General features: G+C 42.7%; 2 protein-coding genes across 2 annotated transcripts; both read left to right on the top strand.

The window, feature by feature from the left end:
• Positions 1-11,806: 11,806 nt before the first annotated feature.
• LOC310796386 (toll-like receptor 13) lies at positions 11,807-18,708 on the top strand (the record flags this gene model as incomplete). The annotated part of the gene is made up of 5 exons (XM_083658574.1): positions 11,807-11,883; positions 14,199-14,403; positions 14,899-15,679; positions 17,476-17,593; positions 18,471-18,708. 5 exons carry the CDS (start codon positions 11,807-11,809, stop codon positions 18,706-18,708), a joined length of 1,419 nt encoding a protein of 472 aa, XP_083514700.1.
• Positions 18,705-36,205, top strand: LOC310796385 (toll-like receptor 13; the record flags this gene model as incomplete). Its single annotated transcript, XM_083658573.1, has 6 exons — positions 18,705-18,719; positions 20,776-20,883; positions 30,629-31,403; positions 32,760-32,877; positions 33,755-34,003; positions 36,138-36,205. The coding sequence occupies 5 exons, from the start codon at positions 18,705-18,707 to the stop codon at positions 33,990-33,992; spliced, it is 1,254 nt and encodes a 417-aa protein (XP_083514699.1). The 3' UTR covers positions 33,993-34,003; positions 36,138-36,205.
• Positions 36,206-66,033: the final 29,828 nt, after the last annotated feature.

Genomic DNA, 66,033 nt, shown 5'->3' with positions numbered 1-66,033 from the left:
CCACTGACATAATGCTGACTAGCACAAGTTGTACTTAACAACCAGCTGCTGTACAGACAGGACAGGTAGAGTAGATGGGGGATCTGTGCACCTGCTCTACAGACAGGACAGGTACAGTAGAGATCTGTGCACCTGCTCTACAGACAGGACAGGTACAGTAGAGATCTGTGCACCTGCTCTACAGACAGGACAGGTACAGTAGAGATCTGTGCACCTGCTCTACAGACAGGACAGGTACAGTAGAGATCTGTGCACCTGCTCTACAGACAGGACAGGTACAGCAGAGATCTGTGCACCTGCTCTACAGACAGGACAGGTACAGTAGAGATCTGTGCACCTGCTCTACAGACAGGACAGGTACAGTAGAGATCTGTGCACCTGCTCTACAGACAGGACAGGTACAGTAGAGATCTGTGCACCTGCTCTACAGACAGGACAGGTACAGCAGAGATCTGTGCACCTGCTCTACAGACAGGACAGGTACAGTAGAGATCTGTGCACCTGCTCTACAGACAGGACAGGTAGAGTAGAGATATGTGCACCTGCTCTACAGACAGGACAGGTAGAGTAGAGATATGTGCACCTGCTCTACAGACAGGACAGGTAGAGTAGAGATATGTGCACCTGCTCTACAGACAGGACAGGTACAGTAGAGATCTGTGCACCTGCTCTACAGACAGGACAGGTAGAGTAGAGATATGTGCACCTGCTCTACAGACAGGTAGAGTACAGTAGAGGGGGATCCCTCTGACCTAAATAATATGGACAGAGCTATCCCATTGATTTTGGTCTCCCGTTTGGAGTTGATTCGTTGGCCGTCGCCATCTTGATTTTTCGTCAGCAGAGTGGGAGTGAATGGGTTGAGTGCTTCAGCACCTCACGGGAGATGGGAGTTTCGCCAGAGCCGCAGCTCCGCCTGCTATTGGTCCGTGATCGGCAAGCTGCGCGATCACTGGACAGGCGACCTGTCAATCGCCCCCTTTTCTATCATCTAGTTTACTCCAAACGGGCGAGTTATATCAAAAATGACCCCCCTACAGTTGTTATGAAACGGTAACATTAGCTATATAGACTAAAATTGTGAAGCACCAGGCTTAAGATGTTTAATTACTGTTACAAAGTGGGGCATTTTAACAGGAACGACGGAACTTCTGGGTCCTGCCTCAAGTGTCCATTCGAGGGTCCAGAACCAATTGCTGCTCTCAGAGCAGATGTTTTCATAGAGTAGGTTCATCCTGGATACTAGCTGTCTTCTCAAAGTGCTTAGGTAGGTTCTCTAGGCCGGGTTTTCCTAATGACATGGACTGCTTATTCGGCCAGAAGGTTTTTGAACCTAGATCATGGTGTCATGCGTCTCTCATCTCTTCTTTGAAAAGATGGTGAAAACTTGTGGTAGCATTTTTCATAAAGTTCTTGAATAACGCCGAAGCCTCGAATGTCACTTTTCTCCCCCCCGATACCTGTGGCAACGCGGGGCTAAGAGGCCTGCGCCAGAGGGAGGAGAGAGAGTGGATGGATGGAGAGATGGAGGCAGGCTAATCCTGTTAGCCAGCTAATCGCTGTGGCTCCAGCCCTCACAGGGACGGGGGTCTGGGGACCCCGCGCGCTAACTGAGACACTGGAAGCTGCGCTCTCAGCATAGACACGAGAGAGAGAGAGAGTGTGAGTGTGAGTGTGTGTGTGTGTGTGTGTGTGTGAGAAAGGGGGCGGGAGGGAGGGGGTACTATCAGGAAGCATTCTGGGGGTCCATTACCCCATAATCATCCAGGGCTCTTGAGGATTACTGTGGATGAAGAGAGGAGAGGAAGATAGAGAGAGAAACAGAGAGAGAGGGAGAGAGAGAGAGGGAGATAGAAACGGAGAGGGAGAGAGAGAGAAACAGAGAGAGAGGGAGAGAGAGAGAGAAACAAGAGAGAGAAACAAGAGAGAGAGAGAGGGAGATAGAAACGGAGAGGGAGAGAGAGAGAAACAGAGAGAGGAAGAGCGAGAGAGAAACTGAGCGGGAGAGAGAGAGAAACAGAGAGGGAGGAAGAGCGAGAGGAAGAGAGAGGGAGAGAGAAACAGAGAGAGAGGAAGAGAGAGAGAGAAACAGAGAGGGGGAGAGAGAAACGGAGAGGGAGGGAGAGAGAGAGAGAAACAGAGAGGGAGGAAGAGAGAGAGAGAAACAGAGAGGGAGAGAGAGAAACGGAGAGGGAGGGAGAGAGAGAGAGAAACAGAGAGGGAGGAAGAGAGAGAGAGAAACAGAGAGGGAGAGAGAGAAACGGAGAGGGAGGGAGAGAGAGAGAGAAACAGAGAGGGAGGAAGAGCGAGAGAGAAACAGAGAGGGAGAGAGAAACAGAGAGAGAGGAAGAGAGAGAAACAGAGAGGGAGAGAGAGAAACGGAGAGGGAGGGAGAGAGAGAGAGAAACAGAGAGGGAGGAAGAGCGAGAGGAAGAGAGAGGGAGAGAGAGAAACGGAGAGGGAGGGAGAGAGAGAGAATATGGACTTAGCCTCATATCCTGGAGCTTTTTGGCTCTATAGTGTCCAGGCGGCAGCTCACCAGACAATCGTTTGGCTGACAGACAGCGAGTCTGTGTCAGAAGGAATCTCTCGGCATGTTCTGTATCCCATGAAACAGTAATTGAAAATTTGATTAAAATGCTTAATAAGGGCCTGTGTCCACCTGGCGTCTTTTCCTCAGGTCCAGCGTCTATTTTCAATTGTTTCCAATGGGAGGAGAGCGTAAGCGAGCGCACACGGACGTGTAGAGAAAGTGCAGAGCGCCCAGCGTCTTTTTTCGGCGTTTTTGTGCGCCGACTCCCAGCGCTTCCAGCTGAAAATATTTTAACTTTTCAGAAAGACGCTGGTGTCGGCTGCTCCTTTTCTGGTAACTAATCATATGGAAAAACTATCGCAACAGAGACAGAACGGCTCAATTGTGGGAGCAGATCGGCTAGACACTTAATATTTCTGGTGAGTGTTGTGCTTACTGCTTTTAATAGCGTAGCCTACCTGTGTTGTTAGCTTGCTAGCTGTCAGCTATCAAGCTGAACTAACGTTACTTGCAGACTGCTTCCTTGTATATTGTGCGCTGGGATCAGCGTTCCCCAGCGCACTCCCAGCTTTTAACGTCGGAAAAAGAAGCTAGGTGGACACAGGCCCTAAGGCTGCAACACGCCTTGTAGCCAGACAACCCAACCCCCCCTCCATCCCCAGCCTTCTCACTGTCCTACTTCTAATCCCATCTATCTTTATAATCAATCCATGACATTGATATTGATATTTGTCAGCAGCGGTAAAGATATCGTGACATTGATGACATTGATATTTGTCAGCAGCGGTAAAGATATCGTGACATTGATATTTGTCAGCAGCGGTTAACACGTTCACTGCCATTGGCGAGTTGACTCGTCCAAAAAAATCCAACGGTTGACTGCCATTGACGAGTCAAGTCGTCAAAAAAAAAAAAAAAAAAAAATTGACGGTGGGACGTGGATCAACGCCCCCCACGTCTCCTATAAAAATATGGGAGCCACCGAACGTGTACAACCCATTCCACCGACCCACTAAGTGGCGACAGTGCTCTCCAGACTAGAAAAAGCCGAGCCAAAACTGCAGGGGAACGCGCGAGGAAACCATTCTCATACTGTAAAATGGATTGGCGAAAACGCTTTCGCTTTCGCGCATTATCGCGCTGGGAGCTGGCGGTGGGGGATTGCAAATTTGCATAATAGATTATGCGTGCAACACACTTTGAAACACCGGCAGAAAGCCCACAATCGCACGCAGCTTCATTCCAGCTGAGCTCACAACCGAAACGACTCATGCAGACTCGCCCAAAGAGCAGCCGCCAGCAGCCAGGCAGCACAGACAGGCAGACAGACAGACAGAGCCTCGCTTGTACCGCTGCAGCCACGGAGAGAGGAGAACACACACGGAGGGAGGAGTTTGAAGGAGAGGGGGGTTTCCTGCTGCTATGGAGGAAATTACTGTTCAAAACTATTGTTTAGATGTCTGACGTCTTACGCCAAAAATAAATGGTTAAAGTGACTGTTCTATCGAATTTCACAAAAAGCCATTTATCTCAGCATAAATTTTCAGACGCTGAAACTATGCTGTATTCTACTGCTAATGCCTACATAACTACTAACTCTACAAACTAACTCTTTTAGACAGAGAAAGCACAGATTCTATTAGTTATTTTGAGATAATTTGTGTTCACAAAATCTTAGCAGAAAAGAATCCTCGGCTCTTGAAAGATGAGCCAGAATCCTCAAAAAAAAACCTTGGCAGAACCTACCTACAGTATTGAAAAAACGGCTGGCAGTGAATGTGTTAAGATATCGTGACATTGATATTTGTCAGCAGCGGTTAAGATATCGTGACATTGATATTTGTCAGCAGCGGTAAAGATATCGTGACATTGATATTTGTCAGCAGCGGTTAAGATATCGTGACTTGCAGTAATTTTCTCAGCGGGATGATGGGGATGCTTTAACGGGCAGCATGGTGTAGTGAACAGAACATGTTCAGTGATTCGGACCACTGAACAGGATGCAAACTGTTAAACAGCCTGGCTGATAAGACGTCAGATATCTTGTTTTTTCCAATGGAATTTAAAGCAACATTATGCCATTTGAGACACGCCGTTAATTAAGGATTTTCCCCCTTTGCACAAGCCTCCAAAACAGAGTACGTTTCACTGAAGGGTCAGAGCACAGTCAGCCAGCAGGGGCGAGGCAGTTCAGTGTCACACTCAAGGACACGCTAACACAAATTGGTGCAGGTACCCACACTGTGACCTGACAGGTCTGAGAGGGTATTCCATATCACCAGGTCATCCTGCTGCCACCACCGAGCAATCAGCCTTAAATAACACTTTCTGCTCTGTACTGCATGTCCACATCGCCAGCCCATAGTAGGTCCATATGCCAATGCAGAAAAACAAAACAAAACGGCAGAATCATATAATTTGGTAATAAAAATGTAATCAACTGAATGGAATATTGCAGATGTGTCCATCATTTGGTTGAAATTGATAAAAGTAGGCCTAATGACCAAAAGCAAAAGTAGAACTAATTACTGTAGTTACCTAAATTATTTCATAATTGTAAAATAGGCCTAGAGAAATAAGACAGTTTTCGATTGGGGTGTTTTGAGAGGGGGGTCGGTCTCTCATGGGACCCCTACGTCACCTCACAACTTGGTTTTCACTTTGAGAAACATGTCGAAGAGGCTGTCAGAGAGAGACAAGTCATCAAAATAGAAAGAAAAAAAGAACCTACGGTAATCCTTAAATTCAAATAGAAAAAAATGTATTTGCTATATATTTTTTTTTTTCATAATGGCCCTACAATCCTCATTCAGCTGCCTCCTGTGTATGTTCCAGCTAGGAACATCAAGGACACGCACACAGCCGATGACTTTAAAATGGTGTTTAGTTTACATTAAACTTCAGGCTATTCCAAAAGCGGGAATATGATTTGAATAAATGAATAAAGTTTTGCTCTGAGTGGTGCAGCGCCGCACTGCGTGCACATACAACAACGTATTACATTCATATTTCATGCATTCAAGTCATGATGTGTTTAGTGTACCATATTTCATATTTCAGTGCTTTTAGCAAGTCAAAGTTCTGGGGATGCAATCAGAAAGGCGCATCATGACCTTCAGAGGTAATCAGTCCACATCTGATGCACCGCATTAGTTCAAATAGATCCCGGTGGGGACTGCACACTCCTATTCAATGTGTGGATGTAGAAATAGTGGATTGCTTCATTTTTTTTTAGATGAAGTCTGAAGAAGTCTGGTGTAACCACCAAGACACCACCGTTGAAAGCCTCCTTGCGTATACCTGCTTGGTATGGAAGTTGCTCTGAGGAGGACAGAGGTTATAAGAGCTATCACTGACCAGAGAACGGGGTCAACGTTCCTGAGCTCAGGGTGCCGGATGACTTAATTGGCCCGGATCCGTTAGACTTTTGTTTCTGTAAATAAAATCATTGTTACACTTTTAAGTTAGAAGTTATCCTTTATTTATCCCCATGGGGAAATTCATCCTCTGCATTTGAGCCATCCTCTACTAGGAACCTTCCTAGAACTAGGAGCAGTGGGGCAGCCGCAGTGGGGCAGCCACAGTGCAGCGCCCGCGGACCAACTCCAGTTCTTTAGCCATTGCCTTGGTCAGGAGCACTGACAGGAGTCTTAACCCTAACATACATGTCTTTGATGATGGGAGGAAACCGGAGCACCCGGAGAAAACCCACACGGACACGGGGAGAACATGCAAACTCCACACAGAAAGGACCTGGGACGGACCGGGGTTCGAACACGGGACCTTCTTGCTGTGAGGCAACAGTGCTAACCACTGAGCCACCGTGCCGTCTTTAAATACAAGTATAATGGTCTTATTTTGAGTTCTCGCCACAGTTGAATGTCTCCACAATGAGCCAACACAGTCCCATCACATTTTGTGAAATGAGCACAAACTCATGTTTCCTTTTGAACACAGATTATTTGCACATTATGTTTGTCAGGTGAAAAGGTTACAACATTACATCAGTTAAGGTTATGGCTAAGGTTACTCAACTAAAACAAACTTTGGGTAAGGGATTGGGCCAGGTTTGGGTTTAGACAAGTCAAACTGTGGTTAAAGTTAGGCAACTAACACATTTTGGTTAAGGTAAGGTTTTGGTCAGGACTAAATAAGAATAACTTATGAGCAAACACGCATAGTAGTAATTTTCTTGAAATGAGAATTGAACCCCCGGTTGGTAGTTGAAGACACCCATGCTCCAAATGAATGGTAAATGGTAAATGGCCTGGATTTCTATAGCGCTTTTATCCAAAGCGCTTTACAGTCAGTAGGTACATTCACCCATTCACACACCGATGGCGGCAGGCTACCACGCAGGGTGCCGGCACACCAACGGGAGCAATTTGGGGTTCAGTGTCTTGCCCAAGGACACTTTGACATGCAGACTGGAAGAGCCGGGAATCGAACCTCCGACCTCTTTTATCCAAAGCGATTAGTGGACGACCCGCTCTACCTCCTGAGCTACAGCCGCCCTAATGACCTCCACACCCTACAACAAGCTGTTTGTTAGTTTGAGTCTCTCCTTCCTTTCTAGGTGGGGAAACGTATTTCTCTCACTTGCTGTGAGAATTTAACAAGATCCTAAACACCTTGTGTCATTTTGCCACTGGTTCCCCCCCAAACTGAAATGCATGTTCTGATATTCGCCTTAATGGTGTGAATGTCTGTCTCCAAGAGAGCTCGAGTCACAGAGAAACATGTCTGTGCTGGAAGGAGGGAACATCTAATTACAAAAATAGAGGTGTAATGGCTTCTCTCTGCAGGTGCTATCTCCTATCACTCTATCCTCCACCCACCCTTCCTCTACTCTCCTCTTCCTCCCTTTCTTTCTATGCACCCTCATATCTTTTAGCAAACATGACTCACTTTTGAGGCATTTTTATTGAGTGAGTTAGGTTCAGGTAGATCATCTGACAGCCTTTCTCAACCCACTTTTGACTATCAACTATTTCCCTTTAATGATGACATGCTAACTGCTAGCCCTTTATGTGGCCAGGGGAGAAAGGCATAAAAAAAATACACAAGAATTGGTGCCGAAACTGGAACTGACTCACTCTCCTGGCCGCGTGTGACATAAATAAAATGAGCTGCGAGACAGGCGAGGGAGCCAGTTGGTGAGAAGACGTGACGAACTGAAGGTACTGGGAGATCGCCAATGGGGAAGTGGGTCGTCCTCTCCGTTACAGAGACTTGAGTTATGTTCAACATTTCAATTGAGCAGCTCAAATCAACATACATAAGAGAGAGGCAGAGGAGGAGAGATTAAAGATAGGAAAGAGTAGAGCCGTGTATATAGAAGAGTCGCGACATTTCCATTCCCTCCAATGGACCAGTTTTTTACTCTCAAGAGTTCCAGGAAGTAAGGTCGTGGATTAAGCAGTACTGTCGCGTCGCAGCAAAATGGACAGTTTGTGTTGTACTTTGATTTTTTTTTATCAAATTGTACATTATCAGATTTATTTTAGCATTCAAAAGTAGTGCGAGACCCCTTCCTGGCTGTTCATTGGCTAATGAGTCAGGCATGTTGGTCCTCCGCTGACGCCACTCTCTCTCTAAATTGCTCTAGGAGAGAGGAAAAGATGGCGAGCTCCCTGATCAAATACACAAAGATGTCCTTCCTCAGCCTCCTGGCTTTTCCATCTGTCCCACTTTGGGATTTGGTCTTGTTTGACACTTTGTATCTGTATGTAGATACAGTATCTAGAGCACAAAGGCTAGGGAGCTTATTTACAGACATGCGTGCATCTTTGTATCTGTTAGGGATGGGCATTTCTAGCAAAAACACTATTCGAAATTCGCTGGCCAAAGTCGACTTTTAATCGAAATTCGAAAATTTAAAAAAAAATGTAAAAAAAAGAAAATGTTTTTTTTTTTTTTTTTTTACATTTTTAATTTTTTTTACATTGACATTTTCGAAAATAAAAAACTGTTTTGACAATCATGAGTGGTTCATTAAATATTTAGTAGGCTCAGGTCTGAGAGGGGTGCCAAAGTCACCCCCTCTCCCTCTTCATGGGATTTCATCCGCCATTCATTTTTCCAGAAACCTTGCTTAAAATGCTTATAAAAATTGTTTTACTTGCTCAAACCAAGCGATTCGACTATACTTAGAATCAGGGGAGACAATGCAACATTTCACAAAAAAAAAAAAAAAAAAAAGTTTTTTTTCCCCCCGAATTTCGATTTTCCATAATAAAAGTCGACCTTGATAATAACGATTATTCGAAAATTCGAAATTCGATGCCCATCCCTAGTATCTGTATGTAGATACAGTATCTAGAGCACAAAGGCTACTCTGGAGCTTATTTACAGACACGCGTGCATCTTTGTTTGTGTGTTTTATTTTGCAGAGCTACAGTATCTCTCCTCAGAAGCTTCAGTGATTCATTATTCTCTCTTATTAGGGATACATGCTGTGATACTGACACTGCTGGTGCTCTGTGCCCAAATACGTTTAACAGGAACCTCGCTTTCATTTAAATGTCAAATAGAAGGAAGTGTTGTCAAATGTAGCCTATACATAGATTCCCGCAGAAACAACCACGAGTTGCTGGAGAAATGGAGGGGAGAGGCAGAGGAGATGGAGGTACTTAGAGGAAGCCAGCAGGACGAGATATTCAGTTAAGCGATAGGATTTCACTGGAGCTCAGCCCCGCTGGAAGTGCTTTTAAGTAGGGGGTGCTGTCAGGTGCTAGAGAATTTGACGTTTTTTGGACTTGTCTTTTAGCCATATTTAGAGGAATATTTCATTTTAAATTAACATTAGGATTATACTGGTGTGATGTGATTATTCAGTATCTTCTCCTCTTCTCTGCAGCATTACTCAATTTACCCTCAGGAATCAGGGACAGTGATAGCCTACCTGCTATTTTTCTTGTCATATCGTATCTCTTTCTCTTCACAAAGCATGTCTCAGACTCCGTGAACAAAGTAAACACAGCTATGTAAACACTAGTTTCAACGTGAGGCTAAGTAAACAAAACTTCAGCATTTCCCAGAGTGCAGGCTTCACATTAGCGCTGCGGTCTACAGAGGTCTGTCCTCCGCGGACCAGTCAGGGGAGTGCGCAGCCTTGAGACGTTGAGCAAAACGAGACGGTCTAGCACCTGAAATGGGACACAGCTATTGTGTGGATCCTATATTGACCCAAGAACCACTGCGTTGAGCAAAGATCGTCTATAGAGAAGATATCCACTACACATCACAGACTCATGCAGAGAAACACAGTACACTCGATCCAAATTCAACAATTTCGAAAATGTCATCTCTTGCCACCAGGGGGTGCTGCAGCACCCACCGCACCGTGCTTCCAGCGCCGTTGCCGGAGCTCTTGGAGGATTCGCGGAGGGAATTGGGGGAAAATGGCGTGATCCTCCCACGCGTTACGTCCTACCGGTGAAACCCAGTCCTCGCTGTCAGGTGAAAAGAAGCAGCTGGCGACTGCACATACTGTATATTGGAGGAAGCATGTGCTAGTCTACAACTCTCCCGGGATCGGCAGAGGGGGTGGAGCAAATGACCGGGACAGCCTAACAAGTCGGCCTCCAGCAATGGAGGAAAGCATAATGTCATGACTGCACAGCTCCAATAAATTAAAGTGAGAAATACAGAGTGTGCACTTTAATTATCAGTGAGTAACTGAGTCAATTACCTCCCTCTTTTTTGCATGGGGAAATTCAAGTAATAAAAGAATGCATGCATTACATTGTAGGCCTGTATTTGTGGATGACATGACTTATGCATTTGTGGATTATATATTTAACTATTTACCTGATCAAACTAAGACTAAGGTGTGGATTTGCTGAAGCTTTTGCATGGCATAGGCCAGGGGTGCCCACACTTTTTCAGCTTGCGAGCTACTTTTAAAATGACCAAGTCAAAGTGAGCTACCAAGCATATTTATTTATATATATATACACTGAGTATACAGTGGAAAACAGTGGAACAGTGGAAAAACAGTGGAAAAACAGTGGAAACAGTGGAAAAACAGTGGAAACAGTGGAAACAGTGGAAAAACAGTAAAAAAAAAAATTTTTTTTTTTTTTTTTTGCTTCCTCAATGCCATGCGATCGACCACACTACCTTCGCGATCGACCGGTCGATCGCGATCGACGTATTGGGCACCCCTGGCATAGGCTAAAGCACACATTTGGAGACAGCTGCGTGTGCTTTTATGTTTTGGTGACTGTTTGGACCCCTTCAGTAAATCCCACACTCCAAGCTGCATAAATGAGTACCTGCAAAGCTAAACTGTACGGCTGAATATCACCAATCTTACGCTCAGATTGCCCTAATTGGCCGTGTTACAGAGTGGATCGAGATAGATACAGTAGGTCTAAACCAGCTATTCTCAACCACTAGGTCGTGGCCCGTGGTGGGCCCCAGAGCGCCGTGTAGTGGGCCGCTGAGGCAGTGGTATTGCCAAATAGATGAATAAAAACAAAATAAAATAAATCCTGATTAAAGCTAGTTATTTATTTATTTTTATATCTAAATGTGCTCAAGAATTTATATAAATCAAAAACCTCCCAATTAAAATGCATAACTTCAATGACATTCTCTCGCTCTCTCTCTCTATCACTTATCTGGGAAGGTGGTCCTCGGAAATGTTTTACAAAAGGTTAATAACCCCTCTCCTCTATTGTCACCATGTATTGCAATAAATGGTCATAAAGTTATAATGTGCTGTTAAAGGATGTGCTCTTCAGGTGCTGCCACCACACAACTCCAAAGATCTGGCAGGGAGCATAAACAAGCCCTCACAGGTGAACACGAACATCTAGACATTTAGAGTACAGCCCTACCAGCAGCATTGTATTTTTGTAATTCAACAAAGGTATTGTACATTTACATAAACATAAAATTTTGTTTGTTTTGTTTACGGACTTCTCAGCATGTGCGTACGAACATTTGTGTGCTTCAACCAATGCTGGGGATTTGTGGGTCTGGGGCTGAAACGTTTGGGAACCCTTGCCCATAGTTGGCTGAAATGTTGTTCATCTTTCTAGCAAATCGAGGTAGATTTCAGACTTGAAAGTGAAAGCACGGTCATACGATCAAATGTTTCATGTCCTCTTTAATCATGAAGTTAAACCAGTGCTGTGAGGAAGTTGTTGCCCTTTCAGCAGCACACCACAAGAAGAAGCCAACAGGGCACACCCCACGCTCACTGGCTGAGAAACCCCTCTATGGATCTGGATGGACAAATCCCATTTGGCAGCCAGCAACTTGATGCGAGAGGAGGCCGCTGGGTTTTCTGTCACCGACTGTGAGACGACTGGAGAGAAAAAGACGAGGACTGGAGACAGGTGAGAGACACAGGTCACCCCAAACCTGTCTTTTTAATTATGTTCCAGCTGACTTCAGTATTAATCAGCTTTATTTGCTCTAAAATTCATATGTAGTCTACCTGCCTCCCTACAACCCTGCTGCTATATCTGCCTGGCCCTCAGACATTTACACTGATCCTGATTACACTTACACTGAGACTTAACTTAACAAGTGCTAAAGTTGAGTACTGTGCTTTAACATGCATTTGTTTTTTGTTGTTTTTTAACATGAAATCAAGATTCCCACGGGACTTGAAATCCTGAAAGTTGGTGAATTTGGGTCCTTGAAAGTCCTTGCATTTGATGTTCAAGAAGGTGTGGGAACCCTGTGTAATGATTCAAACCTATCCAAAAAAAATCCCTATGTCGATTGAGTTTGTGTTCTAGTGAAGAGTAAATTAACTTTGCTATATTTTAATGTTTGTATCAAATGTGTTTTCCTAAAATGTTTTATTTATTTATATTAACTTGATGCTTTTTGCTGTGGTTAACTGATGCTGTGGAAATTAAAGCAGGGGTATACAGTAGCAAAAGTCTATAGCAAAAGTGAAGACTTTGTTCTCACTGGTGGATTCCATTTATCACTTGCAGGACAAAACATATCACATTTGTGTTTACATAGTTTAATCTGAAGACAGTAGGCTACTGTAACAAGGTCATTCCTAACTATGCAAGTGTTAACTACATTCAGAGTGCCACAGACAAATGGGCTCAGCAAGACGATAAAAAAAATAACTACTAACTAATGCTATTATTCCTTCAAGTATTGACAAATGCTACTTATTAAAGGTCTCTCACTCACACACACACACACACACACACACACACACACACACACACACACACACAGTAGGCATTAAAATGACGTCAGGTTTGTGAGGCTTGGATCCAGTGAGCAACAATGCAATGGATGCTTGCCTGCATTTTTGGTTGTTGACTGAAGTGTTTTGTTCAGCTTATTGATTGATTGATTGATTGACCTTTATTTAACCAGGTAAAATCTGTTCAGAACAAATTCTCATTTACAATGATGACCTGGCCAAGAGGCCTCAGCAAGAGTAGCTTATAATATTAAAAAAATAAACAGCCAATACAAAACGACACATACACATACATACAGGTAATAAAATACATCAAAAATCAATAAACGTGTGCAATAGAACTTGAGATGTGAATAAAGGCTGATCTCACAAACATTAAGTACTAGCTTAATTCCCACCTGCAGCATCCTCCAGGCGAACATGTTGCCCCACCCATCTCAGGCCACACTAGACGTTACATTAAAAAGATCTACTGTCGATTGCATGTTTTTTCCTTTTCTCTCATCTTCAGGTCTGCAGTGACCAACAGAGTCCTCACCAGCTAGTCTGCACCTCAGACTAACTCAGCAGGATGGTCACCATGCCAGGGACGGGACATCTGTCTCTAGACTGTCTCTGGAGTGTCCCTGTCCTCCTCCTGTCCTGCCTGCTTCATCTTAACCCCTTGCTGGCTTACTCGCTGCACTGCACTGTGGCTTACTCTGACCATGCTGTGGTTTCATGTGACCATCGTAACCTCACTGCCATTCCTGACGACATTCCCACAAACGCAGCATTGTTAGATCTCTCTTCAAATTGCCTTTTAAAGATCAACAGCACAGATTTTAGATATTTACCAAAGCTCACAGATGTAGATCTGAGCAGGAATCTGATTGAATATATTGCTCCCTCTGCGTTTCAGTCATTGCTGAACTTACAGAGAGTATCACTGGGCTATAACAAGCTAAAGCAAATGGCTGACATTCTGCCTGTCTTACAACTACCAAGTTTATATTTCTTGGATCTTAAAGATAACCTCTTCACCTCTTTCCAATCTAATGAGCTGCCGTTTAACTTCTCCTCAGAGCTCCAAGTGTTAGAATTATCACATATGAAGAAGTTTAGCATCACAAGAGACATCTATCCTCATCTTCAAAGTATTTACATCGAAGCAGACACATACTTGGAGTGGGATGTACCGGACCAATCTTTTCTAAGGAGCTTAACTCATTTGAGTTTTTGTGGAAGTGGAAATATAACTACAATTGGGCGCTACAGAGAGATGCTGCAGACCGCTCAATCAATGCAATATCTAATACTGGATCATATATATCTGGTAGACATCGCCTGCCAAATTCCTTCACTGAAAACTCTTAATCTGAGGAACATTAAAATTTTGAGTGTGGATGATGAACTGCTGCAGTCTTGCTCTCATCTTACCGAGCTAGATTTATCAGTGAATCATCTGACTAACCTGTCTGAGGATTCACTCAGATCACTGAAGCAGCTCAGGCGTCTGAGCATCAACAGGAACAGACTGTCTAAAGTACCTCTGGCCCTCAGAGGCATCTCCACACTTGAAATCCTAGATCTTAGTGGGAATTTGATCAGTGATCTAGGTTGCTCCGACTTCCTGAATTTGACAGGATTGACAGAACTTAATCTTAACGGGAATAGGATTTCAGAACTCAATGAATGTGTTTTTCAAAATATGAATGGTTTGAAAAGATTAAGTATGGAAGGAAACGGAGTTCAAACTATTGGAAATACCTTCAAACTCAGCTTACCGAAACTAGAAGTTTTGAATTTAAATGGGAATGATTTCCATGTCAACAAAGGAGATTTTAGAAATTTGTATGCTCTCAGTCTCTCTCTGTCATTAGGAGGAAGCGCATTTCAAGTTTTTGAAGGACTTGATAATCTCAGGACTCTCAATCTGTCGCTATCCACTTGGACTTTGTCAAAATACATATTCAAAGGTCTGGGAGACTTAGAAAATCTAACACTTTTTCTCACTGATATGTACATCCGCCCATCTGAACCACCATCACCATGCAGGGCCGTCAAAAGTTTTCCTGTGAACAATGACCATGAGGAACCCTTCAGACATTTATATTCCTTGAAGAGGCTTATAGTTATAATTAATGGTCATAATCATGACTTCCTCTTGCCAAATCTGCTCAATGGTCTGAAGTCTCTGGAGTACTTTGCAGCTGAGGGGTTGTTCATTGACTCACCAGACCCAGTCACTTTTAAAGACACTCCTCAGCTGAAGAGTCTTCTGATCAGCCACAGTGATCTGCCAGATCTGAGCCCTGACCTGTTTCAGCCAATCAGAAACCTGGAGGCTCTGGATTTTTCCAAAAGTAAAGTCTGGTCCTTGGATTTCTTGGTCCGGTCCAACCTGAGAAAACTCGCCTGGTTGAAATTGAGTCAGAATCATCTGAAAGTGATCGATGAGAGTGTCATCGAATCCCTCCCTGCCCTAACATATCTGGACCTGCTTGGTAACCCTTTCATTTGTTATTGCTCTAATGCTGGCTTTATCCGGTGGGCACAGAGCAACAATCAAACACAGGTTGTTAATGGCCACCAGTACACTTGCATGGATCCTCCTAGTAAAAGTGGAACCAACGTGCTTGACTTTGATCTCCACTCCTGTCCTCTGCTTCCTCACGACGACGGATGGATGGACTATAGCTTCATCTTCTTCATTTGCAGCATGTGTGTGATTGTGCTAACTCTCCTCACATCCTTTACCTACCACTTGCTGAGGTTGCCGCTAGTCTACGCCTCCCATCTGTTCCTGGCCTTCCTTTATGACAGCAGGAGGAAGAAGGGAGCTCCTCTCCGCTACGATGCCTTCATCTCCTACAACGTTCACGATGAGGCCTGGGTTCTCAGAGAGATGCTTCCAGCGCTGGAAGGAGAGCAGGGCTGGAGACTCTGTCTGCACCACAGAGACTTCCAACCAGGTAGAGAGACCGTCTGTCTGTCTGTCTCTTATCTGCTTCCTCTCAGAACTGTATTGAGAGTAGAGTTGGTGTTGGGGGTATTCTAGGATGTGGCGATTCTTAGTACTGATTTTGGTATTTGGAAGTGTGAAGTAATCACAGTAAAAAATTTAATTATGTTACGGCCTGTGTCCACCTAGCGTCTTTTCCTCAGGTCCAGCATCTTTTTTCAGTTGTTTCCAATGGGGGGAGAGCGTATGCCGGCGCACACGGACGTCTAGAGAAAGTGCGCTGCACCCAGCGTCTATTGTCAGAGCGCTCCGCCGTTTTTGTGCGCCGGCTCCCAGCGCTTCCAGCTGAGAATAATTAAACTTTTCAGAAAGACGCTGGTGTCGGGTGCTCCTTTTCTGGCAACTAATCATATGGAGAAACTATCGCAACAGAGACAGAAAGGCTCAATTGTGGGAGCAGATTGGCTAAACACTTGATATTTCTGGTGAGTGTTGTGCTTACTGCTTTTAATAACGTAGCCTACATGTGTTGTTAGCTTGCTAGCTGTCAGCTATCAAGCTACTACCGCACTGAACTAACGTTAGTTTGAGACTACTTCCTTGTATATTGTGCGCTGGGATCAGCGCTCCCCAGCGCACTCCCAGCGTTTAACAGTCGGAAAAAGACGCTAGGTGGACACAGGCCCTAAGTCTGCCATTTCCCCTGAATCACAGACTATAAAACATTTGGACAAGCCAGTCAGAATTTGCTCCACTTTCGATGTAGACGCTAGACTGTCTGAAATCGACCAATAAGAGGAGGGGAGGCGTTCCAGAATGGCCAGCAAATCAAAGCAGTAGCTCATTAGCTGCTTATGTAAAACGACCTATTTCTTGTAGGTGGGAAACATAACTGGGAAATAAATAGCTAACTCTATAACTAAACAATTTTTACTGGAAAAAACTTAGCAGATGTATTTGATAGACATGAGGCATTTATATAAAATTGGTCAATGATTTTTACTGAAAAAAACTTAAAGGATTTATTTATAGTGGAGGTTTCACACCCATTGTTAGCTCTCAGTTCGTGGTTGACGATCATCACACCAATATATTTGTTTGCCGATATTGGCCTGTCCATAAGAATCAGTCCATATTATTTACTGTCGATGGTTCCTACGTGTAAAGGCCGATGGGATTTTTGTATGGGGATTTTCGTTAAATGCATGACATAAGGTCTGTTGTTAACAGAAGTTTATGAAACAGCAAACTTCATGTTCAGCAAGATAATCTCCACAAATGAGCACCATTTTATGATTTTCGAAGCATAAATGCGTTTTTTGTTTTCGTTGAGCACATATGTTATGCATTTAACCGAAATTCCAATACAAAACTCCCATTGACTTTTACATGTAGGAACCAGGAAGTGCAGGGACTTCTGGGTAAGCCTACAAAAATATGCCATCCCTGTGGTACTCTATTCACCTATGGTGTCTCACCTTATGGAGGTGATAATAACCCATCTAACAGTTTTAATTGTGCTGTGTTTTAGTGGAGTGTTGGTGTCCCAGATGATCTGACTTTCACAGAATGTAAACACGCCTACTTATGTTATTTCTTCCATTATAACAAAGTACTGCCATCTAGCCTTCTGGTGCTCTATGGTCATGGAAACCAAGGAATCAGCTGCACACACTATCCTTACAGTATACCCATGTCAACTGCCCTGTGGGTCAGTCCCCACACATATGGAATATGTCAGGGTGGAGAGGTCAGAGCCACCGCGCCTAAATCCTCATTCAGTACAAATCTGAATTGCTTCCCCAGGTAAGGCCATCATAGAGAACATTACAGAGGCCATCTACGGCAGCAGGAAGACCATCTGTGTGATCAGCCAGCGCTACCTGGAGAGCGAGTGGTGCTCCAAGGAGATGCAGATGGCCAGGTGGGGGCGCCGTCTCTCTGTTCTCACATACAGCAGCGCTTCTTGCTCTATCTGCCCGGCTCACTCAGTCTGCTTAAAGGAATAATAGTTCATCCAAAATCTTTAATTTGGTCACGTGACATAATTTCGTCATCGTTAGCATGTATATCTGTGTACCTGTGGGCTAGACAACCAAAATGCACTTTCAAGAGAAGTGTTTTTGCTGCTCTTAAACCGGTTAATACAGTTATATTTGTCATTACAGCGGCTATACCCACTCAAGCACTCATAGCTCTCTCCATTTAGTGAATTTCTCAACAATCCCACAGTTGCTTACCCGCTTTTCAGATCTGCTAGTTACTTAGCTTAGCAGTTAGCTATAGCTTAGCAGTTAGCGCTGGTTCTGTTACAGAGGTAGTTACATATACATTATGTAATAGTTACATTAAAGTTACACATAAATATGCATCAGACGCACCAGATGCCCATGATACGATACTAAAACGATACTTGAGTCACGATACGATAGTATTGTGATATTGCGATATCGCCGATATTGCGATATATTGAATATTGCGATATATTGTCTAACTCCTTTTCCTACCTTTTCCTTGACGTCACAGGAAGTAAAACATGCAGTGTTTTTTTGTTTTGTTTTTGCCCCACACGTAGGCTACATTATTAAGCTTCTCTGGACTCAATATGCCACTGTAGGCACGGACTGCAACATCGGGCGCTTCGGGCAGATGCCCGGTGGGCTGGCATGGCCTGCAAAAAAATCGATACTTGGCGTCCAAATATCGATACAATATCGTCAGGCAAAATATTGCGATACTATGGTGTATCCATTTTTTCCCCCACCCCACCCCCTAAGGCTGCAAACTGTTTGTGTGTGCAGCTTCCGTCTGTTTGATGAGCACAAGGACGTGTTGATCCTGGTGTTTCTGGAGGAGATCCCGCCCTGGCGTCTGGCTCCCTGCTACCGCATGAGGAAGCTGCTGAAGAGACACTCCTACCTGAGCTGGCCCCGGGCCCAGAGGCACACCGGGCTCTTCTGGCAGAACGTAGGGCGAGCGCTGGAGACGGGGGACGGTCCCGACGAGTCCACCCACACACACCTCCTCTTTGGACCATGAAGATGCATGAAGTAAGGCACAAACACACCAGAACATGTCTGTCATCGAGAAATACACTGACTCATCAATTGCTGATCCAGCTGCTGAGATTTCGGGCTTTCAAAACTGACTTTAAATCAATCAATCTTATATTTATATAGCGCCAAATTACAAGAGTTTTATTTCATAATATTTGTGAGGTGACTCACTTCTTGGGGTGAGCGTTCCTGCTTGCCCTATACAGAAGCCGTATATCACTACGCCAGTATAGTAACTAAACCCTAAAACAAAAAATTTTCAGCTTTCAACCAATAATTATGGCTTTTGAGGTGTGTTGTTGCTGAAGGATTCTGGACGGAATCTCCACATTTGAGACTGAACATTTATAAAATAATGATGAACTTAAAGCAGCTACATGAGCATGATTTTCGATTGTTATTAAACAGTCTAAATTTAATATTGATGCCGCACATCTTACCTCTAATAGTAGATGAGACCAACGCCGAGCGAATCGGCGCATGCTGTCTTGCTGATTATAGTCTGTGTGAAACGGTTTACGGCAGCCACTTCAGCCATAACCACAAAATTACTTTCAAACAAACTGTTAGAATATAACGAGAGATGTTCGCGAGTGTAGAAAGCCCCGTGAAGTAGCGTAAATTAAACAATTACAAAACTTGAACTTGACCACTGCATTTTGCAGGAATAATCCTTTTTGTTATTTTTTTTAATTCATCAAGCAGCTTGATATTTTCATGTTCAGTGATGTGAGGTCAAGTTCATGACTTTCCTCATCTGTATAGGAGATGTGATCTTATAAACGCTAATTTAACATGCCATTTAAATCCCCAACGCTCCTTCAGTATTGTCGGGGAGACGTGCCATCTTAAAGGGTAACTAAACATTTTTTTATTTTTTTTAATCAATGTATATGGCTTTTGAGGTGTGTTGCTGAAGGATTCTGGGCAGAATCTCGACATTAGAGAATATAATTGTTAGAATTCTACACAGTGCATAATTGTCAGTGCCAAATTTTATTTACAGATTTACAAATTTTACTATAAATCAAAATTTACAGTGCACCTGAACGCAGCATGCAAGATACCCGCTGTATAAGTGTCCAAATGTTCATGTCATTCTGGCCAATACTCCACTTCTGTTATAACAATTCAGTCTGGAATATGGAATATCTTTCAATAATCTTAATGACTAAAAGGCTAAAAGTAATCTCATGTGTAAGAAATGACTGTTCTACATTAAAGTAAAAAAATAAATAATTAACTCGTTGGTTTTGGATTTATTTAGCTTCAAGAGTGCATTTTTGTTCTTGTGTGACCCTCAACACAGGCTTTGAGAATCCCGGGCCACTTACTGATACTTATGCTGAAATTAACCCACTCATATTCTGGTTTATTTAAAGAAAAACATTTTGGTTAGTGGAAATTCTAATTGGCTGGTAACTCTAAAATCTAGCAGCCATATTGGCAGGTGGTCAAAAAAGTTAATTTCAAGCCCTGCAGGGAGAGCAGGTGGTGCCATAGGAGTGAGTGAGAAAAGGATCAAATATTGGTGGTTAAGACTGAATAATGACATCACAACTGTTCATTTAAAATGAGTTATTCCTCTAAACCTGGCTTCAAATGGCCCAAATTTTTCGCACTGGTGCCGTTCGGCCCCCAGCCCTCAGCAAAATCTATCATCAAAGTTCCCTGCTCTAGGGGTTCAAACCCACTTTTGCACTTTGGCCTGCAAAATGGCCCCCTTGCCCACCCATGTGATCATAGCTAATGCCAGAGCCATATAATAGAAGAGTTGCAACATCTATCACCTATAGTCAAATCTCTCCCCTCTTTCACACAGGACTCTACAGACATGATCAGAACCCTGTGGAACGTGGAGGATCCCAGCTCTCTAACCTACATAGCGTGCCTGGACATCGAATCACTGTATACGTCAGTACCACATACAGGTGCTCTAGAAGCTCTAACACTATACCTTGAAAAATGTCCACCAGACTCAACACCTGGAACGCAGGTCCTCACTGCATTAACAGAGACTCTCCTCACTCACAATCATTTCATGTTCCAGGATCAGAACTATTTACAAATCAAGGGAGTGAGCATGGGCAGTAAAGCCAGCCCCTCCATTGCTAACATCTATGTGGGTCTTTTTGAACAGGACTATGTCCTGAACCCAGTGAAAACTACTTTGTTGCCTTATATAAAGATGTGGAAGAGATACATTGATGACGTCTGTTTGCTCTGGACTGGGGATGAAATGACATTGTTACCGTTTTTTTTCCTCTCTTAATGTTCAAAATGAATACATTCACTACCTACTACTAAGGTACTAAGGTACGATCAATACCGAGTGGATTTTTTGGGGACATTAGGATAATTAAGGGAGATGGAACATTCCAAACGGAACCCATATTGAGCCTTCGCATTTTAAAAGAATGGGATGGCTTCCTGTGGAGCAGAGGGTCTCTTTCCTGAAACTGGGACATATATACAGAATGATAAACTGAACTGCTCCCAGTTATCTATGCTCTGGCATTGTCCTTCACGACCAGGTCCACGGACGGCAGCTACGGTCTGGACCACTCTCAGTTTATGAGCCCAAAAAAGGCTCCTATTCACAGAGTGGCTTTATGTATACGGCCTGCCGGCTGTGGAACACCTTGCCCAGGACAATTCAAAGCTCTCCCACTGTTACAGGCTTCAGGAAGGCAGTGAAGCGGCATTCAGGGCCGCTGGAAGTCATTTTAAGCAGGGGGTGCTGAAAAAAATTTGGACGTTTTTTTTTTAATTTTTTTGCCATATTTATAGGAATATCTCATTTTAAATTAACATTAGGATACTGTTGTGATGTAATTATTCAGTATTTTCTCCTTTTCTCACTCATTCAGAGCAAAGAGGGAGATATATAGCATGATGATAATGCTCTATATCTCCCTATTTGCTCTGAATACACCAGTTAACATGACACAGACTTAACATGATAGAAATATTATCAGCAAACTTAATGACTAGACTAATTATTCTGATCTGAATGGCATATATCAAGAAACATTGACTCCTCTCTTTGCTGTATAGTGGGAGGTGCATTTTTGAGTAGGCTATTAAAATAGCATCTCAAGTTCACATTTCTTTATTGCCAGATTAAACAATTCGTATGGTTGTTGGTTGGTTCAACACAACATGTGCGTGCATGCGCGCTTCTTCTTCTTCTCTAGCCTACAAGCATGTAACTTCCTTGATTGTTATTGTTGATAATTCTATTTAAATAGGCTACATTTTCATTTCCCGAAACATTCTTAAACAAGAAAGGAACAGTGCACTGCAAAATATTTGTAATTACATTTGTAAAAAAAAAAAAAAAAAAATTTTTTTTTTTTTTGGGGGAAAAATCTAGGGGGTGCTGCAGCACCTGCAGCACCCCTACTTCCCGCGGCGCTGGCGGCATTTGCAAGGAATTGTGTCCTTGGGGGCTTTGCGTCTTTCCTGAAAAACAGGTACTATTGTCTCTTTGTGCATCTGACTCTTCATATGTACTTTTTATATTGTACAGATGTCTTAAATGTTCTTTGTATCCTTCTTGGGACCACAGTGGAAATCAGTTGAACAACTGTCTGTGTTTTTATCCTTGTACTACTTTTTGTTAGATATTTTATGTAATATTCTTGTACTAAATAAAAATCAATCAATCAATCAACCTGTAGAGAAAAAGCTGTCAAAGAAACTCATTACTCAGAGGAGACTCTTTTCACCCCACCCCTCTAAAAAACAGTTTACCTATCAGTCAATTTCCTAGGATCAGGAGAATATGCAGCACAGAGGCCTCTTTCCAGAAGCAGAGTAACATGCTGAAACACTTTGAGAAAATAATAAAGAGGCATTGGCACCTTTTGAGTACAGATCCAACTTTGGAAAAAACATTTAATAGCAGCCGTCGGATAGTATACAGGAGACCGCCCAACATCCGAGACCAATTGGTACACTCAGACCTACCTCCTAACAAACCCCATACGTTTTTGGATGACCTTCCTGATGGAAATCGACGTTGTGGAACATGTGCACAATGCCACTTTACAACTAAATGCACGCACTTCCACCATCCAGCTACAGGAAAGAAAATAAGCATAAAAGGAAAAATATCATGCACAACTAACTAACGCCACCTATATGCTGAAATGCCCATGTGGAAAAGCATAAGTGGGAAAAACAACACGACCACTGAAAACACACATAGCAGAGCACCGTAGCACAATAAGAAACTGTGATGAAAAAATCCCAGCGGCTGTACATTTTAAAAATGCACACCGCAACGTCGCTTCACTCAGATATTTAGGCAGAAAAAAGAGAGAACTGTGGTGGATCCACTTCCACTATGGCACCCAGTACTCGATGAAGAGTTCCATATCAGACGTTACTTGTGAGGGGCCTCTGTGCTGCATATTTCTTTATTCCTTGTTCCTATTTGGATTTCTGAGGGGAAATCCACTTTTGTTTGTTTCATTGATTTTCAGAAAGCGTTTGATTGTGTTGACAGGGATTTAATGGAGTTTAAACTTATTTCAGCTGGTGTGGATGGGAAATTTTATAAAGCAATTAAAGCTTTGTATAAATCCCCGGTTGCCTGTGTGCAGGTGAACGATATGAAAACAGGGTGGTTTTCTACCCCACTCGGGGTCAAACAGGGTGACGTTCTTTCCCCTACCCTCTTTGCTTTGTTTATTAATGATTTAGCCCAACAAATTAAAATGAAAAATCTTGGTCTGCAAATTGGTGATATGAATTTGAATGTTTTGTTGTATGCAGATGATATAATTATCCTAGCAGGGAATGAGAAAGAGCTGCAGATTATGCTAAATGTTGTTAATCTTTGGAGTAGGAAATGGAGATTATTAGTAAATAGAGAAAAAACTCAAATTGTACATTTCCGGAAATCAGGTACAAGGAGAAGCACTTTTGATTTTCATGTTGGAGCTATGTCATTGGCATATACCAGTTCATATAATATCTGGGTTTTACTTTTGATGAATTTTCTACATTTGAAGAGGGCGTTAGTGTGTCGGCCGACACTGCTGGTAGAGCCCTGGGTTCAGTAATAATTAAAGTGAAAACTTGTAAAAATCTTGGTTATGCTACATTTTCAAATCTTTATGATGCATGTGTGTCACCAATTTTGTTTTATGCAGCTGGAGTTTGGGGAAGAAAGGAATTTTCTAAGGTGAATGCCATCCAAAATCGTGCAATCCGATGTTTTCTGGGCATACATAAATTTACACCTGTGTTGGCTTTTCAAGGGGATATGGGTTGGGAGCCTTGTTTGATCAAACAAAAAGGTGAAATGTTGAGATTGTGGAACCGTCTATCTAATATGCCTGAGAGTAGAGTTGCAAAACAAGTGTTTAACACGTTGAGTGCCATGGACGAGATATCTCGTCTTACATAATCCAACCGTTGAGTGCCAAAGACGAGATATCTCGTCTTACATAAACATTTTTTTTTTTTGACGGTGGGACATCAATCAACCCCTTTTACGTCTTCTATATCAATATTAGAGGAAGAGAATGTGTATAATCTATTTTACCGACCACTAAGTGGCGACAGTTCTCTCCAGACAGAGAGAAAGCCACAGCCACGGGTCCGCTGGAGAAAGCCAGTCTAATTTTCAAGGAAATAGCTGGGCGAAAACTCTTTCGATTTCACACACACACACACACACACACACACGCGCGCGCGCGCGCGCACACACACACACTCGAGTACCTTTGCGCATAAATAAGACCAGAATCGCAAAAGCTTCTTCAAAGCTCTCAGCCGACACCTCAAGAAACGAACGAGCCAGTTTTACAGTCCAGACTGCCCGAGAGCGGCCGCGGAGCCTCCTCCCTCCGCAGCACAGACGGAGGGAGGAGTTTGGAGACACACACACACACACACACACACACACACACACACACACACAATACAGTATACAGACTTGCCCAAGGGCACCCATAATCACAGGCACGTGAGGTGGTTCTAAAAATCCATTTATCTCTAAACTCTCTGAAAATCTCTGAAACCATGCTGTACTCAACGGCTAATATCTACATAACTACTAACTCTGCAAACTAACTCTTTTAGACAGAGAAAGCACAGATTCTATTAGTTCTTTTTAGATGATTGGTGTTCACGAAGTCTTAACAGAAAATAATCCTCGGCTCTTGTAAAATGAGCCAGAATCCTCAAAAAAAAAACTGGCACAACTTACCTACAGGATTGAAAAAACGGCTGGCACTCAATGTGTTAACTGGGATAAAGTACATAACTATCCATGGTGTAATGATATCAATGATGTGTTCAGGGAAGCTGACCTAAGAAACCGGAACTATTTTGGTCAGGAGATGATGCGAAGTTGGAATGGTTGTTCAGAGATGAAGTCTTCAGTTTGGCCAGGTTTATTGGGAGGGCTTGGAAACTCAGAATGGAGAAGCTGTTGATCTGAATATATAACTCTGTCTTGTTTATGTTTGAGCGTTTTGTAGCTTGTTTGTTGATTTGTTTGTATTGTTGAACTTGAATGATTTGTGTCTTGTAAGCCCAGACGGGCTGGGCACCTTGAATATGGTGCATGACACAGAAATAAAAAATCTATCTATCTATCTATCTATCTATCTATCTATCTATCTATCTAGAGTACAGCCCTACCAGCAGCATTGTATTTTTTAATTCAACAAAGGTATTGTACTTATAAAAAAAAAAAAAAAACATTTACATAAACATACAATTTTGTTTGTTTTGTTTACGGAATTCTCACCATGTGCGTACGAACATTTGTGTGCTTCAACCAATGCTGGGGATTTGTGGGTCTGGGGCTGAAACGTTTGGGAACCCTTGCCCATAGTTGGCTGAAATGTTGTTCATCTTTCTAGCAAATCGAGGTAGATTTCAGACTTGAAACTGAAAGCACGGTCATACGATCAAATGTTTAATGTCCTCTTTAACTCATTCAGGGCCAATGACGTCTTTGACGTGTTATCAGGAATAGCCCAGAGGGCCAATGACGTGTTTGACGTGTTTTTGTTTTTATTACTGCAGCGCGTAGTTCAAACACTTCCTCAGCCTGTGACATAGTATCAGGTCCCTAGCATCTAAGACAACACGTGAACAAACACATACCGCAGCTGTTGTTTTGAAATTGAGCAGGAGGAAAAGCAGAAAATGCATAAACGCTTCCTTGTGCAGACAGGAGAAACGCCATTGAAACGCCCCTCGGCGCGCTGCAGGAGCTGGTCGCTTTCCTGTGTGCCAGCCGGGAGAAAACGGGAGAAAGTAATCCAGAGATGCGTTTGATCATCAGAGGAATGAGGAAATGATCGATCAGAGGGCGGTGAGGATAGCCGAGGGGAAAACGGGAACGATCAAATAGCAGGGAGGAATAGGACAGGGAGACATGGACGAGGACGGGTGGACCAGAACAAAACAAAATAAACACACGAACAGCTAAGAAGCGGCAGTCACAGCAGCCCGCTGTCCGTTCTCAAGAGCTATTCAGTTGGTTCATGAAATCGCTGGGCTGCGTGCCCTCCAGTGTTGCTCCTGGCCAATCCCGGCGCCACAGGGCGTGGTTATTGCTTATCCTATGTGGGGTTAGAAATCACGCAACGAAGGGGGATCGTGTGTGTGTGTGTGTGTGTCTGTCTGTCTGTCTGTCGGTGTGTCTGTCTGTCTGTCTGTGTCTGTGTGTCTGTCTGCACACTCACTCACACTGCTGTATTGTTGAATGTAAAAAAAAAAGCACTTCATGTGTATATATATATATATATATATATTTTTTTTTTTTCATTTGTGTCATAACGAATAGTATTTACATGTCTGATGTCAATACAGTTCAAAATAAAAGAATTGAGAGTGAGTTCTGCCTGAGAATGTGTATTTTACAGAAATTGCCTTTTCTCCTGTTTGTCATCTCAGAGAGACCTTTTGGGTGAAAACAGGGTGTATATAAATGGATATAAGTAGAGTACAGAACATGCTAAAAGCTCACTTTTTTTTCCTGGTGAACCCAGAGACGTACATCTTCATTTTGAGGTATTGCAAATCACTCTGGTGCTAATAGATAATTTACTGTGGGTCTTGAAAGATGACCAACAATTATGAAAATCTTTGGCCTGTGCTAAATATTGGCAGTCCTAAACTGGCCATGAATGAGTTAATCATGAAGCGAAACCAGTGCTGTGAGGAAGTTGTTGCCCTTTCAGCACCATTGCTCATTGGCTGAGAAGCCCCTCTATGGATCTGGATGGACAAATCCCATTTGGCAGCCAGTAACTTGATGCGAGAGGAGGCTGCTGGGTTTTCTGTCACCGACTGTGAGACGACTGGAGAGAAAAAGACGAGGACTGGAGACAGGTGAGAGACACAGGTCACCTCAAACCTGTCTTTTTAATTATGTTCCAGCTGACTTCAGTATTAATGAGCTTTATTTGCTCTAAAATTCATATGTAGTCTACCTGCCTCCCTACAACCCTGCTACACTGATACTGATTTCACTTACACTGAGACTTAATTTAACAAGTGCTAAAGTTGAGTACTGTGCTTTAACATGCAATTGTTTTTTAACATGAAATCAAGATTCCCACGGGACTTTGAAATCCTTGAAAGTTGGTGAATTTGGGTCCTTGAAAGTCCTTGCATTTGATGTTTAAGAAGGTGTGGGAACTAGGGATGTTCATTTTGAAAATTTTCCCAAAATCGATAATCGGTGAAAAATAACGATCAATTATCGATTATCGATCATATTAATACTTAGAAAATTTTCAATTTTTTTTTTTTTGACAAAATGAATGCCTATGGCAGAAGACAACGTGTTCTCCTCAATGAACTCTTTATTTCAATGTGTCTCCTCTCCAACACTGCTGTCGCCGGCGCATGCCGGTGTGAATTTCCCATGTTTAAAACAGTTTTGTTGGCACAAAGGCCCGTGCCCATTTTTTTTTAAATAATTAAAAAATCGATCCAAATGCCACAGGATCGATTCCAATCCTTAACAATCAATTATCGATTTTCGATAATTGATGAACATCCCTAGTGGGAACCCTGTGTAATGCTTTAACCCATTGATACCTGATGCAGCATTTGTGTGTATCCCTTTAAGACCGCGAACCACATCATACAATGAGGGATATACATGCAAATGCTGCATTAGGTATCAATGGGTTAAACCTATCTAAAAAAAATCTCTATGTCTGGGACTGGGAGCATAGTTTAAAAAACAAATCGATTGAGTTTTTGTTCTTGTGAAGAGTAAATCAACTTTGCTATATTTTAATGTTTGTATCAAATGTGTTTTACTAAAATGTTGTATTTATTTATATTAACTTGATGCTTTTTGCTGTGGTTAACTGATGCTGTGGAAATTAAAGCAGGGGTATACAGTAGCAAAAGTCTATAGCAAAAGTGAAGACGTTCTCGCTGGTGGATTCCATTTATCACTTGCAGGACAAAACATAGCACATTTGTGTTTACATAGTTTACTCTTTCGTCAGTACTGTCACAAGGACATTCCTAACTATGCAAGTGTTAACTACATTCAGAGTGCCACAGACAAATGGGCTCAGCAAGACGATAAAAAAAAACTACTAAACTAACGCTATTATTCCTTCAAGTATTGACAAATGCTACTTATTAAAGGTCTCTCACCCACACGCACGCACGCACGCACACACGCACACACACACAGTAGGCATTAAAATTACATCACAATTTGTGAGGCTTGGGTCCAGTGAGCAACAATGCAATGGATGCTTGCCTGCATTTTTGGTTGTTGACTCAAGTGTTTTGTTCAGCTTATTGATTGATTGATTGATTGATTGATTGATTGACCTTTATTTAACCAGGTAAAATCTGTTGAGAACCAATTCTCATTTACAATGATGACCTGGCCAAGAGGCCTCAGCAAGAGTAGCTTATAATATTAAAAAAATAAACAGCCAATACAAAACGACACATACACATACATACATACATAAGAAAAGGCAAAAACAGCATAGGTAATAAAATACATCAAAAATCAATAAACGTGTGCAATAGAACGAGAGATGTGAATAAAGGCTGATCTCACAAACAATAAGTACTAGCTTAATTCCCACCTGCAGCATCCTCCAGGCGAACATGTTGCCCCGACCCATCTCAGGCCACACTAGACGTTACATTAAAAAGCTCTACTGTCGATTGCATGTTTTTTCCTTTTCTCTCATCTTCAGGTCTGCAGTGACCAACAGAGTCCTCACCAGCTAGTCTGCACCTCAGACTAACTCAGCAGGATGGTCACCATGCCAGGGACAGGACGTCTGTCTCTAGACTGTCTCTGGAGTGTCCCTGTCCTCCTTCTGTCCTACCTGCTTCATCTTAACCCCCTGCTGGCTTACTCGCTGCACTGCACTGTGGCTTACTCTGACCATGCTGTGGTTTCATGCGACCATCGTAACCTCACTGCCATTCCTGACGACATTCCCACAAACGCAGCAGTGCTAGATCTCTCTTCAAATTGCCTTTTCAAGATCAACAGCGCGGATTTTAGATCTTTACCAAAGCTCACAGATCTAGATCTGAGCAGGAATCTGATTGAATATATTGCTCCCTCGGCGTTTCAGTCATTGCTGAACTTACAGAGAGTATCACTGTGCTCTAACAAGCTACAGAAAGTGTCTGACATTCTGCCTGTCTTACAACTACCAAGCTTATATTTCTTGGATCTTAAAGATAACCTCTTCACCTCTTTCCAATCTAATGAACTGCCGTTTAACTTCGCCTCAGAGCTCCAAGTGTTAGAATTATCGCATATGAAGAAGTTTAGCATCACAAGAGACATCTATCCTCGTCTTCAAAGTATTTACATCGAAATAGACACACACTTGGAGTGGGATGTACCGGACAAATCTTTTCTAAGGAGCTTAACTCATTTGAGTTTTTGTGGAAGTGGAAATAGAAGTAGAATTGAGCGCTACAGAGAGATGCCGCAGAGTGCTCATTCAATGCAAGATCTAATACTGGATCAAATGAAGGAGGGGATATTTAACCGTCTGGTAGACATCGCTTGCCAAATTCTTGCACTGCAAACTCTTGATCTGAGTAACATCTACATTTTGAGTGTGGATGATGAACTGCTGCAGTCTTGCTCTCAGCTGACTGAGCTAGATTTATCAGTGAATCTTCTGACTAACCTGTCTGATGATTCACTCAGATCACTGAAGCAGCTCAGGCGTCTGAGCATCAACAGGAACAAACTGTCTAAAGTACCTCTGGCCATCAGAGGCATCTCCACACTTGAAATCCTAGATCTTAGTGGGAATTTGATCAGGGATCTAGGTTGCTCCGACTTCCTGTTTTTGACAGGATTGACAGAACTTAATCTTAACGGGAATATGATTTCAGAACTCAACGAATGTGTTTTTCAAAATGTGAATGGTTTGAAAAGATTAAGTATGGAAGGAAACATAGGTCGAACTATTGGAAATACCTTCAAACTCAGCTTACCGAAACTAGAAGTTTTGAATTTAAATGGGAATGATTTCCAGGTCAACAAAGGAGATTTTAGAAATTTGTCTTCTCTCAGGTCTCTGTCTCTGCTATTAGAAGGAGGTATTGGTCTAGGTTTTGAAGGTGGTGCTTTTGAAGGACTTGATAATCTCACGACTCTCAATCTGTCGCTACCCACTTGGGTTTTGTCAAAAGACATATTCAAAGGACCGGGAGACTTAGAAAATCTAACACTTATTCTCACTGATATCTACATGCGCCCATCTGAACGAGCAGTTCTCATGGCCATCAAAAGTTTTCCTGTGAACATTGACAATGAGCCACCCTTCAGAAATTTATCTTCCTTGAAGAGGCTTATAATTAATTGTCAAGGTCATAATCACGACTTCCTCTTGCCATATCTGCTCAAGGGTCTGAAGTCTCTGGAGTACTTTGCAGCTGAGGGGTTGTTCATTGACTCACCAGACCCAGTCACATTTAAAGACACTCGTCAGCTGAAGAGTCTTCGGATCAGCCACAGTGATCTGCCAGGTCTGAGCCCTGACCTGTTTCAGCCAATCAGAAACCTGGAGGCTCTGGATCTTTCCAAAAGTAAAGTCTGGTCCTTGGATTTCTTGGTCCGGTCCAACCTGAGAAAACTCGTCTGGTTGAATTTGAGTCAGAATCAGCTGAAAGTGATCGATGAGAGTGTCATCCAATCCCTCCCTGCCCTAACATATCTGGACCTGCTTGGTAACCCTTTCATTTGTGATTGCTCTAATGCTGGCTTTATCCGGTGGGCACAGAGCAACAGTCAAACACAGGTTGTAAATGGCCACCAGTACACTTGCATGGATCCTCCTAGTAAAAATGGAACCAAGGTGCTTGACTTTGATGTGCACTCCTGTCCTCTGCCTTTTGACGCTAGCTTCCTCTGCTTCATTTGCAGCATGTGTGTGATTGTGCTAACTCTCCTCACATCCTTTACCTACCACTTGCTGAGGTTGCATCTAGTCTACACCTCCTATCTCTTCCTGGCCTTCCTTTATGACAGCAGGAGGAGGAAGAAGGGAGCTCCTCTCCGCTACGATGCCTTCATCTCCTACAACGTTCACGATGAGGCCTGGGTTCTCAAAGAGATGCTTCCGGTGCTGGAAGGAGAGCAGGGCTGGAGACTCTGTCTGCACCACAGAGACTTCCAACCAGGTAGAGAGACTGTCTGTCTGTCTGTCTCTTATCTGCTTCCTCTCAGAACTGTATTGAGAGTAGAGTTGGTGTTGGGGGTATTCTAGGATGTGGCGATTCTTAGTACTGACTTTGGTATTTGGAAGTGTGAAGTAATCACAGTAAACAATTTAATTATGTTAGTCTGCCATTTCCCCTGAATCACAGACTATAAAACAGTTGGACAAGCCAGTCAGAATTTGCTCCACTTTCTATATACTGTAGACGCTAGACTGTCTGAAATCGACCAATCAGCGCTAAGAGGAGGGGAGGCCTTCCAGAATGGCCAGCAAACCAAAGCAGTAGCTCATTAGCTGCTCATGTAAAACGACCTATTTATTGTAGGTGGGAAACAAACACTGGGAAATAAATAGCTAACTCTATAACTAAACAATTTTTACTGGAAAAAACTTAGCAGATGTATTTGATAGACATGAGGTATTTATATAAAATTGGTAAACGATTTTTACTGAAAAAACTTAGCAGATGTATTTGATAGACATGAGGTAATTATATAAAATTGGTAAATGATTTTTACTGAAAAAAACTTAAAGGATTTATTTATAGTGGAGGTTTCACACCCATTGTTAGCTCTCAGTTCCTGGTTGACGATCACACCAATATATTTGTTTGCCGATATTGGCCTGTCCATAAGAATCAGTCCATATTATTTACTGTCGATGGTTCCTACGTGTAAAGGTCGATGTGATTTTTGTATGGGGATTTTCGTTAAATGCATGACATAAGGTCTGTTGTTAACAGAAGTTTATGAAACAGCAAACTTCATGTTCAGCAAGATAATCTCCACAAATGAGCACCATTTTATGATTTTCGAAGCATAAATGCGTTTTTTGTTTTCGTTGAGCACATATGTTATGCATTTAACCGAAATTCCAATACAAAACTCCCATTGACTTTTACATGTAGGAACCAGGAAGTGCAGGGACTTCTGGGTAAGCCTACAAAAATATGCCATCCCTGTGGTACTCTATTCACCTATGGTGTCTCACCTTATGGAGGTGATAATAACCCATCTAACAGTTTTAATTGTGCTGTGTTTTAGTGGAGTGTTGGTGTCCCAGATGATCTGACTTTCACAGAATGTAAACACGCCTACTTATGTTATTTCTTCCATTATAACAAAGTACTGCCATCTAGCCTTCTGGTGCTCTATGGTCATGGAAACCAAGGAATCAGCTGCACACACTATCCTTACAGTATACCCATGTCAACTGCCCTGTGTGTCAGTCCCCACACATATGGAATATTTAAGGGTGGAGAGGTCAGAGCCACCGCGCCTAAATCCTCATTCAGTACAAATCTGAATTGCTTCCCCAGGTAAGGCCATCATAGAGAACATTACAGAGGCCATCTACGGCAGCAGGAAGACCATCTGTGTGATCAGCCAGCGCTACCTGGAGAGCGAGTGGTGCTCCAAGGAGATGCAGATGGCCAGGTGGGGGCGCCGTCTCTCTGTTCTCACATACAGCAGCGCTTCTTGCTCTATCTGCCCGGCTCACTCAGTCTGCTTAAAGGAATAATAGTTCATCCAAAATCTTTAATTTGGTCACGTGACATAATTTCGTCATCGTTAGCATGTATATCTGTGTACCTGTGGGCTAGACAACCAAAATGCACTTTCAAGAGAAGTGTTTTTGCTGCTCTTAAACCGGTTAATACGGTTATATTTGTCATTACAGCGGCTATACCCACTCAAGCACTCATAGCTCTCTCCATTTAGTGAATTTCTCAACAATCCCACAGTTGCTTACCCGCTTTTCAGATCTGCTAGTTACTTAGCTTAGCAGTTAGCTATAGCTTAGCAGTTAGCGCTGGTTCTGTTACAGAGGTAGTTACATATACATTACGTAATAGTTACATTAAAGTTACACATAAATATGCATCAGACGCACCAGATGCCCATGATACGATACTAAAACGATACTTGAGTCACGATACGATAGTATTGTGATATTGCGATATCGCCGATATTGCGATATATTGAATATTGCGATATATTGTCTAACTCCTTTTCCTACCTTTTCCTTGACGTCACAGGAAGTAAAACATGCAGTGTTTTTTTGTTTTGTTTTTGCCCCACACGTAGGCTACATTATTAAGCTTCTCTGGACTCAATATGCCACTGTAGGCACGGACTGCAACATCGGGCGCTTCGGGCAGATGCCCGGTGGGCTGGCATGGCCTGCAAAAAAATCGATACTTGGCGTCCAAATATCGATACAATATCGTCAGGCAAAATATTGCGATACTATGGTGTATCCATTTTTTCCCCCACCCCACCCCCTAAGGCTCCAAACTGTTTGTGTGTGCAGCTTCCGTCTGTTTGATGAGCACAAGGACGTGTTGATCCTGGTGTTTCTGGAGGAGATCCCGCCCTGGCGTCTGGCTCCCTGCTACCGCATGAGGAAGCTGCTGAAGAGACGCTCCTACCTGAGCTGGCCCCGGGCCCAGAGGCACACCGGGCTATTCTGGCAGAACGTAGGGCGAGCGCTGGGCGCGGGGGATGGTCCTGACGAGTCCGCCCACACAGACCTCCTCGTTGGACCGTGAAGATGCATGCAGTAAGGCACAAACACACCAGAACATGTCTGTCATCGAGAAATACACTGAGTCATCAATTGCTCATCCAGCTGCTGAGATTTCTGGCTTTCAAAACTGACTTTAAATCAATCAATCTTATATTTATATAGCACCAAATTACAAGAGTTTAATTTCATAATATTTGTGAGGTGACTCACTTCTTGGGGTGAGCGTTCCTGCTTGCCCTATACAGAAGCCGTATATCACTACGCCGGTATAGTAACTAAACGCTAACAAAAAAAAATCAGCTTTAAACCAATGTATAATTATGGCTTTTGAGGTGTGTTGCTGAAGGATTCTGGACGGAATCTCCACATTTGAAACTGAACATTTATAAAATGATGAACTTAAAGCAGCTACGAGCATGATTTTTGATTGTTATTAAATAGTCTAAATTTAATATTGATGCCTCACATCTTACCTCTAATAGTAGATGAGACCAACGCCGAGCGAATCGGCGAGTGCAGTTTACGGCAGCCACTTCAGCCATAACCACAAAATTACTTTCAAACAAACTGTTAGAATATAACGAGAGATGTTAGCGAGTGTAGAAAGCCCCGTGAAGTAGCGCAAATTAAAACAATTACGAAACTTGAACTTGATCACTGCATTTTGCAGGAATAATCCTTTTTGTTTAATTTTTTAATTCATCAAGCAGCTTGATATTTTCATGCTCAGTGATGTGAGGTCAAGTTCATGACTTTCCTCATCTGTATAGGAGATGTGATCTTATAAACGCTAATTTAACATGCCATTTAAATCCCCAACGCTCCTTCAGTATTGTCGGGGAGACGTGCCATCTTAAAGGGTAACTAAACTTTTTTTTTTTTTATCAATGTATATGGCTTTTGAGGTGTGTTGCTGAAGGATTCTGGGCAGAATCTCCACATTTGAGAATATAATTGTTAGAATTCTACACAGTGCATAATTGTCAGTGCCAAATTTTATTTACAGATTTACAAATTTTGCTATAAATCAAAATTTACAGTGCACCTGAATGCAGCATGCAAGATACCCGCTGTATAAGTGTCCAAATGTTCATGTCATTCTGGCCAATACTCCACTTCTGTTATAACATTTCAGTCTGGAATATGGAATATCTTTCAATAATCGTTATGACTAAAAGGCTAAAAGTAATCTCATGTGTAAGAAATGACTGTTCTACATTGAAGTAAAAAAATAAATACAAAAGGAGTCTCTTGCGCGTCAGCCCCTCCGCAAAAGGAGGTCGGTGCTCTCAGGACAGGACAGTATTATGACAAAAGTTCAATGGACAAACCAAAGAGGATCCTGGAGCACACGATTCACTGGAAAATTGCTTTATTCAATGACTAACGTTTCGACGCCTGCTGCGTCTTCATCAGAGTCAAAACTTTTTTGCAGTTTTGACTCTGATGAAGACGCAGCAGGCGTCGAAACGTTAGTCATTGAATAAAGCAATTTTCCAGTGAATCGTGTGCTCCAGGATCCTCTTTGGTTTGTCCATTGAACTTTTGTCATAAAAAAATAAATAATTAACTTGTTGGTTTTGGATTTATTTCGCTTCAAGAGTCCATTTTTGTTCTTGTGTGACCCTCAACACAGGCTTTGAAAATCCCGGGCCAATTACTGATACTCATGCTTAAATTAACCCACTCATATTCTGGTTTATTTCAAGAAAAACATTTTGGCTAGTGGAAATTCTAATTGGCTGGTAACTTTAAAATCTAGCAGCCATATTGGCAGGTGGTCAAAAAAGTTAATTTCAAGCCCTGCAGGGAGAGCAGGTGGTGCCATAGGAGTGAGTGAGAAAAGGATCAAATATTGGTGGTTAAGACTGAATAATGACATCACAACTGTTAATTTAAAATGAGTTATTCCTCTAAACCTGGCTTCAAATGCCCCAAATTTTTCGCGCCGGCGCCGTTCCGCCCCCAGCAAAATCTGGCCCTCTGGTAGCGAGGACATGGTTTTGTGGCCCTTCTATCATCAAAGTTCCCTGCTCTAGGGGTTCAAACCCACTTTCGCACTTTGGCCTCCAAAATGGCCCCCTTGCCCACCCATGTGATCATAGCTAATATAATGCCAGAGCCATATAATAGAAGAGTTGCAACATCTCTCCCCTCCTTCACAGAGGACTCTACAGACATGATCAGAACCCTGGGAAACGTGGAAGACCCCAGCTCTCTAACCTACATGGCGTGCCTGGACATCAAATCATTGTATACTTCAGTACCACATACAGGTGCTCTAGAAGCTCTAACACTATACCTTGAAAAATGTCCACCAGACTCAACACCTGGAACGCAGGTCCTCACTGCATTAACAGAGACTCTCCTCACTCACAATCATTTCATGTTCCAGGATCAGAACTACTTACAAATCAAGGGAGTGAGCATGGGCAGTAAAGCCAGCCCCTCCATTGCTAACATCTATGTGGGTCTTTTTGAACAGGACTATGTACTGAACCCAGTGAAAAATACTTTTTTGCCTTATATAAAGATGTGGAAGAGATACATTGATGACGTCTGTTTGCTCTGGACTGGGGATGAAATGACATTGTTACAGTTTTTTCCCTCTCTTAATGTTCAAAATGAATACATTCACTATAGAGTACGATCTATACCGAGTGGATTTGTTTTGGACATTAGGATAATTAAGGGAGATGGAACATTCCAAACAGAACCCATATTGAGCCTTCGCATTTTAAAATATGGGATGGCTTCCTGTGGAGCAGAGGGTCTCTTTCCTGAAACTGGGACATATATACAGAATGATAAATGGAACTGCTCTTAGTTATCTATGCTCTGGCATTGTCCTTCACGACCAGGTCCACGGACGGCAGCTACAGTCTGGACCACTCTCAGTTTATGAGCCCAAAAAAGGCTCCTATTCACAGAGTGGCTTCATGTATACGGCCTGCCGGCTGTGGAACACCTTGCCCAGGACAATTCAAAGCTCTCCCACTGTTACAGGCTTCAGGAAGGCCGTGAAGCGTCACTTGCAAGGAATTGTGTCCTTGGAGGCTTTGCGTCTTTCCTGAAGAACAGGTACTTTTGTCTCTTTGTGCATCTGACTCTTCATATGTACTTTTTATATTGTACAGATGTCTTAAATGTTCTTTGTATCCTTCTTGGGACCACAGTGGAAATCATCTGTCTGTGTTTTTATCATTGTACTACTTTTTGTTAGATACTTTATGTAATAGTCTTGTACTAAATAAAAATCAATCAATCAATCAACCTGTACAGAAAAAGCTGTCAAAGAAACTCATTACTCAGAGGAGACTCTTTTCACCCCACCCCTCTAAAAAACAGTTTACCTATCAGTCAATTTCATAGGATCAGGAGAACATGCAGCACAGAGGCCTAGAAGAAGCAGAGCAATACGCTGAAAAGAATGTTCAAAACGAGGGGTTAAGGCCCAATTATACTCCATTTTCATCCGTAAATAAGGGCGTCCGTTTCAAACGGTGTAATCGTCACTGTCCACATACTTCCATGCGTCTTTCACGTTGGTATCATGTTAAGCAATACATCCACCAGTGGGCAGTAGAGAGTCAAATGCATGAGTGTGCGTGGTTTTCCTCCGTTTCATGCGTATCCGTAAGCTTTCAGATGACGGACAGAAAACGGACGAAATGAACGCAGAGTACGGACAGAAGGCTCTGTCCGTCTCCGTCTCCGTCTTTAACGTTGAGTATAATTGGGCCTTTACTCTGAATCAGTCATAGAGAAAGCAGCCCACAAAGTCTCTTCCAAAACTCAAGAGGAGTGCCTACGTTCTACTCAAAAAAAGAACACACAGCAACCTATTCAGTGTATCATACAATACTCGCCTCTGGGAAAACACTTTGAGAAAATAATAAAGAGGCATTGGCACCTTTTGAGTACAGATCCAACTTTGGAAAAAATATTGAACACCAGCCCTCGGATAGTATACAGGAGACCGCCCAACATCCGAGACCAATTGGGACACTCAGACCTACCTCCTAACAAACCCCATACGTTTTTGGATGACCTTCCTGATGGAAATCGACGCTGTGGAACATGTGCACAATGCCACTTTACAACTAAATGCACGCACTTCCACCATCCATCTACAGGAAAGAAGATTAGCATAAAAGGAAAAATAAACTACTAACGTCACCTATACTGAAATGCTCATGTGGAAAAGCATAAGTGGGAAAAACAACACGACCACTGAAAACACACATCATAGAGCACCGTAGCACAATAAGAAACTGTGATGAAAAGATTCCAGCGGCTGTACATTTTAAAAATGCACACCACAACGTCGCTTCACTCAGATATTTAGGCATAGAACAAGTCAATGTTCCAAGACGTGGGGGTAACATCAACAACCTCTTATTAAAGAGAGAACTGTGGTGGATCCACTTCCACTATGGCACCCAGTGGACTCGATGAAGAGTTCCATATCAGACGTTACTTGTGAGGGGCCTCTGTGCTGCATATTTCTTTATTCCTTGTTCCTATTTGGATTTCTGAGGGGAAATCCACTTTTGTTTGTTTCATTGATTTTCAGAAAGCGTTTGATTGTGTTGACAGGGATTTAATGGAGTTTAAACTTATTTCAGCTGGTGTGGATGGGAAATTTTATAAAGCAATTAAAGCTTTGTATAAATCCCCGGTTGCCTGTGTGCAGGTGAACGATATGAAAACAGGGTGGTTTTCTACCCCACTCGGGGTCAAACAGGGTGACGTTCTTTCCCCTACCCTCTTTGCTTTGTTTATTAATGATTTAGCCCAACAAATTAAAATGAAAAATCTTGGTCTGCAAATTGGTGATATGAATTTGAATGTTTTGTTGTATGCAGATGATATAATTCTCCTAGCAGGGAATGAGAAAGAGCTGCAGATTATGCTAAATGTTGTTAATCTTTGAAGTAGGAAATGGAGATTATTAGTACCGGTAAATAGAGAAAAAACTCAAATTGTACATTTCCGGAAATCAGGTACAAGGAGAAGCACTTTTGATTTTCATGTTGGAGCTATGTCATTGGCATATACCAGTTCATATAATATCTGGGTTTTACTTTTGATGAATTTTCTACATTTGAAGAGGGCGTTAGTGTGTTGGCCGACACTGCTGGTAGAGCCCTGGGTTCAGTAATAATTAAAGTGAAAACTTGTAAAAATCTTGGTTATGCTACATTTTCAAATCTTTATGATGCATGTGTGTCACCAATTTTGTTTTATGCAGCTGGAGTTTGGGGAAGAAAGGAATTTTCTAAGGTGAATGCCATCCAAAATCGTGCAATCCGATGTTTTCTGGGCGTACATAAATGTACACCTGTGTTGGCTTTTCAAGGGAATATGGGTTGGGAGCCTTGTTTGATCAAACAAAAAGGTGAAATGTTGAGATTGTGGAACCGTCTATCTAATATGCCAGAGAGTAGAGTTGCAAAACAAGTGTTTAACTGGGATAAAGTACATAACTATCCATGGTGTAATGATATCAATGATGTATTCAGGGAAGCTGACCAGCAATTTATTTTCAGAAACAGTTTACGTTGTAGTGTTCGCTATATTAAACATAGGCTATTTCTTGATTATAAAGAAAAATGGGCCAATGACATCTGGCTCAAACCAAAACTTAGAACATATGTTCAAATTAAAAATATGTTCACTCCAGAACCCTATGTTACTTTACCCCTGGATAGATCCAGAAGATCTTTATGTGCCCAGTTGAGAACGGTTACCCTCCCTTTGGTAATTGAGGTTGGCAGGTTCAATTCTATTGCTGAGGAGGAGAGACTTTGTACTGTATGTGAATTAGGTGTTGTGGAAGATGAATTTCATTTTTTGTTTCATTGTACGCTATATGAGGAACCAAGATTGTCTCTATTTCAGTTAATGCAAAATAAGAAACCGGAACTATTTTGGTCAGGAGATGATGCGAAGTTGGAATGGTTGTTCAGAGATGAAGTCTTCAGTTTGGCCAGGTTTATTGGGAGGGCTTGGAAACTCAGAATGGAGAAGCTGTTCATCTGAATATATAACTCTGTCTTGTTTATGTTTGAGCGTTTTGTAGCTTGTTTGTTGATTTGTTTGTATTGTTGAACTTGAATGATTTGTGTCTTGTAAGCCCAGACGGGCTGGGCACCTTGAATATGGTGCATGACACAGAAATAAAAAATCTATCTATCTATCTATCTATCTATCTATCTATCTATCTATCTATCTATCTATCTATCTATCTATCTAGAGTACAGCCCTACCAGCAGCATTGTATTTTTTAATTCAACAAAGGTATTGTACTTATATATATATATATAAAAAAAAAAAAACATTTACATAAACATAACATTTTGTTTGTTTTGTTTACGGACTTCTCAGCATGTGCGTACAAACATTTGTGTGCTTCAACCAATGCTGGGGATTTGTGGGTCTGGGGCTGAAACGTTTGGGAACCCTTGCCCATAGTTGGCTGAAATGTTGTTCATCTTTCTAGCAAATCGAGGTAGATTTCAGACTTGAAACTGAAAGCACGGTCATACGATCAAATGTTTCATGTCCTCTTTAATCATGAAGCGAAACCAGTGCTGTGAGGAAGTTGTTGCCCTTTCAGCAGCACACCACAAGAAGAAGCCAACAGGGCACGCCCCACGCTCACTGGCTGAGAAACCCCTCTATGGATCTGGATGGACAAATCCCATTTGGCAGCCAGCAACTTGATGCGAGAGGAGGCCGCTGGGTTTTCTGTCACCGACTGTGAGACGACTGGAGAGAAAAAGACGAGGACTGGAGACAGGTGAGAGACACAGGTCACCCCAAACCTGTCTTTTGAATTATGTTCCAGCTGACTTGAGTATTAATCAGCTTTATTTGCTCTCAAATTCATATGTAGTCTACCTGCCTCCCTACAACCCTGCTGCTATATCTGCCTGGCCCTCAGACACTTACACTGAGACTTAATTTAACAAGTGCTAAAGTTGAGTACTGTGCTTTAACATGCAATTGTTTTTTAACATGAAATCAAGATTCCCACGGGACTTGAAATCCTGAAAGTTGGTGAATTTGGGTCCTTGAAAGTCCTTGCATTTGATGTTTAAGAAGGTGTGGGACCCCTGTGTAATACTTTAACCCATAGATACCTGATGCAGCATTTGTGTGTATCCCTTTAAGACCGCGAACCGCATCATACAATGAGGGATATACATGCAAATGCTGCATTAGGTATCAATGGGTTAAACCTATCTAAAAAAAATCTCTATGTCTGGGACTGGGAGCATAGTTTAAAAAACAAATCGATTGAGTTCAAGATTTTCAAGATTCAAGATTTTTATTGTCACTCCATGGTACAAGTATCACGTGTGAAATTCTTGTGCTGTGGACTCCGTTTACAACATAGTGCAAATAGTACAAATATAACAAATATAACAGGGCATATGGGTGCAAAAACAACAAGAGACACAACAAGCATAAGGCAGTATAGTGATAAGACAAGTCAGAGACAGTGGCATATTCACTGCACATAGGTGCACGTGTCGGGTGCATACTTTAGACGTGCTTAAACATTTTAAATTCTGCGTATTTGACATACAGGTGCAAATAACATATTCCTTATTAAACATACAATTAAACTCGGCATTTTAAATTCGGCGTATTTGACATACAGGTGCAAATAGCATATTCCTTATTAAACATACAATTAAACGTTAGACATACGTAATGGTAGCAGCTACAGTACGGTACAGTGCGGCTACTACACTATTTGTGTATGTTAAGGAGTCTCGTGGCCTGCGGGAAGAAACTGTTCCTCAAGTGATTTGTGCGTGCTTTCGGAACCCTGTATCTTCTCCCTGAGGGTAGCAGGGAGAACAGGCTGTTGTGGGGATGGTTTGTGTCTTTGATGATCTTCAGGGACCTCCTGAGGCACCGCTGTTTATACAGTTCATGCAGATCTGGCAACTCACATTCTGTTACGTGCTGGGCCGCGCGTCTCACTCTCCGTATCGCCCTGCGGTCCATGGTGGTACAGTTCCCGTACCAGGTGGTGAAGCCGCCAGTCAGCAGGCTTTCAATGGTGCCTCTGTAGAAGTCCCTGAGGATTTCTTTCCTTAGCCCAAATTTCTTCAGGCGCTTGAGTCCGTGTATTCGCTGTTGGGCCTTTTTGACAACAGTGGCGGTGTGGTTGGCCCATGTCAGGTCCTGGTGGATATTGACTCCCAGGTACTTGAAGCTGTCCACCCTTTCCACCACTGTGTCGTTGATGGTGATTGGGGGGTGTGCGCCCCCCCCCCTCCTGTAGTCTACAATGATCTCCTTGGTCTTGGAGACGTTCAGAGAGAGGTGGTTGTCCTGGCACCATTGTTCCAGGGCCCCCACCTCCTCTCTGTAGGCCGTCTCGTCGCTCCCCGAGATCAGCCCCACGACTGCTGTGTCGTCTGCAAACTTCACGATGGTGTTAGAGGTTTGAGTCGCCACGCAGTCGTGGGTGTAGAGGTGTAGAGTTTTTGTTCTTGTGAAGAGTAAATCAACTTTGCTATATTTTAATTAATTAATTAATGTTTGTATCAAATGTATTTTACTAAAATGTTGTATTTATTTATATTAACTTGATGCTTTTTGCTGTGGTTAACTGATGCTGTGGAAATTAATGCAGGGGTATACAGTAGCAAAAGTCTATAGCAAAAGTGAAGACGTTCTCGCTGGTGGATTCCATTTATCACTTGCAGGACAAAACATAGCACATTTGTGTTTACATAGTTTACTCTTTCATCAGTACTGTCACAAGGAAATTCCTAACTATGCAAGTGTTAACTACATTCAGAGTGCCACAGACAAATGGGCTCAGCAAGACGATAAAAAAAACTACTAAACTAACGCTATTATTCCTTCAAGTATTGACAAATGCTACTTATTAAAGGTCTCTCACCCACACGCACGCACGCACGCACGCACACACACACACACACACACACACACACACACACACACACACACACAGTAGGCATTAAAATTACATCAGGTTTGTGAGGCTTGGGTCCAGTGAGCAACAATGCAATGGATGCTTGCCTGCATTTTTGGTTGTTGACTGAAGTGTTTTGTTCAGCTTATTGATTGATTGATTGATTGATTGACCTTTATTTAACCAGGTAAAATCTAGAACCAATTCTCATTTACAATGATGACCTGGCCAAGAGGCCTCAGCAAGAGTAGCTTATAATATTAAAAAAAATAAACAGCCAATACAAAACGACACATACACATACATACATACATAAGAAAAGGCAAAAACAGCATAGGTAATAAAATACATCAAAAATCAATAAACGTGTGCAATAGAACGAGAGATGTGAATAAAGGCTGATCTCACAAACAATAAGTACTACCTTAATTCCCACCTGCAGCATCCTCCAGGCGAACATGTTGCCCCGACCCATCTCAGGCCACACTAGACGTTACATTAAAAAGCTCTACTGTCGATTGCATGTTTTTTCCTTTTCTCTCATCTTCAGGTCTGCAGTGACCAAGAGAGTCCTCACCAGCTAGTCTCCACCTCAGACTAACTCAGCAGGATGGTCACCATGCCAGGGACGGGACGTCTGTCTCTAGACTGTCTCTGGAGTGTCCCTGTCCTCCTCCTGTCCTGCCTGCTTCATCTTAACCCCTTGCTGGCTTACTCGCTGCACTGCACTGTGGCTTACTCTGACCATGCTGTGGTTTCATGCGACCATCGTAACCTCACTGCCATTCCTGACGACATTCCCAGAAACGCAGCATTGCTAGATCTCTCTTCAAATTGCCTTTTCAAGATCAACAGCGCGGATTTTAGATCTTTACCAAAGCTCACAGATCTAGATCTGAGCAGGAATCTGATTGAATATATTGCTCCCTCGGCGTTTCAGTCATTGCTGAACTTACAGAGAGTATCACTGGGCTATAACAAGCTACAGAAAGTGGCTGACATTCTGCCTGTCTTACAACTACCAAGCTTATATTTCTTGGATCTTAAAGATAACCTCTTCACCTCTTTCCAATCTAATGAACTGCCGTTTAACTTCTCCTCAGAGCTCCAAGTGTTAGAATTATCGCATATGGAGAAGTTTAGCATCACAAGTGACATATATCCTCGTCTTCAAAGTATTTACATCGAAATAGACAGAGACTTGGAGTGGGAAGTGTGGGACAAATATTTTCTAAGGAGCTTAACTCATTTGAGTTTTTGTGGAAGTGGAAAGAGAAGTAGAATTGAGCGCTACAGAGAGATGCTGCAGACCACTCAATCAAATCAAGATCTAATACTGGATCAAATGAAGGAGGGGATATTTAACAGTCTGGTAGACATCGCCTGCCAAATTCCTGCACTGAAAACTCTTAATCTGAGTAACATTAACATTTTGAGTGTGGATGATGAACTGCTGCAGTCTTGCTCTCAGCTCACTGAGCTAGATTTATCAGTGAATCATCTAACTAACCTGTCTGATGATTCACTCAGATCACTGAAGCAGCTCAGGAGTCTGAGCATCAACAGGAACAGACTGTCTAAAGTACCTCTGGCCCTCAGAGGCATCTCCACACTTGAAATCCTAGATCTTAGCGGGAATTTGATCAGTGATCTAGGTTGCTCCGACTTCCTGTTTTTGACAGGATTGACAGAACTTAATCTCAACGGGAATAGGATTTCAGAACTCAACGAATGTGTTTTTCAAAATGTGAATGGTTTGAAAATATTAAGTATGGAAGGAAACAGAGTTGACATGATTGGAAATACCTTCAAACTTAGCTTACCGAAACTAGAAGTTTTGAATTTAAATGGGAATGATTTCCAGGTCAACAAAGGAGATTTTAGACATTTGTATTCTCTCAGGTCTCTGTCTCTGTTATCAGAACTAGGCGCATTTCAAGTTTTTGAAGGTGGTGATTTTGAAGGACTTGATAATCTCAGGACTCTCAATCTGTCGCTAGCCACTTGGGCTTTGTCAAAAGACATATTCAAAGTACTGGGAGACTTAGAAAATCTAACACTTTTTCTCACTGATATGTACATCCCCCAACCTAAACCACCATCACCATGCATGGGCATCAAAAGTTTTCCTGTGAACAGTGACAATGAGGCACCCTTCAGATATCTATATTCCTTGAAGAGGCTTATAATTAATGATGACGGTAATAATCATCGCTTCCTCTTGCCTCTTCCTCTGCTCAATGGTCTGAAGTCTCTGGAGTACTTTGCAGCTGAGGGCTTGTTCACTAACTCACCAGACCCAGTCACATTTAAAGACACTCCTCAGCTGAAGAGTCTTCTGATCAGCCACAGTGATCTGCCAGATCTGAGCCCTGACCTGTTTCAGCCAATCAGAAACCTGGAGGCTCTGGATCTTTCCAAAAGTAAAGTCTGGTCCTTGGATTTCTTGGTCCGGTCCAACCTGAGAAAACTCGCCTGGTTGAATTTGAGTCAGAATCAGCTGACACTGATCGATGAGAGTGTCATCGAATCCCTCCCTGCTCTAAAATATCTGGACCTGCTTGGTAACCCTTTCATTTGTGATTGCTCTAATGCTGGCTTTATCCGGTGGGCACAGAGCAACAATCAAACACAGGTTGTTAATGGCCACCAGTACACTTGCATGAATCCTCATAGTAAAAGGGGAACCAAGGTGCTTGACTTTGATGTGCACTCCTGTCCTCCGCTTTTTGACGCTAGCTTCATCTGCTTCATTTGCAGCATGTGTGTGATTGTGCTAACTCTCCTCACATCCTTTACCTACCACTTGCTGAGGTTGCCGCTAGTCTACGCCTCCTATCTCTTCCTGGCCTTCCTTTATGACAGCAGGAGGAGGAAGAAGGGAGCTCCTCTCCGCTACGATGCCTTCATCTCCTACAACGTTCACGATGAGGCCTGGGTTCTCAGAGAGATGCTTCCAGTGCTGGAAGGAGAGCAGGGCTGGAGACTCTGTCTGCACCACAGAGACTTCCAACCAGGTAGAAAGACGGTCTATTTGTCTGTCTCTTATCTGCTTCCTCTCAGAACTGTATTGAGAGTAGAGTTGGTGTGTTGGGGGTATTCTAGGATGTGGCAGTTCTTAGTACTGAATTTGGTATTTGGAAGTGTGAAGTAATCACAGTAAACAATTGAATTATGTTAGTCTGCCATTTCCCCTGAATCACAGACTATAAAACAGTTGGACAAGCCAGTCAGAATTTGCTCCACTTTCTATGTAGACACTGGACTGTCTGAAATCGACCAATCAGCGCTAAGAGGAGGGGAGGCCTTCTAGAATGGTCAGCAAATCAAAGCAGTAGCTCATTAGCTGCTTATGTAAAGCGACCTATTTCTTGTAGGTGGGAAACAAACACTGGGAAATAAATAGCTAACTCTATAACTAAACGATTTTTACTGGAAAAAAACTTAGCATAATATGTATTTGATAGACATGAGGTAATTATATAAAATTGGTAAACGATTTTTATTGAAAAAACTTGGATGTATTTGATAGACATGAGGTAATTATATAAATTTGGTGAAAATGCAAATTACACTCCTCCTTTAAAGGATTTATTTATAGTGGAGGTTTCACACCCATTGTTAGCTATCAGTTCCTGATTGACGATCACACCAATATATTTGTTTGCTGATATTGACCTGTCCTGTATTTACTGTCGATGGTTCCTACGTGTAAATGTCGATGGGATTTTTGTTAAATGCTTGACATAAGGTATGTTGTTAACAAAAGTTTATGAAACAGCAAACTTTGTGTTCAGCAAGATAATCTTCACAAATGAGGACCACTTTTATGATTTTCGAAGCATAAATGTGTTTCTTTGTTTTTTTGCTGAGCACATATTTTATGCATTTAACCGAAATTCCCATACAAAACTCCCATTGACTTTTACATGTAGGAACCATCGACATATACATGCATTATAAATGGACTGAGCTCTGGTCCCGTTCAGTGAAGCCGCTGCATGTTAGATCGCCGCTCTGGCAGCAGGTGCCAGTATAGGTCACAAGGCCCGCCTCCCCATGTTAGTGGATGGGGAAATCACAACCGAAATAATCACAGTATACGTCAGATAAGTTTTTTACAAAGGTGGTTTGTATCATTTTAGATAGTTATTATCATGCTAATGCCTGGGCAAGTGGTCATTTTTCGGATCAGTTTGTTTTTAAGTAGTTATTTGACATATAAAAAGGGATGATTGACAGTGGCAGCCAGTCTCAAGCCGTCATTGGCTGGACAGGCTCTTCATATTATAGATCTCGCATCATAGACAAGACACACAGCTTGATCTGTTATGTACCAGACATATCGATGGACCGCAATAAAAAGGACATTGTTTTGAGAAAGATGCGCGAGGAAGTACTGTAACGTTGGTTGGGGACTGAAGTAGTAAGTTCAGAAAATATGTGTTATTAGTTACTCCAGCTACGTTATCGGTTATTTTAATACACAATAGTTTTAATGGACGCAGGCTAGCATTAGCTGCTTGTGTTAACCGGCTGTTTTGCATTATTTGTTGGCTTAATATTACTATAACCTAACAACCGATAACGATAGCTGGAATAACACAATAATAGAGACATATTTTCAGAACTTACCAGGTTTTCCAACTGCCTGCATATGCCAGGAAATGTGTTTTTATAGTTAACTCCCAGGTATAACATAGGGCCTACACAAGTGTACACAACCACCAGCCATTAGCTAATCGCTAACGGGTTAGCGTTAGCTTATACAGACACTGGAGGTTTTATTTTTGGTAGTAAAGCAATAAACGTTTTTATACAGATATCTCAGGGAAGTGCTTTGACTGTGGGGATGTTCGTTCTTCACAAGCTCCTCTCTTAGCTGTTGCTCAATCTCATTTTGATAAACTGATCTCATAGTGGCAATCTTCCTGGTTACTTCTGCCGAGACAAAAAATATAACAAATTACAGTGCCATATTTACAGAGCTAGACTGTATATAAATACACAAGGCATTGTGTGCAAATCTAGAAACAGCAGCTCTACATAAGAAAGTTCAGAGGGGCGGGGACCTCACAGAGGTTCTAACTCAACGGAGCTACTGCGCAGAATCTGGTTCACTGATCTGGCAGGATTTCGGCTTCACTCGACACTGCTGGGCGGAGATAGCCATCATCTCTCCATATTTAATATAACTCAATGGTAGGAACCAGGAAGTGCAGGGACTTCTGGGTAAGCCTACAAAAATATGCCATCCCTGTCGTACTCTATTCACCTATGGTGTCTCACCTTAAAGGAACACTCTGCCCATTTTCAACCAGCATTGTATCATTAGAACATCAGTAGTATATCCGAAAACTGTAAACTGTTTTGAAGTCTGTCATTTAATTTGACAGTTATTGAGTGTTAAAGTGTGGACCAGTGACATCACTGGTCCACACTAACTCAAATTAATAACTCATTAACTCAATTTAACACTCAATAACTGTCAAATTAAATGACAGACTTCAAAACCGTTTACAGTTTTCTGATATACTACTGATGTTCTAATGATACAAAGCTGGTTGAAAATGGGCGGAGTGTTCCTTTAAGGAGCTGATAATACCCATCTAAGAGTTTTAATAGAGGGTATGCACGTGATGTCACAGAGGCAGAAGTCACTGTGGGGTCACGCCCACTGAGTCATAGCAAGACTGAGCTTGAATGCAGTAATCAGCCTAGATAAGTGACACCTGCTGCTCAGGGAGGAATTTGACACTCATTCCTGATTGAGGGGGCGTCTTCCAGTGGGTGTGCATACCCTCTATTGTGCTGTGTTTTAGTGGAGTGTTGGTGTCCCAGATGATCTGACTTTCACAGAATGTAAACACGGCTTCTTATGTTATTTCTTCCATTATAACAAAGTCCTGCCATCTAGCCTTCTGGTGCTCTATGGTCATGGAAACCAAGGAATCAGCGCGGCTGCACATACTATCCTTACAGTATACCCATGTCAACTGCCCTGTGGGTCAGTCCCCACACATATGGAATATGTCAGGGTGAAGAGGTCAGAGCCACCTCATAAATCCTCATTGAGTACAAATCTGAATTGCTTCCCCAGGTAAGGCCATCATAGAGAACATTACAGAGGCCATCTATGGCAGCAGGAAGACCATCTGTGTGATCAGCCAGCGCTACCTGGAGAGCGAGTGGTGCTCCAAGGAGATCCAGATGGCCAGGTGGGGGCGCCGTCTCTCTGTTCTCACATACAGCAGCGCTTCTTGCTCTATCTGCCCGGCTCACGGAGCCACTCAATCTGCTTATAGGAATAATAGTTCATCCAAAATCTTTAATTTGGTCATGTGACATAATTTCATCATCGTTAGCATGTATATCTGTGTACCTAATTTTTTGTGTGACTGCACGGACATGCACGACTGGCTGTGGGCTAGACAACCAAAATGGACTTTCAAGAGAAGTGTTTTTGCTGCTCTTAAACCGGTTAATATGGTTATATTTGTCATTACAGCGGCTATACCCGCTCAAGCACTCATAGCTCTCTCCATTTAGTGACTTTCTCAACAATCCCACAGTTGCTTACCCGCTTTTCAGATCTGCTAGTTACTTAGCTTAGCAGTTAGCTATAGCTTAGCAGTTAGCGCTGGTTCATATACATTACGTAATAGTTACATTAAAGTTACACATAATTATGCATCAGACGCACCAGATGCCCATGATACGATACTAAAACGATACTTGAGTCACGATACGATAGTATTGCGATATCGCCGATATATTGAATATTGCGATATATTGTCTAACTCCTTTTCCTACCTTTTCCTTGACGTCACCGGAAGTAAAACATGCAGTGTTTTTTTGTTTTGTTTTGTTTTTGCCCCACACGTACGCTACATTATTAAACTTCTCTGGACTCAATACGCCACTGCAGGCACGGACTGCAACATCGGGCGCTTCGGGCAGATGCCCGGTGGCCTGGCATGGCCTGCAAAAAAATTGATACTTGGCGTCGAAATATCGATACAATAGCGTCAGGCAAAATATCGCGATACTATGGTGTATCGATTTTTTCCCCCACCCCACCCCCTAAGGCTCCAAACTGTGTGTGTGTGCAGCTTCCGTCTGTTTGATGAGCACAAGGACGTGTTGATCCTGGTGTTTCTGGAGGAGATCCCGCCCTGGCGTCTGGCTCCCTTCTACCGCATGAGGAAGCTGCTGAAGAGACGCTCCTACCTGAGCTGGCCCCGGGCCCAGAGGCACACCGGGCTCTTCTGGCAGAACCTAGGGCGAGCGCTGGAGACGGGGGACGGTCCTGACGAGTCCGCCCACACAGACCTCCTCGTTGGACCGTGAAGATGCATGAAGTAAGGCACAAACATGTCTGTCATCGAGAATTACACTGACTCATCAATTGCTCATCCAGCTGCTGAGATTTCTGGCTTTCAAAACTGACTTTAAATCAATCAATCTTATATTTATGTAGCACCAAATTACAAGAGTTTTATTTCATAATATTTGTGAGGTGACTCACTTCTTGGGGTGAGCGTTCCTGCTTGCCCTATACAGAAGCCGTATATCACTACGCCAGTATAGTAACTAAACCCTAAAACAAAAAAAATTCAGCTTTAAACCAATGTATAATTATGGCTTTTGAGGTGTGTTGCTGAAGGATTCTGGACAGAATCTCCACATTTGAGATTTAACATTTATAAAATAATTATGAACTTAAAGCAGCTACGAGCAAGATTTTCGATTGTTATTAAGACTTTAAGTCTTTGTTTACAATCCTGTGTGGCTTATTTAATGTACATGCATACACATTCCATTCATATAGGTCTACTACAGTATTTAAAATAGACACTTTACACCACCACACTCATTATTATATAAATTGATGTAAATGTTTAAATGCACCTCTGTCCTTGTTTGTCTTACCCTGAGTACAACCTTTTTGTGAGCAACATAAACCATGAGTCAAATTCCTTGTATAGATACTTGACCAATAAAGCCGATTCTGAATCTGATATTAATTTGTGGTTCCCCTCTGAAACAAAAGTTACTTCCTTGTTTGCCTGAGGGGCAAGCATTGTGTGCACTGTGCAGTCATCAGTACAGCACATGTGGGTCAGGCAAAAGAGGAAGTAACTTTGGTTTCAGAGGGAACGCTCTTTGTTAGTTCTGGCTATGGATTTACTTGGAAAATGACCGTTTCCCGTAACTTTGGATGATGATTTCATCGCGTGGTGAGTATACGAGTCACAACATGTACGTGAGTGTACTGAAGGAATATTATGGAAGTCCCCCTCTCCACCTTCTTTTCAGCTGTGGCTGATGGACATGGATGGACATTATATGTATGGAGAGACAGGTTCCTGAGGACCAACTAACTTAAGACATTTTCAACTATCTGGGACCGTTTCTAGCCTACTTTGATGGGGTTAAAAGTGACAATTAACTCGCCCACCTGATCTCTCATGGAGCCCTTGCGTGGGATTCCGGGATTCTCTTACATGCACATAAGCACCTTACGCGGCTGGTAGCACCACGTTGTGGTGTTTGAATGTTGATATATGTATGCCTTCCTGTGTCTTGTTCGCTTTTGTTTTTCATGTTCTGAAAAACTGGAAAATAAAATATAGAAAAAAGTAACGTTTATAGAACATGCACAATCATTCATAGGTTAGGGCCACATGAAGATGAAGGAACCAGCAAACCTCAACTTCATGGTGTAAATGTTAATTAACATCTTCATCAACCATTTACTAACATTAGTTAGTACCTTAATTAACATGTAAACCCTTAATAAATGTTAACAAGAGACATTTGTTAAGTGATTCAATTTGTATTGTTGTATGACTTAACTGTTAATGCGTGTTAATGTATTAAGTTAACTAATGCCAATAGCAAATTTAGAAACTATTAAATAATGTATAAATGCCTTAACCTGAACACCATTAGCAAAATGATTACTAAACACATTAGTTACAGTAACGTTAATTAAGGGTTACTAAATGCTTATGCTTATTAAGCATTACTAGCCCTGTTAATTAAGGGATATAATGCTTATTAACCATTAACTAAGCATGTGTGTGTGTGTGTGTGTGTGTGTGTGTGTGTGTGTGTGTGTGTGTGTGTGTGTGTGTGTGTGTGTGTGCGCGTGTATGTGCGTGTGTGCGTGTGTGTGCGTGTGTGTGTGTCTGTCCAGCTGTTTTGGTCTCCACGAGCAGGACACACGATGATGACCAGCGGTTTCAGGCAAAAACCTCCTATACCATACTGCCATCTGTGGGCCATTGTGTGAACGGCAACATCAGCCAGGGGCTGAGAGAGAGGGGGGGGGGTGAGAGGAGATATCGCTTACATAAGTGATCTATAAAGCGAGCGGATGCCTTACAATAAGCAAGCTGAGATGATGCATGGTGTCTCAGCTAGGAGACCCCACCAGGGAAGCAGAGCCAGCCCGACGCGCCACGCTCATTTACATGTGACCCACATTGATGCACCAGTTCTCTGCCTCCGACGGAGCGAGGGAGAGGGAGAGAGACAGCGAGAGGAGGAGAGAGAGAGGGAGAGAGAGACAGCGAGAGGAGGAGAGAGGGAGAGAGAGACAGCGAGAGGAGGAGAGAGAGAGGGAGAGAGAGACAGCGAGAGGAGGAGAGAGAGAGGGAGAGTGAGGCTGCCATTTTATGCATTCTCTGAAACTCCCAAAACGCACTCAGACACAGACGCACGCGCTCACGTACAGTACGTTAATTCTGCCTCTCACAGACGCAGCAGCGAGCGCCGCATCGCCATCAGTCAAAAAGAGGATAAATTCTGGAGGTTCTGGAGGCAGAGGGGATTTATCTGCAGCCCAGATTTATTTACCGGGAAGGACTTTGGGTTTTCTTTCACCAGCAGTCCGTCTCTTTCTCCCCTCACCTCCACCCAGCCCCACCCTTACTGCCCACCACCCACCATCAGCAGCACCAGCACCACTGTGGGTGTTGTCCAGGCAGGCTGTGTGCTGGGCTGTGCTGGGTCAGCACCAGCACCAGCACCACTGTGTGTGTTGTCCAGGCAGGCTGTGTGCTGGGCTGTGCTGGGTCAGCACCAGCACCAGCACCACTGTGTGTGTGTTGTCCAGGCAGGCTGTGTGCTGGGCTGTGCTGGGTCAGCACCAGCACCAGCACCACTGTGTGTGTGTTGTCCAGGCAGGCTGTGTGCTGGGCTGTGCTGGGTCAGCACCAGCACCACTGTGTGTGTTGTCCAGGCAGGCTGTGTGCTGGGCTGTGCTGGGTCAGCACCAGCACCAGCACCACTGTGTGTGTTGTCCAGGCAGGCTGTGTGCTGGGCTGTGCTGGGTCGATAGCCGCTAATGAAAGCTGCCTTTATGAAGGTGTCAGCTGCTTTGGCTCACAGGAGCAAACGGGTCTAATTTGGAGTAATGGTTATTGGCCGGGCCATTGATTTATCGAGCCGGTGATTAGTGCACTGTATCAGCACCTGCAGAGGAGAGCAGGGAGGAAGGAGGAGGAGGAGGAGGAGGGGGAGGGGGAGGAGGAGGAGAAGGAGGAGGGGGAGGGGGAGGAGGAGGGGAACTGGGGAGGGAGAGGAGAAAGAACATGCATAAGACAGAAGAGCGGTTGCAACGTGTACTGCGTTCCGATCGGCTAGTAGGTCCAAGTGAAGTGCACTGCACAGGGTATTCAGCCATGTTAAGCAATGTGGCTGAATACCGTGTGCAGTAGAGCTGGGTATTGGTTCAAATTTCAAGAATCGATTCCAATTCACAAGGTTGCGAATCGATTATCCCGATTCGATTCGATTCGATTCCGGTTCGATTAATTTCAATATCGATTTGGTTAGTGATACCAAACGTGTTTTTTGAGCTGTAACCTGAATTACATGACTGTCCAGTTATGTAACACAGGGGTTCCCAACCTTTTTTGCGCCAAGTAGATACATGGGGAAAAAAGTTGCGGACCGGTTGTCAATTTTAATGTTTTTAGTTACACATATATTTACTCACCAGGTGGTGACAAAGGGTAAATAACAGCCTTTTCATCTGTCAATAAAGACACTTTCACAATTATGCACAGTGATTTGATTTCAGCCTATATAATTTCTAAAAGTAGATATTAATGATCAAACATTTCCATTCATGTAGCCTACAGTATTTATGTTTTTGTTTAAACTACAAACATAAATAAACGTCAACTTGAAACTATGTTTCAACTCCCACACACAGCATAATATTTAGCCTGTTTATAAAATAAAATAAAAAAAAGATTATAAAAAAAAATCGATCTCTGGACATATGAATCGATATCAAAGGATTAAAATAAAATTCGATTAAAAATCGGAGAATCAATTTTTTGAACCCAGCCCTAGTGTGCAGTGCACTTCGCGGTGAACTACTAGCCGATCGGAACTAGGGGTGTCAAAATTTATCGTATAATCGATGCATCGCGATGCGGATGTGTGAATCGAATCGAATCGTTGACAGATGAATCATTGAATCGTTTATGTTTAAATTTCTGTTGACATTCAGATTCAGAAGTAAAAAAGGGCCTTGATATTTATCTGACTGCTTGTATTAATTGATGAAAAAGTAGCCATGTGCAGTAATTAGGGCTGTGCCGATTCACTTATCTCCCGATTCGATACTATCACGATACTTTGGTGCCGATTCGATATATATTGCGATTCACGATTATTGCGATTCTACGATTATTGCGATTCGATATTATGATTTATTGCGATTTTTGTTTATTTTTTTCTTTTCTTTTTTCAGTTTGTTTGCTTTTTTACACTAGATTAGAACATGGGAAAAGTTGAATCATACACTAGAGACTGTATATTATATATCATGAGTAGGGCTGGGCGATATAGTTAAAAACAGGGGCGGACTGGGATCATAATTCAGGCCGGGCATTAGATACCAAGCAGGCCAGGCCGATATGGGCCAACGCGCGTGAAATTTGGGCCGTTTGAAGCCAGATTTGGGTCCAATTTTACAATGAGATGCACCCACTTTAACCCTGAAGTGTAATTATTACTTCAGACTAACTAATAAAGTAATAAAACCACTAGTAAACCAGTAGGCGGCGCCTGGCCTGCTGTTCAGTGAGTGGCCTGACTGCAAGCACCCAAAAAAAAAAAAAAAAAAAAATTTTTTTTTTTTTTTTTAATTTGCGATTATCGATTCTGGAATAAAAGATCGATCCAAAAAATCGTGACATTAAAAATCGCGATACTTAGGTGAATCGATTTTTTCCCCCACCCCTAGCAGTAATAATACAGAAAATTGAGGATGTGATACGTGGAGCTGCGATACTTTGAACTGTATCGAGATGCATCGTGATACATCGTGGAATCTAATCGAAGACAGATGAATCGTAATCGAATCGAATCGTGAGGCCAGTGAAGATTCACAGCCCTAATCGGAACGCAGCCTTCTTGCAGAAGTTGGAAATCCTCGTTAATGTTTTGGTTGCACCTGTGTTTACCCTGCCTTTTAGACACAAAATGGCTGCTGCGAAAAAGCCCATTGTCTCACAAATCTGTAGTCCAGGCCTAGCTAAACAATTTGTTCGACTTCTATTAAACCTTGTTAGAGAAATCTTTGGTGACCCTCATTTACGATAATGCTGAAACTACACTTGACTGTAGGCTGCATGCACAACACATGATCAGTTAAAACAATCACATGCAGATATAGGACAGTTATTAATATGTTCCTAACGTTTCAAAACGTGTAGATTTTTCGGTGACGTCGCATAAGACGACTAAGATTCCAAGATCAGTCCTGGCAACTGGCAATGGAGCAACTTAAATGTGGACCAAAGTTCTAACACAACATAGTGACAGGGCAGTCTTCCAACAAGAGCTTTAAACTGTAGATAAACAAATACCAATGATTACATTAGCTCTCTCAGCCAGAGAAGACCAACCAACCTTATCATAGGATACAGTGATGCGTATTGTAACTAAATTGTCGCCGGTAATGAAGCATGAAGGCAGAATGGTAAACACAATCAGAGTGCTAAAAGATATTTTGGGATTTTGACCCAGGCCTGCTTAGGATACCCAGAGGCGGCACCTGGTATTGATGATGATCATCACTGAAGAACTTCTCAGCAGGGGAAGGTGAGGTGCTGAACATGTATTTATCCTCCAAAGGGCTTTTTGCTGAACGTGCATACTCTTCTTAAGCACCACTTTGCTTCATATTCATATTCACTTACACAGGAGGACACTGTCCAGTACAGCCAGTCGTCTGCCCATGGAGATCAACTCGAACCCGTGCACAGTTAAGTGCCTTATTCAAGGACAGCTAGTTGTTGAGGGAGGTGAGAGAGTGTGTGTGTGTGTGTGTGTGTGTGTGTGTGTGTGTGTGTGTGTGTGTGTGTGTGTGTGTTTTTCTCATACTGTACATTCCTGTCATTACTGCATAGGGGCTTGCCACAGGGGCGGCTGTAGCTCAGGAGGTAGAGCGGGTCGTCACTAATCGCTTTGGATAAAAGAGGTCGGTGGTTCGATTCCCGGCTCCTTCAGTCTGCATGTCGAAGTGTCCTTGGGCAAGATACTGAACCCCAAATTGCTCCTGATGGTGTGCCAGCACCCTGCGTGGTAGCCTGCTGCCATTGGTGTGTAAATGGGTGAATGTACCTAGTGATTGTAAAGCGCTTTGGATAAAAGCGCTATATACTGTAAATGCAGGCCATTTACCATTTACCAAAATGTTGACGCCACATTGCCAAATTTATAGATATAGAATAGATAGATGAATGGACGTAGAATGGACGTAGTTACCTCACCAAATTGGTGAGTAAAACAAGTAAAACTCAAATTGTTGCTTTTCCTCCATCTGCCAGTTTGAAACATGAAAATGCAACAAGAAGGCTATATATTCGAGGCATAACTTGTGTGGGGAGAAATAAATCTCTATTTGACAACTAGTCAAATAGGACTTGAATTATGCCACTTGTAAAACCACCTTTTCCACAGTTTTTCCACTATTTTTGATTTTGACCGGCGGCTTTTGGGCGATGAGTCAACAAGCGCTGACTTTTTTGGCACATGGCCACCCCACGTTATCGCCTGAATAACGCGTTGAAGGTTTTCTCATGGAGTGGAGAATTGCCTTCTGAAATATCTCTCTGATGTAGTCTATTGAAAAAATGTAATTAAAAGTCTGCCTCGCTCATAAACACTGCGTTTGCTGGCTGCAGCCTGTGCAGACTGTTAGTGTGCAGCACACGAACATCTCCACCTCCACCCGCCCCCCAACACACTCTCTACTCTACACTGGAGGATTTCCCTCATGTGTGGAAACGACGATGCCTCCTGTCTGGATGGGAGGGTGACTCCGGGAGAGATCATGTTTAGAAACGGCTTTAGATGCGTCTGAACGTGTGAGCAGACAAACTGCAGAGGAGCAACGGCAGCTATAATCACAATCCAAAAGACTCCAGCAGCAGTTTTGTGTTGAGCTTCGGAAATCCCACCATGTGGAAGAAAGAAACGCTATAGTACGATTTGATCACGGCGAGCACGAGCTCGAAAAGAAACCCCGACACCAAAATAAACCACCTAATGCTTCCTGCTTCCTCCCTTCCTTCACTATCTTCCTGTGCGAGGAGCCTCCGAGGAGCCATAACGGCTCACATCAAATTGAATTAAGGAGGAGAAGTAGTGACACTTCCCCATCACCTCGGCGCTGCGATGGTCTGGAGCTTCTGGATGGGCCGAGAGGGAGAGACGACGGCGGGGCCAGGCCTCAGATAGGGGTCATGCTTTCATTAAGAAGGCTAATGGCGTACAGAGACAAGGAGCAGATATTAGCCAAAGGGAAAACCTATTAAGAGCGGGGCTGGAGACGGTCGTGATGAGGAGCTGATTACAAAATCACTGAGAGGAAAATGACTTGGGAGATAAGTAGGATTGGAGCACCGGAGCTGTGAAAGAAACCAAAGCAGCAGAGTAAGGAGGAGAGGTCGGGGCACGGCGGGGTTTTGTGTCTGGGGTATCGTCAGGAGAGCAGTTTAAGCAAGACAACGGATGATTCTTTAATTTAATTTACATTTTTTATCTTATTTTTTTTTACTCTGTAGCACTTTGGGATTTTGTCCAAAATGAAAAGTGCAATACAAATACAATTTATTATTATTATTATTATTATTCTGAGATGGTGTAGCTGAGGGATTTTCTTTCATATAAAATCTACCAATACATACATGTTTTTGATGTTATTTTTTTACATTGATACTTTCTGCGTCTCATATAAATGTAGTCCACACACATTGTGTAGTCCCCCCCGAAGCTGGGGATCGAACCGGTAACCTCTGGCATGGGAGGCGGCCGGCTCTACAGCAAGGAGGCTGAAGCCCATGAGCTCCAGCAGCTGTTGCTAGAGATCTCTGGAGGTTGACTTACTGCACAGTGCTCCCTGCTGGCCACATACCCAAGTTTCATTCCTAAATCACTAATGCCAAGGTTCACCTTGCTGTATATTATCACTGGAACCTAGGAAGAGGCGGCGCTCTGCAGGAACTGTGTGAGTGGCAATCTGGTGTCTGGTCTGGTTCGACTTCACACTGGCATATGGTAGCAGGAGATAGTTCACTTTTACAACCCAACTCGGTTAGAACAGCTGCAATAGACCCTTCTCACGGGGGCCATTTTGTGTCAAAAAGGCAGGGTAAACACAGGTGTAAGCAAAACACTAATGAGGGTTTCCAACTTCCATGATTGGAATTTGGAAACCCTCATTAGTGTTTTGCTTGTTCTGCCTTTTCGACACAAAATGGCCCCCGTGAAAAGGGTCTATTAATGCACACAGGTGCGTGCTTCTTCTTCTGACTAAACAAATACTATTGGTTTTCGACCCACTATCAACTATTTAAAAAAAATCCCTATGGGAAAAGGAATTGCGGAAGAAAATCTCTGGTACAGTGCTGAAGCAGGAAGTGACGTCCACTTTGCCTCTCTATTCACCTTATGTAGCCACGCCCATTTGACCTGGTTGTGTGGTCGTGTGACGACTTCCGGCAAAAAAAGAAAGAAAAAGAAAATGGCTGGCTGCTCCAATATCATCTAACTCTGAATTACCGTAACTAATAATTTAGCCAATTGTATGTAACATACCAAATAAAAGCAAACGACAATGTCTAAGAATGCAACGCCATGTAACTGGCTCGTTAATTCTCGCATTCCAGGGAATTACGTTAACGTCTGCGGGTCTTATAGACGTAAGTGGCTCGAGCCGAGTGTGTGTGTGTGTGTGTGTGTGTGTGTGTGTGTGTGTGTGTGTGCGAACACAGTGTTTGGACGAGGCTGATGTGGAGAGCCTCTAGTTAGTGTGTCTGTCTGTCTGTCTGTCTCTGGGGCCCCGGAGAGACTGTAAGTATGTTAGGCCGTCTGGCCATCTGCCTGTGTGACTGGACAGATGGTACACTGGGGGACCAATGGGTGCCTAACTACTGGATCTGCAACGTCATACAATGATAAGATTCAGTGCCAATCATGTTCCAGTTAAATAGAAATCTTCCTATTCTTTTCTTAGATTAAGATGTACAACATAAATATCCTTATGTCTGTAATATATATATATATATATATATATATATATATATATATATATATATGTTCCATCAGTAGCAACACTTTATAATACTGTAACTGCACACAATGAAGCATTAGTTAAATGAGTAAATACTTAATTCATCATTTATAAACCATTGTTCATACATTACTAAGCATTAGTAAGTCATTCATGAACACCGTTGTACAGGTTTTATTCCTGATTACTAGATAATATATAATGTATTTAACAATTGGATCTGGTTTATAAATGCTTTGTAAGGCAGATGGTCCTCCCTTTAGATGAGGTCACACAAAATACTAATCTAACAACTACTAACTACCTTAATTGCATGGAGCATATCTAGGGGGCGGCCACGGTTGGCCCTGAAATCTGGCTTAATTACAACATTGAAAATTAAAGACTTTTTATGTAAATGCATACTACCTGCCAAGGCTTTGAAAAATGCTACCTTATCTGTAAAGGGGAGACTCGCGCGTGCCTATAGAACCCATTCTCATTCAGATATCTCGAGGTGAGAGGTCAAAGGTTCTCCTTTTGGACTTTGGAGTGTTATTTTAGAGGATTTTCCAACACTGACAACTTTTCCCCCCATAACTGTCGTTTCCTGCTTTTTCTATTTACATTTCAGATCTTTCCACACATTCCGGGAACCAAATCGTCATGCTAGCGCTGAAACATTTCCCCTGCTTCTCTGCCATCGGCGCTCATCTTATATACCTCCAACTCACCATCTGCTGTATGGAGGCCATCCATCTCTTCAAACTCCAGGATGAAGCTCCATCAGTCACATACATCTACATCTACATCTACATCTATCTCTGCCTTCCTCTCACCGTCACCAGCATCTCCACTTCACTCGCAGAAAATGCATCAGAAACGATATGATAATGCTGTAATGAGGTCTAATCACCAAAGCTTCTGTGTAAACCCGCTAGACTCTTCTGTCAATTCACTCATGCAAAAAAGTAGATATTAATTAATTCTTCAAATTAGTCTGATTTAGTGATTAGTACCGATTTAACTAAAAATAATTAAGGGGATTCAAGTGACAGAGCGCCGGTAAAATATGGATGTTATCATCAGGCTGCATGCATCTCATGTTTTAACTGTTTTAGTTCTATCTTTGAACCAAATGGGGCTGTACAGTAGTGCTAAAGTCCAGCTCTTGGTCTGGAGAGTGGTCTTTGGCCTGAGACCAAATGCAAACGATGTATATTCCCTCTACTCTCTTCTGCTCTTTCTGCCTAATAAGTTGTTAAGTGCTGCTATTATCTGTATTACAGTATCAGACATTTTTTGAAACACCTGCCCCAGCATCTTGGCATGGCTTTTGTACAGTATAACAACACTGTGTCCTGCTACTGTCAATTAGTATTGCTCTTGGATGAGACCCAAATGGGTCCACATTGATAGAACTTAGCTGGCACACACATTCTGTGCAAGACTCCATCAGCACCTCCACTTTCTCCCAAGTCTCAGAATTTTTGGTGTCCGCACGAATATTATGATGATTTTTTTTGTTGATCGAGCGATCATAGAGTCCATTTGACGTGATGGCATCACCAGCTGGTTTGGAAACCCTAACAGCCAAGTTTAAAGGTCAAAGCGACAGGGAGGATCATGGGAATGTCCACACCCCTCACACACCCCGCAAGACATTTTTGAGCGGTCCACCATTCAGCAGGCTAACAAGATTCTATCTGACCCCTCCTCACATGTGTTGAACTCTTGAGTACTGTCTGTGCTAATGAACTCTGGCAGGAGGTACAGGGTCCCTCTGTGTAAGGTCAATCGCTACACGCGTTAATTTGGCCCTTTATCAGTTAAACTTATGAATGGGCTCCCCCTAGAGGTCAGACAGAAAAACAGGAGGCTCTGAGATAGCTTCACAGGCTCTGATAACAATTGTTTGCTTGCATGCAAGTCTAAGAATCGCTTGTTTGCTTGCCTGTGATGAGCTACACTGGTATCGTGTGTAACTTATTGCACTGTAACCTATACAGGGTATGCATTAGGGGTGGGGGAAAAAATCGATACACCACAGTATCGCGATATTTTGCCTGACGATATTGTATCGATATTTGGACGCCAAGTATTGATATTGCAAAAAAAAATAAAAAAATTGCAGGCCATGCCAGGCCACCGGGCTACTATAAACTTTAGTTCCAAGGCCAGCAGTAAACAAACGGTAGCATATTTTAATTTTGTTTTAACAGTAACAGTTTTGTCATAACAGTCATTTACAAATTCCCCAGTTACTGAATGGGCTGCACAAGATGTTTTGTGTAAGTGAAGTGAAGTTGCAAAAACTACATAGTACAGTAGTCCACACACACATCCAGTTAAGGTGGACTGTAAGTAGATTGTAACAAACAGTTCAGTTTGTCAGGTGCATGCAACTATGACATGACTTTATGAAAGTTGTTGGTCTGTCTACTTGACAATGTTGCTGCAATAAAATGGTTGAAGTCAGATGTACAGACTGAAAAATTGTTCTTATATAAACCAGATGTTGACAAAGTTTTCCTTTGGGGACATCATTTGCAGTTGAAAAAGTAAGAAATCGCAATATATCGAAATATCGCAATATTCAATATATCGCAATATCGATATATCGCAATATCGAAAATATCGCAATACTATCGTATCGTGACTCAAGTATCGTTTCAGTATCGTATCGTGGGCATCTGGCAATTCCCACCCCTAGTATGCATGTGATGTCACAGAGGCAGAATTCACTGTGGGGTCACGCCCACTGAGTCACAGCAAGACTGAGCTTGAATGCAGTAATCAGCCTAGATAACTGACACCTGCTGCTCAGGGAGGAACTTGACACTCATTTTGACACTCATTCCCGATTGAGGGGGCGTGTTCCAGTGGGTGTGCATACCCTCTATTGTATTTTGCACTGCTTTATTGGATTATGATGGTCTGAGAAGTATGTCTGTAAGGGTAATTATTGTGGGTGTCTGTAGCTCAGGAGGTAGAGAGGGTGGTCCACCGATCGATAAAAGCGGTCGGTGGTTCGATCCCCGCCTCCTCCAGTCTGCATGTCGATGTCGAAGTGTCCTCCGGCGAGATACTGAACCCCAAATTTGCTCGCGATGGCTGTGCCAGCACCCTGCGTGCTAGCTTCGCGCCATCGTGCAAAAAAACCTTGGGTCTGCTGGTCACGCATGACTACCCACCATCTCTCCCCTCCCTCCCTCCCTAGATCCCTCTAGATCCCTCCAAACACACACACATGTTCTGTCAATGTTCTCTCAAGCCGTTTCACAGAACAGACACCCCATTGCCCTGATTGGTTGCCTGGGATAATGACACTACAGGAGAATTGGCTACACGGTGGCTCAGTGGTTAGCACTGTCGCCTCATAGCAAGAAGCCGGTGGGTTTGAATCTCCACCCCGGGCCTTTCTGTGTGGAGTTTTCATCTTCTTGGGTGCACCGGTTCCCTCGCACATTCTAAAGATATGCTGTGTTTGTATCTTTATGTAGGCTACATAGCCTAAGTTGTGTGTGTGTAGATACAGTATATGATGTAGTATATGACTGTGATGATGCTATGTAATTGTAAACCCCTTTGAGACATGCTTGTGATAAGGGGCTATAAATGTAACTGAACTGCATTGTACTGTCAATGTATGAAATTGTTTTATTCATGTGAAAGAATATTGCACATTGTAGTTTAATACATAAACTCTGATATTGTTAGATATTGGCTTCGATAAAATCTTAAAATCGAATTAATTAACATTGTGGGAGTATATGTTTTTTTATCGTTAGTGGATAACAGCAGCTGTCTAGTGTTAATGGAACACGGGAAGCACGTGGGCGAAGTAAATCTGCACAACAAACACTTTCATGTTATTTATTTATGTAATATGCTAACACATTCAAATGAAATTTTATTTATTCAATGTAAACACGTGTGTCCCAATTTCTATATAGAAACTCTTGTGACCATATTAGCATTTCCCTCACGCAATGAAAAAGATATGATTGTTTTTGCATGTAGCTAATCTCTACTGGCTGAAGTAGCATGAAGGAATATTCTAGTCCCACCATTACAAGACTTCACATATAGGCTCAAATCCCATATCAGACCACTTGCTTTTTTTCTGCTTTCCCCCATCAACATTTGAACCATTTCATTGAGAGAGAGAGAGAGAGAGAGAGAGAGAGAGAGAGAGAGAGAGAGAGAGAGAGAGAGAGAGAGAGAGAAAGACACATCTTAGGCCATGTTCACATTTCCAATCTGCTTCAAATCTGCTTTCGACTGATGTGACTTCAGTGTGGACGCGCAGATCCACCAAATCTGATTTGAACGTCACTCGCAACTCATCATCAAATGCTTCTGCGCAGGAAAAACCACATCACCAACGTACGTATTTACTGACGCCCACGTCGTTACCATAGCAACTGTGATAGTAAATTATTGATTGATCGCTTATTAATTGATTGTTGATCATTATCGACACTCTGTTCCATAAATGATTCATGGCTCTTCTAAGATGTATTTTGTGGACTATGCTCTCCTCATGCAGAGCATTCCTGTATAGGGAGATAACATGTATTTTGTCTTGTGTGAGTAGACCAAGGTTATTGTGTCTTGTGAACATCAGATTGAGCTACGGGCGTAATGGAAACGTACTGAGTTGGATAGAAGTTGTATGAGCTAATGGAATTTCACAGCAGAGATCAGGGTGGTGAGGGCACCCTACTATCACTATATGAGAGTGTGAAGAAGAGAACTCGTGGCTCTCTCTGACTAAGCGTTTTGACTGTCAGGGGAGACTCTGTGCACAGATGTAAACATGTGGAATAAATCCTCCTATATACACTTTAAACGGGCACCGCATCTCATCATTGATGGATCAACAAGGCATTTCAGCAATTTTTCTATTACACAACCCATGCAGATAGGCTGTTTAGGTCTGGACACACAGATCCAACTTGAGAATCAGATTTGTGGCAGTGCGGGCACACTCTCAAATCAGATTTGGGAAACCAATCAAGATAATGATGATGAATGACTTCATCAGCAAATCGGATTTGCCTGTAATGTGAACATGGCCTTACAAAATAACTGCTGAGGTTAGAAGGCATTATGAATTAAGTCATTTTAAGAAATCTTACAACATGGCTACGTTTTTGAGGATATGATCACCTGTGTTTGTGAAATACCGCAGAAAATTATTTCCAAAATGGATATATGTAGTGCTTTGGAATGAATCCCCCCATTCATCCTTTTTTCACTGAAAAATGATAAATAAATTTGCCGCAAGCTAGGGTCCCATGGTAGCATGGATGAGTGTGCTTGACTGTTGTGCTTGTGTGAGTTTATGAGTTTGAATGTGGCAAATACAATGCTGCAGTGCCTCTCTTTCTGCTGTCTCATGCTTGTTTCGACTGCAATGTCACCACACACACACAGACACACACACAGACAGACAGACAGACAGACACACACACACACACACACACACACACACACACACAAAATCAAGCTGATAAGATCTCACTGACTGGTGGAATGCCGAACAAACCTCACTTAGAAGACATCACAACTGATGGAGAGCGGCGACGGGGTCTGTTCAGTCTCTGTCACTGCTGATCAGCTCACTCTCCCTCTAATGTGAGGAAGAACTTAACTAGATGCACTAAGTCAGCGCTGGCACTTTTATGAGCCTCTGTAGGTTTATTCAAATGGCGTTCATTTACAGTCGCATAAAGGCTCAAATTAAACCAATAACTCAGAGACGCGCAGCACGCTCACTCATGGAAGTCTAAAGATATCCACACATATGCATAATGCACACACAGACATCAAGCGCGCGCGCGTGTGCACACACACACACACACAGGGGCGGACTGGGATCATAATTCAGGCCGGGCATTAGATACCAAGCAGGCCAGGCCGAAAAATGTGGGCCGTTTGAAGCCCAATTTGGGCCATTTGAAGCCCGATTTGGGCCGTTTGAAGCCCAATTTGTGCCGTTTGAAGCCAGATTTGGGCCGTTTGAAGCCCAATTTGTGCCGTTTGAAGCCAGATTTGGGCGGTTTGAAGCACAATTTAGGCCGAGTCCAATTTTACAATGAGATGCACCCACTTTAACCCTGAAGTGTAATTATTACTTCGGACTAACTAATAAAGTAATAAAACCACTAGTAAACCAGTAGGCGGCGCCTGGCCTGCTGTTCAGTGAGTGGCCTGACTGCGGGCACACAAAAAACAAAAAACAAACAAAAGAAAAACATTTGCCCGACGTGCCCGATTATGCAGTCCGCGCCTGCACACACACACACACACACGCCACCACCGCGGTGTGGTTACACCAGATATCTCATCATCACAAACTCCAAGTTGTCTCTACACAGCTAAACCTTGTGTTGTTTTTCAGCATTAACCAAAAATATGTTCAGAGCCAAACTGCCCTACAAGGGAGGCTCCCACTGCTGGGCCTGGCAACAACCCTAAGCCTTTTGAAACCGTATTCTGAAAAGCTTT

This window comes from Poromitra crassiceps, assembly GCF_964638095.1.
Source record: "Poromitra crassiceps genome assembly, chromosome: 22".
NCBI lineage: Eukaryota > Metazoa > Chordata > Actinopteri > Beryciformes > Melamphaidae > Poromitra > Poromitra crassiceps.
Note: the sequence above shows the minus strand (reverse complement) of the source record. Positions and strands in the feature narration are given on the sequence as shown.